At 45.5% G+C, this 71,725-nt stretch overlaps 1 protein-coding gene across 1 annotated transcript; it reads right to left on the bottom strand.

Moving 5' to 3' along the window:
• Window positions 1-50,797: 50,797 nt before the first annotated feature.
• Window positions 50,798-64,212, bottom strand: LOC148219594 (serine/threonine-protein kinase PAK 3-like). Its single transcript, XM_088156355.1, has 14 exons — window positions 64,137-64,212; window positions 62,615-62,703; window positions 59,550-59,684; window positions 58,932-59,276; window positions 58,485-58,652; window positions 58,009-58,174; window positions 57,647-57,710; window positions 56,909-56,957; window positions 56,026-56,138; window positions 55,255-55,372; window positions 54,462-54,561; window positions 53,813-54,009; window positions 52,633-52,770; window positions 50,798-51,241 (listed from the first exon to the last, which is right to left on the bottom strand). Exons 1-14 carry the CDS (start codon window positions 64,210-64,212, stop codon window positions 51,149-51,151), a joined length of 1,851 nt encoding a protein of 616 aa, XP_088012481.1. The 3' UTR covers window positions 50,798-51,148.
• Window positions 64,213-71,725: the final 7,513 nt, after the last annotated feature.

Below are 71,725 nucleotides of genomic sequence, written 5' to 3'. Positions count from 1 at the left end.
AATTGTCTACCAAATCCTCAACACCCCAATGAGTTTCTTCACGTTTGTCTTCTATAGCTTGTCTCATCATTGCTTGAGGCACTCTAACTTGATGATTTGCTGTTAGCCACCACCCTTGACAACTAAATCAGACATTAAGGATTTTGCTAATTGAATGTTTTCATCATGGTGTGCTCTTAGTGATTTGGAAAGGTTCACAACTTTGGAAAGAACTGGCAACAAGATGCTTTGTCCTGCCACCTCTCTAGCAGTTTTGGCTGCTACTTGGTTTGTGATGTTGCCAGGTGTTTGTCTGTTCTGGTGAGCTTTGCAGTGCATTATTGCTGCTTTAGCAGGGAACTGGACACTCCCAAAGATGTCCATACTTGCTTGGAGATCCTGATTTCTTGTAGAAGGAAGGAGGAACATAGAGTTCAAGGCAGTAGCTTTATTTAGCACCGAATTTTCCTTCTAGGAGTACCACCTGTTACTTTAGGATTCTGCTCAGGGATAACCAGTGACCTCCATTTTGCTCTAAACCAGACCTAACCATGTGTGGCACAGAAACTGTCATATTTTTTCCCATTCATTTTCAATTCTATTCTATCAATGAGGACCATGCTGGCTCCTGCTCTCAGGTGAATTGGCCATCCCTCGTGTACATAGTTTAGTTGCTTTTTGAGAAAGATACTCTTTTCCACTGGGTTCTTTCCTACATTCCCAGTCTTGGAACTAAATATGGAACTACTGTGCAAGGGGAAGGCACTCATGGATGAACAGTGGAAAGGGTTCAGTTAAATGTGGTAACTCCAGAGCAGTAGTTGTCATCAATGTCTTTTTAAAATCTTAAAAGCCTGTGTCTTGGTTTGAAAGAGAGATATTTGCTAAAAGAGACAGAGGCCTCTTTCTTTTTGTAAGGGGAATATAAACCCCCCTCTCTTCACTCGACTATGATTTTGAAATTAGAGGCCTCTCATGAATCATAGTTTTAAAGAATTAAGATTTTTGCTAAGCGTAGAAGTAGTTTCCATGATCAAGATGTAAGTTAGGTAGGTAAATGGTAGGTTAATAATTACTAGATGCTTAGGCTATGCTAATTGGTATAATTATCTGCTATTATGAACTTTCGTAGAGAAGAACATAAAACAATAAAACCGTTAATCACAAAGCAAGAGGCCTCGGATCGTGCCAGGGGGTGACCAAGACCTGATGAAGACTCTCCTGACTTCATCCTTCGAGACCACTGACCCAATTCAAGAGAAGACCTGGGCACATGTGGAGGACTAATGGGCTCATTTTAATATTGGACGGGAATGGGAGGTGCTGGGGTTATGCATATGTGCTGTATGTAAGATCTTGGGGAATTAACAGATGGCAAAGGACCTTGTTTGGGGCGGTCACGCCTTTCGGAGGTGACTCCTGTGCCACCCACCGGTGGATAAACATAGCACTTTGTAACTTTAATTAGTTAGAGGGTCATTGTCCGTGATTATACCGGCTTCTAACGATTCACTCAGACGAAGATATGGAGGAAGGAATAACAGTTTTTACCGATATGCAGGAGATGCAGGAGAGAGAGAGCGTCCGAGCAGGGAGGTTGCAGGATCCCAGAGCCAAGGGAGGCAGCTCCCGGCGTCAGGATGGCAGAGCGGAGTTTGTAGCAACCGTCCTTCTCCGAGCCAAACGAGCGAGAGAGCCAGAGCCCCAGAGAGCAGGCCCCTACCCCACCTCTCCTTTTCCGAGGTTCCCTCTCTCCCCACCTCCTGCAAGAGAAACTTACTAGCTATCTGAGCTTGGGTATAGCCCAAAATATTTAGCATAACGGTGGGGAAAAATTCACCCTCCAACAGCCTGTTGGACATTCTGTAGTGCAGTGTAATACCTCTTTGGATTCCTTTGATGGTTCATTCAAAGGCTTTTCCAATAGTCCATAATTGGGGATCCATAATCAACACCATCCAGTCATTCCCAAACAACGTCATAGTTCTCTTATAGATCAGGGTTCTAATATTTGACAAATTGTTTCCTTCCTTTCTATTCCCCAAACTACACTGTCTTGAGTGCGTGGCAGCCAGGAGACCAGACATGGGTAGATATGGACATAGTCTTGCAGACAAAGAATAGATTTTGTGACATGGAAAAATGAGCTTTGGATGGACATATCCAACATATTTTCAATGACATGCTTTTATTCTCTCTCCCTGTAATGACTGAAGAAGAGTATTATTGGTGTCAGCTGACTGCAATCAGGAGTATTCTTGGGAATGGAGAAAATGGAAGTAAAACCATCAGAAGTTGACTATAAAATATTTTTCCAGATGTGTCAATAACTTCAGTGGCCACCTGCAGTCAGCACAACTATCAGCCTGTAATTGTGTTCAGGGTCAGCTCTGGCTCTTCCATGTCAGCTCCTCCTGCAGAGCCCATGGGGGCCTGGGCATTCTCCTGGCTTGCTTCCTTTTAGGAGACTGGCATGAGGAAAGGTCCGGGTGGCTTTTGTCAAAGAGATGATGTTTGAGTGAGCATGTACGTGCTGGAAGCCTCACAGACTCAGCAGCCCATGGCAGGAAGGAGCAGTGCTGGGAGGGCTGCACCTTGCTGCCCTAGTGAGAGGTGTTAAGCTGCACCTTCACCTCAGAGACAGCCAAGTACAGCAATTTTGTGCAGAAACACTTAATTAACCCTGGTTTGCAGAGCTGCATACACAGGGGTGGCTGGAGTGCCCCTTTCTGCACTTGGAAATGAGCTGAGTCAGTAGTGGGACAGGGCAGGGCTCTCCCACATGTGCCCACTGGGAATTCCCTCTGCCCTGGGTGTGTCCCGTCCAGCTCCTCAGTGACATCCCAGCCAGCCTGGAACATGGAACTCCCCGTTTCCAAGGACCCGTGGCCATTGTCACCAGCACAGGGCAGGAGCAGTCAGACCCTTCCGTGGCTGCAGAGAGAGCGGAGGTGTCAGAGCGTTTAGCGAGTGCTGCTCCACATCGGTTGGATCTTGCACTCGTTGCTCCAGAGGCTGATCCACGCACGGAGTGGAGGTAAATATTTACAGTTCTGTGCTGAAAAGGGAAGGCTCAGTGGTCAATTCACAAAGCCAGCACCACAAGCCCCAGAACGTTTTAGTCTTTATACATTTTAGCCAGCAAAGTTATTTGTGTTCATTGACTGACAGTTACCCTGTTCTCTTCATAATTAGTATTCTGTCTGCTGTTGGGTAATGATCTCGCTTTTCATCTTAAGTAGCTTGACTCTTAGTCTTTCTCTTCTTCTTACTTGAGTGGGTGGCCATGGCCTGCCTCTGCTGGAATGACTTTTTACTCAGCCAGAGCTGGTTCAGCACAGCGGCTGCGTTGGCTTTATTAGTTTGTGCCTTGCCTTTAGGGTTCTGCCAAATGTCCACGTGCCCATCAATTCTGCATTCTTTGTGTCCATCATCCCAGGTGCCTTCATCTTCCCAAGCCTTGCTAACCTTGCCTAGGTCTGAGGTCACTGAAACCTCCCAAGCCCTACACATTAATAAAGCAATTCAGCCAGCAAGTAACCTGCCTTTGCAAGGCCTGGCCATCACTTGGAGATTGCTGGCTACTGCTTGTTTCATGGAAGAATCTCTGTTTTTGTTAAAGAGCCTTGAAAGCCAGAAAGGCCAAACCACAAGGAAGCCATTTTCCTAAGAACTATTGTACGTTTTCCAGATTTTGCTCCAGGATCAGTGTCTGTGTGGAGCAGGAACACCCGAGGCAGAGCGGGATGGCGGAGCTGCGGGGCTGGGCACGATGCACTGTGTTCCGCAGGGCCCCAAACCGCACTGCATCCCGCAGGGCCCCCAAGGCCGCTGCGATGCCCGTCAGGGTGACCCAGAGGCGCCAGGACCAAGAGGTGAGGGGCGGGTGTCGGGCTCTGTGGGTTGACACTGGCTGGGGGCTTGGCCATGGTGTTGGTGTCAGGTGCTGCTGACCCTGCGGGACCAGTTGGGCAGGGCTGGGGCCCCACTGGTGCTCCAGGGGCCCCTTTGAGGCAGCCGCCCCGGGGGAAGCGACTCCCAGGGATGACACTGAGGAGCTGCCAGGGGAAGGCAGAGGTTCCCCAGTCTGTGACATTCAGTCAATTCATGCTCTGGAAATGGCTCTTGGTCAAAATACATGGATTTCTCATTGTTCCATGTTTATACCAGGGTTATCAAAAATGTAAGGCTAAATGAAACCCTGGAACAGTAGATTTTTAGTCTTGAGAGAAGGCATTACTTTATTCTTGGCTCATGTGCATAGTGGACAACTCCAGCCACATACATGCCTATTTCAAAGCTTTTCCACTTACTGATACATTTTTAATAAACATAGAAATTCCTGTGCATTGTTTTTAAAATGACATCATTTTCCACGTTAATTCATTTGTATTCTCTCTTGTATTGGATATTGATGTCTCCCTTCTCATGCTAATTTGTCCACATTTTTCAGTCTGTTTATTATCTTTTTCCCAGAGAAATTGTTTTGAGCTCTGAGGCTGAAATGGACAGTTTATTAGTTTCTTCTTAGTCTTCTGGTTACTCCAACATGTTCTTGGAGGGCTACCAAGTCTAGACTCCTGGTGTCCAGCCTTTTACACCCCCAGGCTTTGTTCATTGAAGGTTATCAGTGTTAGTTCAGAAAAAAAAGTTTTGGTGATCTAGCAATCTGACTGACAAACATTGCCAAAAGACAACTAGCTACCTACTTTCTAAGGTGGAAAATTCCAATGCTTAATAAGAATATGCTTATGATTAATAATATACTGCTTTTGATTGATCAAACAATTAATGACAAAATTAATTGAATTCATGAACTAGGAGAAAATGTAGGCTAATCAAGCAATGAAAAGCTGCATAAGTAATCCAAGCTGATGGATTTGGCACCTTCCGTGATTTGTTCTCATTCTTCTGTCAAATGCATGGATGCTCTTAGAGCCAAATCATTCATTAAGCTGACATAAAAGGATGTGAAGTTCAGGTGACTCCCTGTTCCCCTTCATGTACAGTACCTGTGTTAAGCTCTACCAGGACTGATGATTGAAAGAGAAATATTAGTGGAATTGTGTTGAGGCAACACTTTGTCCAAATGACAGTGACATGGATGAAGGATGAACAGTCTCACAAGCAAAATATTGTGGGATTTCTAAAAGGCTGTGGAAAACTGCTTTCTCAAATCTTTGCAAGTGAGTCTCCTCTTTCATTAAAAGTTCAGGCAAATTTCAGATGAACGGCTTTTAGCTTCAATGTCAGACAATTTTGCCTTCAGAATGAAGCAGTTGGATGGCAGTAGGTTGTTTTTGTTAAAAAACATGCTTATGCTGATAGACATTGTAGTAATTTTTTGAGCTCCAATGGATATTTTGTTACATCTGAGTAACCTGGGATAAACTGTTTCCATTTCACACCTATGTAAATAATTGCATGTAGAGATGAGGAAAAGAGAAAGTGTTTTGGTGCCTGTTAAAGTCAAAATTCATCATTTGCTGTTGAAATTCTTCTTGGAGCTCACTCCAGCATGTGCTTCCTTAGTACCAAATAAATCCCAGTGTTCGATGCTGACCCGAATTTGTGATCCGTTTGGGAACCACTCTCTCCTGGTTTGTCAGCTGAGCTCTGGCCACTTCAATTTTACTCAGGCACTTGATTTCAAGGGCAGCCTGTGCCTATAAATTCCAGCAATTGGGAAAGGATGACTTGCTCCTTGAACACTTGGCTGCATTGGAGGCTAAGTGACGGTCGCTGTCTCAGGGCGGTTTTGTATCTGGCTGCTGTCAGAGGGAGAATTGTGTCAGAGTAGCTGTTTTTAGTGATGGGATAGCAAAACTTTTCAAATTGAGGTCTGGTTTAAAATTAAGGGCCTGGTGAATCAGCAGGAATGGAGTGTTGGCTGAAGGTTTTACAGAACATTTCTTTTTTTCTTTTAGCCAAATACCAGTGAGGCGTCACACGTTGGAGGTGTGCAGGTTGCCAAATTGCATAACCCACTTGGAGGTATGGTTGCTTTTCATATTGTGCTCAATGTCTGTAAGATTTTCAACTTGGTAATTCATTTTTGCAGCACGTTCTTGGGACAGGGGTTGTATTCAGAGATCTCAGCTGTAGGTGGTTTGCCCTCAGGTCAGCCTTGCAATCTCTTGTCACAGCACTCAGCCATTGGCCTGTTTTCCTCTGAGGAAACCTGCCAGTCCTTCCTTGTTCCCATACTGCTTGGCAGGTTGGAATTTTGAGCATTGAGGTCCTGGTTTGGAGCACCCACTGCACCAAAGTTTGCTGCCTTGGTAGCTAATGTGTTGGTTTTGCAACTGGATTTGGAGTACCTAGGCACTGTGCTTATCCTTTAAACTTAATTGGAAAGTGACCGATAATGACTGTGAGGAAGTCCCACACAGAATTTCATAAGGTTAATATGGAAAACTTTGCTTGATTTAATTTTTTTCATGGTCATTCATAAATAACTATTGCCACAATTACAGTTTGGGCTCTTTTCAAAGAAACTGAAAGGAAAGTAATGATCTTCCCCATGGATTCCATGATTGTCCACAAAGCACAATGTTCTTAGGTGATGCCATTTGTTATTAACTTGTTCTGAGTACTGTTTCCCCAAGGAGCCTGGCTCCAGGCACACATGAGGTGGAGATTCCCCTTACAGGCACTCAGTGCTGCTGCCTGCAGCAGTGAGCTGAACTAGGCACAGCCAGCTGCCCTGAGAAAAACGGGCTCTCACCTGGCTGTGGCTGCAGTCACCTGCCTGCAGGGACATCCCTGCCACTGAAAGTGCAGCTCTTGCTCTGCCTTAGCTTAGTGCAGAGCATGTTGAGGCAGCAGCATCGAGGCTTTTTGGAGAGAGAAAACTAAACTCACAAATTTCTCATTTGGGATTATCTGTTTCACATGTGAATGATGATTTGTACGATTCTTGGTGGTGGTTTACTTAGATCATAAGGGAATATTTATCATTAAGTAACTGTGATGGAAGACTGGCCATAGTGAGACTACTAATGCTGGAACTTGGGACCATTTTGGCTTTGGGCTGGCATTGGGAATCCCAGGTGAGACAGGTCTGGTTGCTGTCAGGGTACAGGGTGCCCTTGCAACATGCTCCATGCAGTTCCAGTTAGGGATTGGGCTCTGACACAGAATCAGGGAGTATGCTGAGTTGGAAGAGATCCACAAGGATATGCAAGTCCAGCTTTGTCCCTAAGAATCCCACCATGTTCCTGTGGACTTTGCTCAAATGCTTCCCAAACTCTTGTGGACTTGGTGCCATGAGGAGGCTTGTGGGGGGCCTGTCCCAATGCCTGACCACCCTCTGAGTGAAGAACTCTTTCCTAATTTTTGTGTTAATGCTTGGTTATGGATTCAGGTAATATTTCCTGGAAGTCATGCAGGGGTATGGTTTTAGGAGGTGTTTGCTTGAATGCTGTAGGAAGTTTCTGCATCGACATTGGATTTAACTTCTCAAAAGATTTGTTGTTCCTGCACTCAACAACTGGCAAGCTTTCAGTGATCTAAAGAATTTAACTGTGTGATGTTTGTGCAATTAGGTTTGCAGGCCAATATCAGAAAGGCATGGTCCATGGAACAGGAAGTGGAGAAAGGCATGAAAAATGTGAGCTACATTGAAAGGTTGAAGGAGCGTGTAAAGAAAGGTCAGTCTCTGTGTGTGTGATGGAAGAGACAAAGCTCCCAGATTTCTCACCAATACTCATGAAGTCTCCATCAGCTGCCAAGCACGAGTTCCTGGTTTCAAAACAGTGCCTGGTGTGTCATATCCCCTCCCTCGACCTGCTGGCCACACTTCTCCTGTTGCAGCCCAGGACACGGTTGCCTTTCTGGGCTGCCGGCACACGTTGCCAGCTCATGCCCAGCCTCTCACCCACCAGAACCCCCAAGTCCTCTCCACCTTCATCCCCCAGCCTGCCTTGGTGCCCAGGGCATGTCCCAACCCCAAAGATGCAGCACTTTGCATTTGGCCTTGTCAAATCTGATGAGGGTCCCAGGGCCCCACTTGCCAAGGTTCTCCATGTCCCTCTGGATGGCATCTCATGCTTCTGGTGCTGGCAAACTTGCTGAAGGTGCACTTAATCCCACTGTCCATATCATTCTTGACATAGCTCAGTGCTTGAGCTTACAAACTGGGGAAATCATATCAAACCATGGTGCATATAGAGAATTTTTCACCAAAACCTCCCCTCCAGTATCACTGCATTCCCAATTTTTTTGATGACTGTTTCTTCCTAATGCTTTCCTGTTTGGATTCTTACTGATCTATAAATGCTTAACAAACAGAGTTTCAACGGTCTTGGTCCGTGCTTTTGAATCAACTTCCTTGCCTTCTCTCAACCCGTTGACAATTCTTTTTCTGTTTTACCTTTCCTGAAGTTAAAATACCAGAGCTCAGGAAAGCCCCACAGAGCACTCCAGATCTTGTGCCCGAGAGGAAGAGAACCATGCCCATGAACCCTGCAAAATTCTTCCCGAGACGTTGCAGTGCTCTTTGTCAACGACCAGTCAGAGACAGGGTGATTCATTTACTGGCTCTGAAGAGCTACAAGAAGCCAGAGCTCCTTGCTCGCTTGCAGAGAGAGGGAATTGTGGAAAAGGACAAGGAATCCCTTGGGAAGATCCTTCAGGAGGTGAGATCATTGAGCTGCTGCTGGCAGTGCTAACTCTTAGCTGTCTTACTTCAGGGTTTCAATTAGAAACTAATGAGAGGCTTAGGAAATGTTCCTTGCTTAAGTTTTTACATAAGCTTTACCCACTTTCCCCCCAGTTGCAAGTCCATGTGAGGACAAAACAAAACCCCCTTCAAACATTTTGGGGCATTGTTGTTGTTTTGCTAGAATAGCTGGCCAAGATAAACCCTTTGTAATGTTGTTGCTTCTCATGCCTCATTTCAGCCTCTCTCTTTCCTTTGCACTCTTTAAGTACTTCATGGAGTAACTTCAGAGGTGAAACTCTCAATTGGGTGAAACAGTTTGTTGCAGTACTTGAAATGTCCTGAGAAAAATAACTGAGGAGACAATTTGGTAACTGCATAGGGCAGTATTTCATTAGCATGGAGTAGGTGGCCTCTCAATGGTGCTTAGCTTTTGCTAGAATCTGCAGAGATTTCCTTGCAGGGAAGGGTGTTGCATGCAAATCCTACCTGATAGAGGTGGTGGCCCAGCTTTGAGCACGTGGTTTCTTTGCTGCCATTTGGGTTGAGTCATCACCTTCCTTGGCACTTCTTATTATTCAGTAACTTTTCCAGTTCTCCTTTGAGTTCCACTGGTATTTATCACAGACATTCATACGATTCACACTGACTGAAGGATGTAGTGGCTCTTTCCTTCCTTCTTAACTATTCCCCATCCACAAAGGCTGTGGCTGAATTAAGCAAGCATTCACATAGTAGTAGTAGTAGTAGTAGTAGTATTTCATCTTTAGCTAGGAAAAAGTGTTTTGGAACTTAGTCCAGGGAGGAAAATTCACCATGGATACAGTTTCAGTTGATCCTACAATGACTTTTAAGAACTCCTTCCTTGAACTTGTCATGTTTGTTGTTGTGTTTGCCCAGGGCAGTGGCAGGGTTTTTTCACTCTGAAGACATTCAGAATTTCATGAGAGCCATGGTCTCCCATCCCAATGCATGTAGCCCATTTATGCTTCAAGATGCTTATAAAATTTCAACCCTCAGCTCCTTAGAGGGTAAAAAGTGAAAACATTTTTCTCCCTTTATTCTTGTCAATGTTTAAGGAGATTTTGAAGGTGTCGTTTCTTGTTTGCAGTGTGAGCTGCCTCAAGGTACTGGTTTGTGTTCTGAAAGGGCTGTGTGAACAGTACTACATCCTGAAAACCCTTATTCACCTTTTTCTTCACTTCATATGGAGCCAGTGTTGATTTTTTGCTATATATGAAAAACTGGTAGCGTGAACTTGCGGAGATCTTATATGCACAGCCTTCCTTCTGCTTTTAAGAGGTGAATTCCTGATTCTGGGTATCTTTGTTACTTTTAAAATCTTAAAGTATAGCTAGATTATCACCTACAATTCTTCCATAGGAAGCTGTAGTTTCCTCTGTGCAGGCACTTGAGACAGAAAAGCATTTCTGTTTGAGGAGACAAATGCCAACATCCTGTGGTGCTTCATGGGATAATGAAAACATGCCCCATTAGAGGCCCAGGCTGTGCTCTGCCATGGCAATGTAGCTGGGTGAAACAAGAGGGCAGCAGGTGTCCTCCTGAGGATGGGAAAATGTGGATTTGCCCATGGAGATGGTGTTCTTCAGGTCTTACTCAAAAGACAAGGAAAGAGAAAGGAAACTTTCCTATTTTCCTCCATGTATTTCAAATGGTAAAGACTGAGAGTTCTGCCATAGTGTACCTTGACTCTCAAAGCTGCCATAAAGACCAAGAAGCCTCAATACCTAGTGCAGGGAGAGGTTTTTATAGCATGTATTTCCTCCATGCTTGCAGCAGCTTGGGATTTACTTACGTGCAAATTTCTACAGCCCAAATGGACTACACTTGTTTAATATTGTTGCCTCTTACATGGCAGCTGCTTTGTTCTTCACATTGAACAGAAGTCCTGGCAAACTGGTGCATGATTCTCTCTTTAGCTTTCCTTTAGCTTTGCAGTACCAGTTTTGCATCTGTAGTCTGCATTTAGGTGTAATGAACATTTCTGTTGCAAATGTCTGCCCATAGGTAGCCAACCTGGATGCAAGTGAGAATTCTTCCAGTCTGAAGGAACATTTCTTTAAAGACATTCAGGAAGATTGGCCTGGCTACAGTGACAGTGATAGACAGATGTTGGAGGTGACCCTTTTCCAGTAAGTTCAGTCAGAACAACAAGCATTTCAGAAAACCCTCTGGGAAATGAAAGTCTGTTTTCCCTGTGAGGAAAGAACCATGACTGGTGATATTTTTGCCTTGCAACCTGAAATGATGGACCCTCCTTACAGAAAACCAGCTCCATCTCAGAATGCCATCAGCACCAGCCAGTCATCATCTCTGGCACCTTCTGAAAGAGATACTCCACTGAGAACTGCTCAGGTATTTTGTCAATTTTTAAAACTATATTCTCTAGCATGTATTAAGTTTTATCCTACTTGCTTTTGGTGTCAAAGCTGTGATATGAAGCAGTAGTGTTGTCTTTATATCCTAAAAACCTGAAGGATGTACTTCTAATGGCATTCCTGTATACTTTTCAAGAGACTTTTGTAATACACTGTATGCTTTTCAAAGCCTGCAACAAGCTTGCACACATGACTTGTTTCTCATGGTGCCTAGGAAGCTCTGCTAAGGACAAGATGTGTACATATTTTTTGTGCCTGACTGTGTCTGTGCAGGATTCTTGATGATCTGGCAGCTCTAGTACCTAAAACATGCCCAGATGTGCCAGTGCTACTGTTTGACTAGAAATCGGAGGGAAGTCCAGAAGAGGGACAAATTAGAGTAGTGATGTATTTGCAGGAATCTTGTTGCTGTGCCCTAGGCAGCATTGAGGCCCCCATTTTGATTCAGGGCATCCCATGTGTGAGGAGGGGACTCTGAATCATCAGGGAATACCTCTGACTCGTCAGGCTTAAAATCAAGAGAGGGCCTGATTTCTTACCAACACAAGAGAGCAAGGCAAACCTCTTGAAAGACGCTTGGCAGACACTGTATAAAAGGTGTCTTTTCTAGACCTGAAAGAAGTCGTCTTGAAATGGAGGAGGGAGGACAGAGCTCTGTTTTTCCCTAGCTCTGTTCCAGGCAGAGCAGGAAATGCTGCAGGCCCCAGCCACCTCTTCCCACCTGCCTCCGTGCCCACAGGATTTCTGTCAGCAGGCTGGCACAGAGCCGTGCCTGGCGCTCCTGCTCTGAGCTGCTGATGTGCATGGGTGGCAGCAGTGGGTGCTCGGGAGGGAAGAGGCTCAGGCTGATGCAGGTTTCCTCTGGAGAACAGCAGCAATGACACCTGCAGCCAGGCTGGGGCTACTCTCTGTTGTTCTCATCTCTGCCCTGCACACGCTGTGATCAGCACCGCACCGGCGGCTTCTTGGGGCTGCTCTAGTGCATGGAGTGGGGGTGTGACAGCAAGAGCTGAGTGCTTTCCTGCTGTGTCTAAGCAGAAACAGGCAGCTGCATAAAACGAACCTGAGCTGCCCATCTTGGGCAAGCCTTTGCTAGAGCTGCTGAAGGGCGTGTCTTTCTCCCAAAGCCTTTTAGCTACAGGGTTGGAGAAGGACTTGCTGAATAATCAGGTGAGAAAGTAGGAATGAAATAGGGAACATATTTGTCTGCAGCACCTCCTTGTTTGACAGGCAGTTTTAGGTAAGAAAGATGTGTTTCCAACCATTGCCAGTTGAGAAATGCTGCTTTTCCAGAATAGGAGCAAAACTAATGCTGATCATCTTTGCAGAAACGGCCTGTGGCTTCTGATTTGATCAGTCCTGAGATGAGCAAGAAGCAGGGCATTGACCAACTGCCCAGTCATGTCCAGCCAGCAGCTGGTGGCCACTCTCCTTTTTCCTTCCTCCTGCCTTCCACATCCTGTCCAACTTTGAAGCTGTCTCCAAGAGTCAACTCCATTTCCACTTCCTCCCCTGAGATGCATCAAAAAGATCAAATTCAGACTCCATCACGAATCCAAGTGCCTGCCAGGGTGCAGGGGAAGACTATCAAGTCCAAAGGTGAGAAAACAGTATTGGACAGGCTGAAAAAATCCCATCCTTCCAATTTTGATAAAAAACTTGTGATGAGCGAAGCCAAAGAGATGAGCAGAGAGCTCAGGACCCAGGCAGAACAGGAGTCCCACAATCAAAGAGCAAAAGGTACTAAATTGATGGGCCACTTTTAGACATGCTTCCATTTCATTTTTTACTGGATACCTCCAGGGTTTTTTACTCCTATGCAGCCTCTCATCCATCAGCACCTCCAAGTTCTCCCCACTTCCATCCCCCAGCCTGCCTTGGCACCAGGGGATGTCCTGAACTCAAAGATTCAGACCTTTGCTCTTGGCCTTGTTGAATGTGATGAGGTTCCCAGGGCCCCACTTCCCAAGCTTGGCCATGTCCCTCTGGATGGCATCCCAGGCCTCTGGTGCTGGCAAACTTGCTGAGGATGCACTTAATCCCAATGTCCATGTCATTCTTGACATAGCTCAATTTGAGCCTATCAACTGGGGAAATCCTATAAAAGCACCATGCATATAAAGAATCTCTCACAAGAAACTTCCCATCCAGTATCACTCCTTTAGCAGCTTTGAATGACTGTTTCTTTTTAATGCTTTATTCTCTGGATTCTTGCAGATCTGTAAATGACAAACAAATAGAGTTTCAACAGTCTTGGTACCTATTTTTGAACCAACTTCTGTGTCTTCCCAAATCTCTAATATGAACTATTTTATTCTGTTTCTCCCTCACTTTAGGAGAAAAAGCAGAGGCCAGAGGAGGCCAAGGAAACAATTCCGGTTCTGTGCCAGAGAAGAAGAGGATGATGTCTGTGAGACTTGCAGACATTGACTGGAATGGTTGTGCTGCTCTTTATGGCCGACCCTACAGGGACAGGGTGATTCATTTACTTGCTCTGAGGGATTACAAGGAGCCAGAGTTACTTGCCCGCCTGCAGAGAGATGGAGTCAGGCCAAAGGACAAGGATTCCCTTGGAAAGATCCTTCAGCAGGTGAGATCGTGGAGCATGAGCCAGCAATTTTTCCAGCATGCTATTCTGCTGGAAGTTCATCATTTTCCTACTTCCTCACCTGAAATTAGAGACTTTTCCAATACTCCTTGGAGTTCAGTTCCACTGGTATTTCTTTCTCACAGCCATTCATAAGATGCACACCCATTGAAAGATGCAGTAGCTCCTTCCTTCCTTTTTAAATATTCCCCATCCACATAGCCTTTAGTTGAATAATGCAAGCATTAATAGATCAAGTAGGACTATTTCCTCTTTAGCTAGGAAAAAAGTCTTTTGCAACCTAGTCAAGGGAGTCAGATTCAACATGGATACAATTTCAGTTGATCCCACATTGACATTGTGCTTGCCCTGGGCAGTGGCAGGCTGTTTCACCCAGAAGACACAAATTCACAGTTTAATGAGCCATATTCTGCCATCTTAACTGAGGTAATACATTTAGATTTCAAGTGGATTATAAAATTTCAAAGATCAGCTCCTTAGAATGCAAAGGGTCAAAGAATTTTCTCCTGTTCCACTGCAAAATTGAAGGAGATTTCCTTGGAGGCAATGTCCTGTATGAGGTGTGATCTGCTTCAAGCTACTGGTTTGCATTCTGAAAGGGCTGTGTGAGCAGCACTATGTCCTACAATGCCTTGCTCAGGCTTTTCTGGAAATCAGAGCAAGTGGGGTTTTAATTTTTAGGAATTTAAAATGGGCAGCCTGAGCTTGCTGAGATCTGGTATAAACACACTTGCTTCCCTTCCAATACAACCTTAGTTCTGCTTTTAAGACATGAATTCCTGATTCTGGGTACCTTTGTTATTTTCATAATTATTTTTTAAGCTGGGGGGAGACAGACATCAGCACAGGCCCAAATTCTCAATGTTTATGATGTTTTCAAGGAGAAAAGTCAAAGCTGATACAGATGGTGATGGTTTGTTGATGAGTTGTTCAGTGTGCTGAAGGGTCCAAATTGATGGAGACTTTTCCTGTGGGCTTTTCTATGCAACTCTGAGCAGGTGTCAGGTGATGAAGTCTAAATCAGCACTTTTGATATTCATGGTCCTGAGGTTTTTCTAGTCCATTTCACCTTTCTGAGTAGACATTGTATTTGTCTGGAGGAAGATATGAACCTCATTGCTTTTCAAAGGAATAGAGCAAGCCATGTGCACAGCCTTCTCATGGTAGGTCTTTGCTGGAATGAACCCTGGCTCTGCCACATGAAGAGGGACTCTGGGCTGACCACCTCTCCTTACACATTATAGCACTGTGAGAAACGACTCTCCCTTTTAAAAATTGTCAAGGTTTGTTAAGAACCTTAACAAAACACAACAAAAGGACTAAATAACAACAAAAAGGACAGCCCAGTGGGTGCTGGTGCCAGTAACAAGCCTTCCCTCCTCCCAGATGCCCCATGCAAGGGGCACAGGTACAGGCCCTCCCTCTACATGTCCCGACTACCAAGGCTGTCCCTTGGCAACTCCACGGGGGGAAGGGGACTATGGGGAGAAGAGAGGACATCTAAACAACAAATCCCAAACACATAACTATATACCAATCAGACTTTCCTTAATATACACGTAATATTCATCTCTTAAGTGCAAGACCCAACTGTTGCATTCCTCACCAAAAGAAGCACTAATTGTGGTTTTCAAAGGAACACTTGCTAGATACGAATAGAGTTACTAGGTTGTTTCCAATTGGACAGAAATGTAATATGGCTTAAAACTCATGTGATAGAGGAATAATTCACCCTTTTACAAATGACGTTGTTCAGTTCCAGTCTGGTGCTCACAAAGAGCTGTTCAGGACCAAGTGGATTCCTGTAGTTTTCATCTAGAAACCATATTAAACATTTGTTTTCTTCAATGTCTGCCTGTAGGTAGCCAACCTGAATCCAAAGGATAATTCCTTCAGTCTGAAGGAACATCTCTTTCCAACCCTTCAGATTGATTGGCCTGGCTACAGTGGAATCGATAGGGAAAATTTGAAGTTAATACTTTCCAGGTAAGTTCAGTCTTTAGAAGAAGGAAAGACCATTTCAGGAAAAAAGCACGCAGGGAAATGAAGCCTGGATTGTTTGGATGTGCTGAGTCAGCAGCAACCCATCAGGGTCATAGAGTCCAAATCCTGGCCCTGCACAGGACACCACAGGAATCACCCCCTGTGCCCAAGAGTGTTGTCCAAAGACTTCTTGAAACCCTGCTGCATTGACCACTGGCCAGGAGAGCTGTACCTGTGCTCCAGCACCCTCTGGGGCAAGAACATTTTCCTGATATCCAGCCTAAAATTTTCTCAACTCATCTTCATGCAGTTTCCTTGAGTCCTGACACTGAAGGTCTGTTTTACCTGTAACAAAGAACTATGACAGTTCATTTTCAGGCCTTGTAACCTAAAATATTTGACCATTCTCACAGAAAATCAGCTCCATCTCAGAATCCCCCCAGCACCGGCCAGATGACATCTCCAGGGCCTTCTGAGAGAGATGCTCCAGCAAGACCTGCTCAGGTATTTGGTGCATTTTGAACATTCTCTATTGTGTATTAAGGTTTAGCCCTCTGCTGATGGTGTAAAAGCTGTGATGTGAATGTGCAGGACCAGGCCAAAGCAGGCTCTGCCTCAGGCACTGTGACTGCTTTGACAGGAAGGTTGTGATCAGAAGAGAGGCTCCTGCAGGGCTGGAGCAGCACTGTCCTGAGCCAACTTTCTGCTCTGCCTGGACACTTGAGCTCAGTCCCCACTCTCAACTCATTCCCTGCAGAAGGGCTCAAAGGGCTGGCTCTGCATGCATGACAAAACTGTGTCAAAAGACTCCTGGACATAAGAGGCTGCACCAGGGTGGGGCAGTTGGGGCCCTCTCTCTCTCTTTTCCCTCTCTCTTGTTTTCATTCTCATTGTTTACTCCAGATCCACACTGTCCATGTGGCAGGACCAGCACAGGATCTACAGAATTGTGATATTCCCTCACTCCCTTCTCTGCCTTGATTTGTCTCCTGCTTTGCTCTGCCTGGGAACAGCATGGCTGTCCTGTTCTACTCCATCCTCAGTCCTGAAGTTTGCTGTGGGCGTGGGGAGCTTGTGGCTGTGTGCTGTGGCTTGTGAACCAGCACCTTTGAGAAGGTCCTTGGGAGGAGCTGAGCAATGATTGAAGGGCACTGAGGAAAAAGGAAGGGCTCATAAGTCACCACTTGTGAAACTCTCTTCTACAAATTTAAGGTTTTTTTAGCCAACAGCTTTTGAGTCTAAAGAGTGAGCTGGCTGTTGGATTGGAGACATCTGTACCTAAAAGCACAAGAGCTACTTGACAAGTGACTGATGTCTTTGTCCATCCTGAGGAGAAATCACAAGCAGCCATCACACCCTGTGCTCCTGGGTTGTTACAGTGAAGCACTGATCTTGTCTTTACTACCTAAAATCCTAAACCAGCCAGGTGTCTCTTTAGTAAAACCCGTGAATGTGTGACAGCAAGAGCTGAGTCTTTTCCTCGTGTGTATCAGCAGAAATTGGGAGCTAGTAAAAACTTACTGGACCTCCCCTTTTTGGGGAAGTTTTGATAGAGCTGAAGGGAGTGCTATTTTTACTCAAGAAAGATGTGTTTTAAATCATGGCCAGTTCACAAGGGCTGCTCTTTTAGAATGGGAGGAAAACCTGATCCTGATCATAAATAAATGAATTCTTTTGTTATTGTTGCAGAAACGGCCTCGGGCTTCTGCCTTTAAAACTCCTGTGATGAGCAAGAAGCAGAGGATTGACCAATAGCCCAGTGACATCCAGCCAGCAGCTGGTGGCCACTCTTCTGTACTGGCTTTGTCATCCCATTCTACTTCATCCCTGCCTCCAAGTGTCTGCTCCATTTCCCCCTGCACCCTTTAGGTTCAAGTAGGAGACAAATTTCAGAGTTCTAGAATCCCATCCCTCGTGTGCAGAAGACTCCCAGGTCCAACAAGCAGTGAATAGAACTGGGGAGGCTGAAGCAGCAGCGTCGCTGGGAATTCAATGAAGGTATTAATGTGCTGCTTTTCCCAGTTTCACTCTGGATAACCATGCAGTAAAGATTTGATTATTAAGAGAAGCATCTGCCCAAATTAAGGTGCAAGCAGGCCCATATACCGGAGTCAAAAGTACAGACGTTATTTAACAGTAAATGTGAAGTGGGGAGATAGAAAGAAAGAGGAGGAGATGGGCGGGGTGAGGGGAAGAGCTGAAATGAGCCCCGAGGTGGGTTGGGCCCAGACGGGCCCTCCCTTCCTGCAGTGCAGTTGCACAGGGGCAGCTGCAGCACTGCTGTTGCATCCCCCCCCTCGTCTTTGCAGGGCAGGAGGGGACAGAGAAGTGTGTGTGTGTGTGTGTGTGTGTGTGTGTGTGTGTGTGTGGTATCAAAGGCTGGGAATTGGTGCCAGCTCCTGTCAGAGCAGTGATGTTGGCAAGGGCAGTCAGGCCTCCTGCAGCCCTTGGGCTCTGGGGCAGCTGTGGCCTTTGGAGCAGGCGCGGCAGGGCCCTGGCTCACATTGGATACAGCCAGGGATGCTCCGTGGCAAGGCTGAGGGCAAGTCTGGCCCTGCAGGGCAGCAGCTGAGTGAGGCCTGTGCTGGGGCTCTTGCTAGGAAATGCCACTGGGCACAAGCCACTAGTCCAGGCTATTTCATCTCCAATACCTCCCAAAATGATGAAAGACATCTGTAGTTTTCTTTTCAGAACACATCAGCACTCCAGTCAGGTACGTCTGGCCTGGGATGCATCCCTGGCACAAGTTGTTGTCTGTCTTGGTACTGAATTTCAAGTGGTTAAAGATTTACTGCTTGTAACAATTAATCTCAGGAAGCATTCATTTCCATGTGGAGGGAGTTTTTGTCATTCAAAAGAACCAGGTGTTCAGGCCTGGAGGAACAGAAGCATTGGCGTGTCAGTGTTGGGAAGTGGTGTCTATTATTCTCATTGCCACTGCATCTTGGATTTGTATCATGAGCTTGGTAAACCTCACTTGTGTTGATTTGAGGGAGAAGGGAATCAAGAAGATTTTTCTCCCATCAGTGGCTTTAAGCAGTAGAGTTTTGCTCTCCTTAGGAGCTGATTTGGTGTAGGTTTTTTGTAGTTGTAGTTGCAGATTTGTCTGGAGTTTCTTTATAGGCCTGTATTACGAGTCTTTCACTTGGCAAAGCTCCCAGTAGCGCAGTAGCTCACAGAGAAAATAATCTCTAGAGTCAAACTGAGTGTATTTTTACTGTTTTACATGAGTAAAAGCTGACCTGCCGGGCTTGGTAACCTTCTGAGTCTGCCTCAAGGCTATTTTTTAGCATAGGACGTGAAATTCTAAACTCTGCAGAAATGTTGGCATGCCCTAATTTTCTTTGTTTTCTCTTTCATAGGGTAGCCCCAGCTACTCTGAGATGAAGAGCAGGTGCCAATATCTCTACAGAAAACTGTCCCCCATTCAGCAATGAGTATCTGTGTTTGGCAAGCAGCAAGTGGAGTCCTGGCACCAGTCATCTGCTTCAGCCTGATAAAATCTATGAGCTCCGGCTTTTTTATTTCAAAAAGAAGATTAGTTGTTTAGTTGTTTTAAAATCATTCAAGTTAGCATTGGGCAGATCAATGCTTGTTAAAAATGTAGGATTAGTTTGTTAAAGAAAACAGAATTTAGTAGTGAACTTTCACAATAAAGAAGTTGCATTATTCTTAACTCCTTCTCTTATGATCACTTTCAACATATTTGGCGTGGCTTTCTTGTGGTCAATTCTTTTCTTCAAGATTTAGGTTTGTCCACTGAATTAATTTTATAAGTCAGTAGAGGGTGGAAGCCCAGTACCTCTACTAGGAAGTTGTCCAAATTCTAAGAAAATATTGTAGTAAATTGAAATTCTTTATGATAAGAATAGGCTTGTTTTCCAACCTTGCTTGTCTTGCTTTGAGAAACAGGTGTCTGCTGAGGAAGGCAGGAGCCTCTCTTGAAATGCAAAATGTAAATCCCCTCCATCCAAATTATTGTAATTTTGAAATGAAGTAGTTCTCAGGCAAAGATATGGGAATAGGAATAACAATTTTTCCCAGGAAAATTCAAATAAAAATACAATAATACAAATAAAACAAAACTCTGACAGAGTCAGATACTACCTGACACCTCCTCATTCAGGGTATTGGTAGCAGTCCCATTAAAAGGTGGCTGCAGTCCTCCTGGAGTGACAGCTGTGGTGCTGTTGAAGCAGTGGTCCTGTAGAAGGGTGCAGTTCTCCTCCACAGAGGCAGTGATGATGTAGAAGGGTCTGATTTTCCTCTGGGAATCCAGTGGAAAAAGGCTGCTCTGATGTTTTAAACCTCAGGTTTTATTTAGGTAGGAAATGCTTGGCTACTCCCCCTGGGTGAAGCATCTCCCCATGGGATGATGTCATTTTATCAGTCATGCAGTGGGACACGATGGCTCATTAACAGAAGACGCCTCCCTGGAGGAAGGATGAGTGGTGGAAAAGATAAAGAACACTGCTCCACTGGGTTTCAAGAGATGGTCCATTAACAGAAGATAATCCCCTCCAGAGACACAGGAGATATCCTATGTAAGAGATCTCCTCTGCTAATGGGCCATCTGTTAAGAATCAGGTGGGGCAGTGTCCTTTATCTTTTCCGTGACTCTTCCTCCCTGCAGGCAGATATCCTCTGTTAATGAGCCATCGAGTCCCACTGCATGATTGATGAAATTACATCATCCCATAGGGAGATGCTTCACCCGGGGGGAGGAGCCAAACATTTCCTACCTAGATAAAAACGGAGATTTGGAACACCAAAGCAGCCCTTACTCACTGGTTTCCAGACCAAAAGAGCTACCAGACATTTCTACAGGATCACTACTTCAACAAGACCACTTCAGCTAGACTGCTTCCACCACCCTAACTAGCAGGGTGTCAGGTTGTATTCTGACTATATCAATGGTTTTCTTTTGTACTATTGCATGTATTTTATTTTTTCTCTCCTTTTTTCCCTATTAAATTGTACTTTTGACTTGAAGTCTCACACTAGTTTGCTTTCAGACCAGCACAACAGCATAAAGAAGTCGTATTTTCATGTTTTTAGAAGTGTAAGGTTCAAATTCTCAGTTGAGTCTATTTTCCCCTCTCATTCCTCATGAGATAGGGCTGGCTTCCCTTGGGGAAGTTGTATCAATGCATTGATCCCATCCCCTTTTATTACTGCAGGTGTGCTTGGGAGTACTTGAAATTGTCATTTCCACTTTTGTTTTAATGCCTTGTTGCTCTTGTTTCTGACATAAACACAGTCCCCAGGTTGATGAGGATGTACCTGAGCATCTAAAGTCATCAGGGATGCTCGCACCAGAAAACTGTGCAAAGATGGGAGCACTTTTCCCCAAGATGATACACACAGACTTAAATTATCATTTCCTATCACATGATTGTCTCCAGAAAGGATTGTAACTTGGGAAAGTCTTCCTCAGAGCATTTCATATGGGATCATTTTTCTTTAGGAGCCACTTGAATTCTGAATCTCAGCAGTGCAAGGGCAAGCCCTTGTGGCCACATCCTAGTGGTTTCATGGCTAATTTTACTCATTTGTCTTTTTAGATTTTCTGATTTGTTCTCTCAGCTTGCTGCTGGGGTAAGACCTCCATGGGCTAAGTCGGTCCCAGGTAACTGGGAGTGTTTTGCATTGATCTTGTCCAATTTCAGCTATGAAATGACAATCTCCACCTGATGACATTCTGAGCTGTGTGTATGCAGTGGCAATGTAAGCCAACAAGAACATGAAAGGATCCTGTGGCAACCCCAGAATGAAAGCAGAGAGAGATTCCCAAGATCCTCAGTGTTCCTTCCTGTTTCAGCCGACTTTTCCTTATGCCAGCTCTTCTTCTTATCATAATTCCTCAGCATTTCTTTGAAAATATGGCTTTGAGTTGATGTGTGCAGAGCTTCCAAAATGCCTTTGAAAATAGCCAAAGAGCAATTCACAAGTGCAGAGCTCTTCCCAACACAATCTTGTCAGGTTAATGAGGGGCACTTGGCTTTGTGAGCCAATTATTGGAGCCTTGGTGTCAGTAATCCCTATAGAATGGAATTGGCTTTCCTTCTGACAAGAGTGCAGAAACTCCTCCAAACTTTGGGCCTCTGGATTCAGACTTGATGAGCCCAGTGATGAGCAAGTGTCCTGGCTTGACTTTATGATGCTTGTATCCCCAGTTGTTTGTTCTGTTTGGGTTGGATATAGAGTTCTGCAGCTTTAAGACTGGTTCCAAGACTGGAGGGGGAGAGAAGAGGTGCAGAGTTTGTTATCAGAGACTGCACTTGCTTCCCCACATTCCTTCATACAGACTGTGCTGTCTGCAGTGGAGAGCAGGAGAGAGCTCTCCTTTGCTTTTATTTGACTAGCTGAGGGAGAGTAGTTCCATGGACTATGTTTTTCTCTTTTTCTTGGAATTCTTGGAACCTGCTCTGGACTGAAAAACCCCGAGGAGCAGTGGGAGCTGGCACCTGTGTCACACCAGGCCTGGCCTGGGCCGTGGCATTTCCCAGGGATGGAGGGACTGAGAACAGCCTGAGTGAGCCGAGCTGCAACCCACGGAAGGGACTCTTCTGAATTTGTCATCTCGTCAGAGCAGTGAGAGGTTCTGTTGTTTTGTATTGTTCATTTTTGTGCTGGGGAGTGCTTTGCCTGTTAAATAGAAATCTTTTTTCCCGCTTCTCTCCAAGGAAATCTTTTCCCAAAGTAGTTGGGAGAGGGGCTGCTGGCGTCTGTTTCCTAGAGGGACCCCATTCAGAGGTTTCCTCCAAATTTCCCCTAAACCAGGACAGCAAGAAGCAGAGGATTGACCAGCAGCCCTGTCAAGTCCATCCAGCAGCTGCTTCCTTGCTTCTGCCTTCCAGATGCCATTTCACTTCCATCCCTGTCTCCATTTCATCCTGCACCCGTGAGACAAATTTTGGAGTTCTAGAATCCCAGCACTTGCCATGGTGCAGTAGAGGACCCAAAAGTCCAAGAGGAAATTAAAAGGACTGGAGAGGCTGAAGCAGTAGGGTCCTTTGGATGCTGATGAAGGTATTATTGTGCTGTGTTTCCTAGGTCCTGAGAGGAATGTCAGATTTGTCTTTACAAGCAAGCTGTGGATCTGCTGGTAGATAAGACTAGCACTGAGAGATAAAAGAAACAATGGGATGGATTCCACTGATTGATGAATGGAAAAAGATATTTGCCTTTGCAAACAACCTGTAGGTTTCCTGAGAAATGAAATTGGATGTTGAAAGATGAAAGAAGCAATGGCGAAAAACTATGAATTCTATAAGAATTAAAAATTAAAAGGGAGGGTTATACAATCAAGGAGAATTTTAGGTATCAGGCATTCCAGGAAGTCTGTACCTGTCAAGTATCTCAGCCAATGGGGAAAGAGAGAGGGAAATGTGGCCAGGAAAATAGGACAATATAGAAGGCTATGTCCTCCAAAAATTTGAGAGATCCCAGGGGAATGCTATATGGTCTATCCCTTTATTTCAATAAAGCAAAAAGGACTCCTTTGTCTCCTTTTTGGACATAAAAAAATGCAAACTTAGGTAAAACACTAAAAATACCCTCTGTTTGACTCTTGAGATTTTCTTCTCTCTGAGCCACCACTCTTCTGGGAGGTTTGCAAAAAAGAAATCTCCAACTCCCAGCATCACCCAAGATCTGCAATTAAGCCTCTCATAGGGAACAGAAGGAGCACATGCTCTAAGACTCTGCTTGGGACACATCTCACCTTACTCTTTCTTCACAGACAGCTCAAACAAGGGCTTTTGGGCAGGGTCTTGCAAAAATCAGACCCAGCCCAAGCAGTGTCTGAGCATATATGCCAATTCTGCAGTTTCCCTTTGTCTCACTGAGCTCCTCCAGGGAATTCAAAACACTGCTGGGATGAAGCACAGCTGAATCATGGTTTCAAAGAGTTAAGATTTTCACTAAAGGTAGAAGTAGTTTTCATGACCAAGATGTAAGCTAGGTAGAAAAATGGTAGGTTTATAATTACTAGATGCTTAGGCTAGAACTAATTGGTATAATTATCTGCTATTATAAATTTCCGTACAGAAGAATGTAAAATAAGTAAACTGCTAACCATGAAGCACAGGGCCTTGGATCGTGCCAGAGGGTCACTGAGACCTGATGAAGACTCTCCTGACTTCATCCTTCAAGACCACAGACCCACTTCGAGACCACCGACCCAATTCAAGAGAAGAACTGTGCACGTGTGAAGGACTAACGGGCTCATTTTAATATTGGACGGGAATGGGAGGTGCTGGGGTTATGCATATGTGTTGTATGTAAGATCTTGGGGAATAAATAGATGGCAAAGGACCTTGTTTGGGGCGGTCACGCCTTTCAGAGGTGACTCCTGTGCTGCCTGCTGGTGGATAAACATACCACTGTGTAACTTTAATTACTTAGAGGGTCTTTGTCCGTGATTATACCGGGTTTTTTTAACGATTAAGAACAAGCAAGTCAAGGTTCAAGTGAAGCACTTGTGTTCTCTACTTCATCCAGGGTCATTTAATTTGAAAAGTTTTGGACTTGGATTTTCAAGAGTGAATTGTCTTTGGCCCAGACTTAGAAATCTCTCAGCACACTCCCGTTTTCAAAATGAATGTTTTTACACTCCAAAATAGTATTTTTCACTAAATATTAGTAAAAATTTAAATGGATGAAGAGCCTTCCACTTAGTGTTTTTGCCTTATGGAAATTCCATAGTGATCCAGAATAAAGTGCTTGATTTGGATACTCCTGAAAACTTCATGCCTTCCTTCTCCCCTTCTGTCCTTCAATATAAGGAAAGCAACATTTCTTATGTCATGATATTTGTTGCCAATGTGTTTGTTTGAAGATCGTGCATTTAGTAATGTTGTGTTAAAATCATCACCGGAATGATGATAGATGCACTTCCCAATTTCAAAACCCACATACTTAATTTTTGACTCCATCTGCACCACACCTAGTCATGTTTTTCACCTACTTCCTCTGTTATAATTGACCAGTCCTTTCTCTCTTGGATCACTAATTTGGTCAAATGAGACTAAAATGCAATGATCCCTTGAAAGATGATGATCTAGTCAGTCTATTTCATCTTTTCCCATTTATTAGCTATCAAGACCTAATTCTGACATGTAATAAATACAGTCTTTCAGCTTTAAGAGGCAGAGGACATGAATTCCATTGAAATTGGCTCATTAATTTTTATCTTCAGAGTGACCCATCAACTCTTTCAAGTTTAGATCAACATTTAAAGCATCAGTAACTCTACTGAGGAAAAGATGGGCTGAGCAAGCAAACAATGGCTTGCTTAGGCAAGTCTGCAGCAGTTGGCAGTTTAAAAAGAGAATTTCATTACATTTTTTAAGTTTTGATGAAGCAAATGGAGAAAAAAGTCCTTAAATGTTTGGAGGTATCATAGATAATTATGCAAGCGTTAATGTGAGAATCTACAGAGTATCCTACTTAATGATACATAGAGTTGTGCAGATTTTCTTTTTTTCATTCATGGGTGCATTTGTGGAAATAACCATAGGTAAAGGATTTTTTCTAACACTTTGCAGGGATATTTAAATCTAATGTATATTCATGCTCTAAACTCTGTGTGCTGTGGAAAGAACACTAATGCCTAGATAGCATGATTTCCTTTTACAAAACTCTTTTTTCCTAGTAATCTGCAGCTTGTTCCCTGTTCTGCTTGGGTCAGCAGAGCAGTGCCATTCTGTCTTCAGCTGGAAGTTGTCTTTCCTTTCTTATTCATGTTGCAAAATCACCTTTAATTTCTGCCTCCCACAGCTCTGCCCACTGACAAATAAGCACAGCACCAGTTCATCATCTCCATACCTGTGCATTATTTGATGCCATTCTGCAGAACCTAGTGAAGATGTGTGGGCTCTGCAAGTATTCATGGATTTCTGTATTTTCACACCTACATATTGTCACAGATTTATTGCTGCTTCTGCTCCTGAAGTCTGTGTGTGTCTATTTATCTACTGCTATTGCTCAGGATATAGCATATCCTGTGATTTTAGCTGCAGCAGAATTTTTTAGCAAGCATCATGTGAGTTCTTGAGCAGACATAGTGTAACAGAATTGAAGAGAGCTGCATCATACAAAACAAGAACAGTGTGCATTATGAGGAGAATCTGAAGCAGAGGGTGTGTAGTTCTTACACACTGGATAACAGCTAAAAGTGCCTATTGTCACAGAGCACCTTGCAGACTCATCCTGTGCTTCCTTTCTGCTCAGCCGGAGTTGCCACATCTCTGAGCTTGTGTCTAGCCAAGCAAATCCCCATGGAGGGCACTGTACAGCCTCCTGAATGCACAAGAAATTTAGGACACATTTCAGCCTCACATACATGCAAAAAACCCCAAACCAAAATAAAACACTACAACTAACTGAAAAAAAAAAGGCTAATAAAAACCCATGGAAATTTGTTTACAGGTTATAATAAATTGTCTCATGTCCTCTCCATTCTGTTATCCAAACTGCTGTCGATGTTAAGACAGAGGGACAAAGAGAGATTTCAGCAAGACTGACAAAGTTTAGGTGTGGATGGAGCCTCCTATCCCCTGCAGAAGAGCCTGCTTCCACTGCCTTTCTGTATGGATTGGTGGCACGGCCCTGATCTATGGCAGAGCAGCCTCCTGTGTCACCTACAGTGGGATTCAACAGCAGCTGAAGCCACTCTCACCCTGGATTGCCCAAGTGCTGCTCTGGCAGTGTCCTCAGGCCTCTCTTGCACCCCCTTCCCTCTGTGCATGCTGCCCTGGCAGCTGAAAGCCCAGCTGCTCGAGGGAGTGTCTGTGCTCTTAGCCAGGGTTGGGTTTGCTCTTTCAATACTTGTGCTGCCACACGCTGGGGAACCCGCAGGTGAGAGCTTCACTGCAACAAACAGCACCTGAGAGGAGGGGAAAGGGCTCTGAGGTCAGGCAAGAGATGAGGGAAAAGGGGAAAGGAAAAGGACAGAAAAGAAAATTCACAGGGCTTGATAGTTCAATCTTCCCTGCAAATTTGGCATACAAGTATTGTTCTGCATTCCTGAAAGATCAGTGGAGTCTGAGTTTATTATTAAATACAAGAGATGAAAAAGAATATTGATTAATTGTTCATTGGCTGTTCTGAACACTAATTATTTTGGGATCAAATATGTGTCCATGATATTAAAATATATACATATACATATAAACATATATACATATATATGTGTATGTGTGTATATATACATATATGTATATAAATGTGGGAATCAGAAACACAACATTAAAAAAAAAAGTTCAAATTAATTCTGGCATTTCATTATTTTGAAAGTGAGGAATCTGTGCTACAGGTTTCCTAAAATTCGTGTAGGTACTTTTGTATGTAATAGAAGCCTACAAAACTTCAGAATGGGATTTTCAAAAGCACTACATCTTTATGTGTTCTAGCAGTTTCCCAAACAGTTGGAAACAGGAAAAATATCAAATTCTGGAAGCTCTCAAGTCCTTTCGTCTCTAATCCTGAAAGAAAATCTAAGTTGCATGTCTGCTGAAAAACAGGCATAGCTATATTCTATTAAAAGAGATTTTGTATTTTTTTTTTTTAATCAGTTGTCTAGTAGTGGAAAGAAAGCAAGATCTTTCTTGTGACATACAACGGTGGCAGAAAGAAGATTTTGAGAGACTGCATTTAGAGCTTCATTTTTCTTACTGGTTAGTTTTGCTGGAATTAAGTACAAGAAACAGCCAGAATTGCTCTAAGAATGTGATGTTTTCAAAGAGAGTAAGAGGGATGATACAGGCAAGTACAGGTCAGTCAGCCTTGCCTCCATGAATGATCTGGGGCACAAAGTAGAGCTGGAGGCAAGTCCTTAGTGCTCTGACCCCCAGGTGCTGATACTGGGGCAGATACTCTTGAATGTCTTCATTAACAGCCAGGCTGGAGGAGCAGTTTACCTTCAGCAAGTTTGCAGAAAATACATGATCTCTCCATAATTAGGTCACTTACAACCAGGGATGCAGAATTAGTCACAGTGACTCAAACGGAAGTAGAAAAAGACTGCCCAAAACTCTCAGTTGGAGCACTGCTATTGCTCAAGTGTGCAGCTCACAAAGAAGCCCCTCAGCACTTGCCCAAGTTCCTTAGCTCATCTGCTATTTTAAGTTATTCCAGCAGTTTGCATGGCTGCATCATGAGAAGGTGTATCATGAAAGCAGTGATGGGGAATGCACCTGGGGCTGGCTGTTCCATGTGCAGCTGCAGTGCCAAAGAATAAAGACTCTTTATTTTCCTTTGCCTGAATCAAAACCTTCTGGAGATGTGTCAGACCTGGCAGCACATCCTTCCAGCAAGTGGCAAACAATCCCATGTCACTTGGAAGAATGATGAAAATCAGATTATTGGACAGCCACAGGAAAGGTGAGAGTTCAGAAGTCTGTTTGCACTGATGTGTACAACTTTTATGACCCCTGTCAGGAAAATTAATCTCCAAGCACCAGAGATTTATGTCCAGAAAGGAGACAGAGGAGTCCTTTTTACATTATTCGGACAAAGGGAGAGGCCATGGGGCATTCCCCTGGGATCTCTCGAGCTTTTGGAAGACACAGCCTCCTTTTTATCCTCTTTTTCGACCCGCATTTCCCTCTCTCTTTCCCCATTGGCTGAGGTACTTGACAGGTACAGACTTCCCAGAACACCTGATCCCTGCGATTCCCCTCAAATGTATAACCCTCCCTTTTAATTTTTAACTTTTATAGAATTCATAGTTTTTCACCATTGCTTCTTTCATCTTTCAACATCCAATTTCATTTCTCAGGAAACCTACAGGTTGTTTGCAAAGGCAAATATCTTTTTCCATTCATCAATCAGTGGAATCCATCCCATTGTTTCTTTTATCTCTCAGTGCTAGTCTTATCTACCAGCAGATCCACAGCTTGCTTGTAAAGACAAATCTGACATTCCTCTCAGGACCTAGGAAACACAGCACAATAATACCTTCATCAGCATCCAAAGGACCCTACTGCTTCAGCCTCTGCAGTCCTTTTTATTTCCTCTTGGACTTTTGGGTCCTCTACTGCACCATGGCAAGTGCTGGGATTCTAGAACTCCAAAATTTGTCTTTTTGTGGCACCTCAAGGGTGCAGGGTGAAATGGAGACCGGGATGGAAGTGAAATGGCATCTGGAAGGCAGAAGCAAGGAAGCAGCTGCTGGATGGACTTGACAGGGCTGCTGGTCAATCCTCTGCTTCTCGCTGTCCTGGTGTAGGGGAAATTTGGAGGAAACCTCTGAATGGGGTCCCTCTAGGAAACAGACTCCAGCAGCCCCTCTCCCAACTGCTTTGGGAAAAGATTTCCTTAGAGAGAAGCGGGAAAAAAGATTTCTATTTAACAGGCAAAGCACTCCCTAGCACAAAAATGAACAATACAAAACAACAGAACCTCTCACTGCTCTGACGAGATGACAAATTCAGAAGAGTCCCTTCCGTGGGTTGCAGCTCGGCTCACTCAGGCTGTTCTCAGTCCCTCCATCCCTGGGAAATGCCACGGCCCAGGCCAGGCCTGGTGTGACACAGGTGCCAGCTCCCACTGCTCCTCGGGGTTTTTCAGTCCAGAGCAGGTTCCAAGAATTCCAAAAAAAGGAAAAAAACATAGTCCATGGAATTACTGTCCCTCAGCTAGTCAAAAGCTAAATAAAAGCAAAGGAGAACTCTCTCCTGCTGTCCACTGCAGACAGCACAGTCTGTATGAAGGAATGTGGGGAAGCAAGTGCAGTCTCTGATAACAAACTCTGCACCTCTTCTCTCCCCCTCCAGTCTTGGAACCAGTCTTAAAGTTGCAGAACTCAATATCCAACCCAAACAGAACAAACAATTGGGGATACAAGCATCATAAAGTCAGCCCAGGACACTTGCTCATCACTAGGCTCATCAAGTCTGAATCCAGAGGCCCAAAGTTTGGAGGAGTTTCTGCACTCTTGTCAGAAGGAAAGCCAATTCCATTCTATAGGGGTTACTGGCACCAAGGCTCCAATAACCTGCACACAAAGCCGAGTGCCCCTCATTAACCTGACAAGATGGTGTTGGAAAGAGCTCTGCACTTGTGAATTGCTCTTTGGCTGTTTTTCAAAGGCATTTTGGAAGCTCTGCACACATCAACTCAAAGCCATCTTTTCAAAGAAATGCTGAGGAATTATGATAAGAAGAAGAGCTGGCATAAGGAAAAGTCAGCTGAAACAGGAAGGAACACTGAGGATCTTGGGAATCTCTCTCTGCTTTCATTCGGGGGTTGCCACAGGATCCTTTCATGTTCTTGTTGGCTTACATTGCCACTGCATACACACAGCTCAGAATGTCATCAGGTGGAGATTGTCATTTCATAGCTGAAATTGGACAAGATCGATGCAAAACACTCCCAGTTACATGGGACCGACTTAGCCCATGGAGGTCTTACCCCAGCAGCAAGCTGAGAGAACAAATCAGAAAACCTAAAAAGACAAATGAGTAAAATTAGCCATGAAACCACTGGGATGTGGCCACAAGGGCTTGCCTTTGCACTACTGAGGATCAGAATTCAAGTGGCTTCTAAAGAAAAATGATCCCATATGAAATGCTCTGAGGAAGACTTTCCCAAGTTACAATCGTTTCTGGAGACAATCATGTGATAGGAAATGATAATTTAAGTCTGTGTGTATCATCTTGGGGAAAAGTGCTCCCATCTTTGCACAGTTTTCTGGTGCGAGCATCCCTGATGACTTTAGATGCTCAGGTACAGCCTCATCAACCTGGGGACTGTGTTTATGTCAGAAAGAAGAGCAACAAGGCATTGAAACAAAAGTGGAAATGACAATTTCAAGTACTCCCAAGCACACCTGCAGTAATAAAAGGGGATGGGATCAGTGCATTGATATACATTTCCCCAAGGGAAGCCAGCCCCAACAAATGAGAAACTAGATGGGAATATAGACTCAACTGAGAATCTGATGCATGAAAATATGACTTCTTCATGCTGTGTAGAATTAGTTAGAAGAATTGCCCTGAAAGGAAAGATAAGTCATGAAGGGGTAACCATGAAAAATTCTCAGTCTCAGCCCACTCCCAACAGCAACACTCTTGCACTCTCTGCCAAGCTGCAGCAGTCACCAGGCCAAGGGCAGGCAGCCCAGCAGAATTCACCCCATGGTCCCCACAGCAGAGTTCCTTGTGCTGCTGCACTGCAGAGCTGTAGGAGCATCCCCTGTGCCAGGCTACAAAGGAGCCAAGTCTCAGGGTTTAAGAGGTGACGTTTTCTTCAGCTTCACTTGAAGGAGAACAGAAGGGCGGCAACAGCTCAGGTGTTCAATCACAAAACACTCCAGGATGTCTCAGGTATAGGGGCTTAAAAATGTTGGCATGGAGACAATTGAGGAAGTCCTAAAACACTCTCCAAAGAAGAAAGGGGCATTCACAGCCCCACTGAAGTCTAAATATTGTCCTCCCTCAGCCATTTTTCTATCCTTCCCCAGAAGAAGGTTATGGCATTGCTGGCCACACCTCTACCCTGTCAGCTGAATATATTAACAACAGGAAACTTAGGAAAAGGACTGGACTGCAACGTCCCCATAGGTCTGTGCAGGAATCAATATCCATGTCTCTCTAGAGAGACTGGTTGTGACAGAGTATTTTTGAGAGAACTACAAAACAAGGTTTCCCTATGGACACATTCATACAATTTCTCTTGAAAACCTGCTGAAGTATCTTCTCTACAACACTTGTAAATATGTTTTACAAAACACTTGCCAAGCTCTGGATATTCCTTGGCTCACTGACAAGGTGAAACCAAGGTCTACCAGCAGTCCTGGGAGATGCTGAAGATGATTTCTTGGAGCAGACCCTGTGCATTCCTCTGTAACCCTGTAACCTCTGTAACAAGTGGATTTGGGGATGGGGTTGTCAAAACTTCTACGCCTTTGACAGCATAAGGCAGAGGATTGTTAATTTAAACAAGAAAGTTCGAAAAACACCCCTATACTTATCATGAAGACTTTCAATTTGCCACAATACGTTCTTAAATTGTGTACAACTTCATAGTAGAGGTACTGGGCTTCCACTCTCTACAGATCAAGTTTATTTCTATGGACAAACCTAAGGCTTGAAGAAAAGAATTGACCAGAAGAACGCCACTCCAAATGCTATATAAACAACGAGAGATAGAGTTATTAATAGTAAAATATCTTTATTGTTCAAGTTCAAAACTCACTTCTTTCAACTTCTAAAAACTCATGAAGGTCTTTGAACTAATCCTATATTTTTAAGAAATAATCATCTCCTCAGTGCTATGTGCAAACGTAACCTAACTGTTCAATACTAACTTAAGTAATCCTAAAAGCCTAATCTTCTATTTGAAATAAAAATCCAGAGTTCACTGATTTATAAGGCTGAAGCAGATGTGTGGTGCCAGGACTCCACTTCTTGCTTGTCAAATTCAGATATTCGCCTCTGAATATGTGACAGCTTTTTGTGGAGGTACTGGCACCTGCTCTTCATTTCAGAGTAGCTGGGACTACCCTGTGAGGGACAAAACAAAAGAAAATTCGGGCATGCAAACATTTCTACAGAGTTTAGAATCTGATCTCCTTTGCTTTAAAAAAGCCTTGAGCCAAACTTAGCAGTAATCTTGGCCCTGCAGGTCTGGTGTCACACATACCTGTTGTAATTGCTGATAATCTGCTAGGATTCGATGAAGCAGCATCTTCAAAAAAAAACAAAAAAAACATGAAGAATGCTTCACTATCACTAGAAAATGCAAACCTAGGTAAAATACTGAAAATACCCCTGTTTGACTCTTGAGATTTTCTTCTCTCTGAGCCAACACTCTTCTGGGAGGTTTGAAAAAACAAATCCCCAACTCCCAGCATCACCCAAGATCTGCAATTAAGCCTCTCATAGGGAACAGAAGGAGCACATGCTCTAAGACTCTGCTTGGGACACATCTCACCTTACTATTTGTTTATAGACACCTCAAACAAGGGCTTTTGGGCAGGGTCTTGCAAAAATCAGACCCAGCCCAAGCAGTGTCTGAGCATATATGCCAATTCTGCAGTTTCCCTTTGTCTCACTGAGCAGCTCCAGGGAATTCAAAACACTGCTGGGATGAAGCACAGCCTTCATGGTTTTAACCTTCTTTACCTGATAGGCTTCAGAGCCTGGAATCAGAGACTTCCACTGCTCAAGAAACTGCCTGAAATTCTTGTTGATCTTGTCAATCTTCAAATGTAAATTCCTGTATTCCTCATACTCTGCATTGAAGTCATCCTTGTAGTGCTGGCGTTGCTCCAAGGAGACTATGGCTATGTATTTGCTAATGGAAAGAATTCGATCATTTTTCTATGAATGAACTCTAAGAGAACATTCCGATGTGTTCATGTGCTTTAAGAGAATGTAGTCAGGTTACTCCAGAAGTCTGCCACCTTTCTATGACACTTAATTACTAATACTTTACATTGTAATGCTCTTCATCAGAAAGTGGAGCACATTTAGAAAATATTGGCACTCATTTCAAATATCAAAGGACTGACAGAGACCACAGCCTCAGTAAGAGAAGAAACATTGCTAAATTCTATTCTCCATCTAGATAGGAAAATCTTTTAAATTTACATTTACTTTTGAAAATCCATCTGCAATACATATTTGCCAGGGACTGCATTTATGGAGTTGGTTACACAAAGTTGGACTTTCGAGCTACATTGATGTCTTCCTGTCTAACAGCAATACACAGCTAATGATAATATTTGATTCTTCTAGTGAGCAACAGTTACAAAACGAAGCTTTGAACTGAGGCATTTGTAATACAGCCACAAAAAATCTCTGTACAAATCTGAAATTCTAACTACAATAATCCAAACCACATCAGCTGCTAAGGAGGGCAAAACTCATCAATGCCTAAAGCCAAAACTCATTAATGCCTAAAGCCACTGATGGGACAAAAATTTTCTTCATTCCCTTCTCCCTCAAATCAACATGAGTGAGGTTTATAAAGCACATGATACAAATCCAAGATGAAGTGTCAATGAGAATAATAGACACCACTTCCCAACACTGACACACCAATGCTTCTGCTCCTCCAGGCCTGAACACCTGGTTCTTTTGAATGACAAAAACTCCCTCCACATGGCAATGAATCCTTCAAAGCATCCTGAGAATAATTCCTGCAAGCAGTAAATCTTTAACAAATTGAAATTCAGTACCAAGACAGACAACAGCTTGTGCCAGGGATGCATCCCAGGCCAGATGTACCTGACTGGTGTGCTGGTGTGCTCTGAAAAGAAAACTACAGATGTCTTTCAACATTCTGGGAGGTGCCAGAGAAGAAATAGCCTGGACTAGTGGCTTGTGCCCAGTGGCATTTCCTAGCAAGAGCCCCAGCACAGGCCTCACTCAGCTGCTGCCCTGCAGGGCCAGACTTGCCCTCAGCCTTGCCACGGAGCATCCCTGGCTGTATCCAATGTGAGCCAGGGCCCTGCCGCGCCTGCTCCAAAGGCCACAGCTGCCCCAGAGCCCAAGGGCTGCAGGAGGCCTGACTGCCCTTGCCAACATCACTGCTCTGACAGGAGCTGGCACCAATTCCCAGCCTTTGATACCACACACACACACACACACACACACACACACACACACACTTCTCTGTCCCCTCCTGCCCTGCAAAGACGAGGGGGGGATGCAACAGCAGTGCTGCAGCTGCCCCTGTGCAACTGCACTGCAGGAAGGGAGGGCCCGTCTGGGCCCAACCCACCTCGGGGCTCAGCTCAGCTCTTATTAGCCTGGGAGCTCCTGCAAAACTTCTCAGAGTCATCCTTTCAGAACTGGAAAGAGTTTCTCATGGCACCCCACTGTGAATGGCAAGGCTTAATTGCTATTCTACTCACCTCAAGTAGTCTGCTTGGTTGGTTGTTGCAGAGCATGTGGAGACAATGGAAGTATCTTTTCTTTCTCCTGCAGAAAAGCAGAGTTTTGACACCTTACATCAGGAGATCTTTCAAAAGCCAGAAAATACTCACTGGATGGCCTTGAAAATGACCTTCAGAGCTTTGTTCTCACAGTAAATTACTTGGAAAAAGCTACAAAAATTAATAATGGGGTACACACAACATTCTCTACAGTAGCTTGTTCTGGGCCTTAGAAAGAAGGCATGGCCACTTTATTTTACAGGTTCTGCACTGCCACATTATAAAGCCCAGTTCAGCTTTTCTTTTTTGAAGGCATGAGGTGGCATCTGCACAGCCATTCAAGTCTTGCAGCAACAGATGCAGCTTCACAAAACACAACAGCTTGAGACAGACAGAGGGCGAGAGAGAGACACTGAAATTGAGATTGGAACAAGAACTAGAGAAAAAAGCTGGACTTCTTCTCATGCCATGTTTTTATCACCACTTCCTTGCCCATTCCAAAGGCACAAAGTTTAGATGAAACAAAGTTTGCATGCAAAGTTTCTGCACTCTTGTTAGCAGGAAAGTCACATATATGTTCAATACAACTTGTAAGAAGAGTTTTGCTGCAAACATTTCACTCCCAAAAATGCATTTGCTCTCATGGCTCAGTCCACTCAAAAGCTTCAGCCTAAGCTCCAACTTAAAACACAGTCCAGATTTTTCCTTCACCAGCTGCTCAGAATTCTGTAACTGGCTCCTGAAGAATGATGCTCACATATTTATAGATTCAAGCAGGAATCCTTCCAACGTCATTCCAAGGTTTGCTGGGGCTGTTTGTATGTCCAGAAGAAATGTGGAAAGACCATCTGAAAGCACCTGTCTCTACAAGCACACCACCACTTGCAAGAAGCATCTGCACACTCTAAACACGCCTCCAGGCTAAACCCAGCTAGTAATTTGCAACTTCAACCTCCAAAAGAGACAACACACAAAGACAGCAACTGAACTCTGCCCTGCTGGCTATGTCCCTGTGATCAGAAATCTTGGTGCCTTTCTGTTTAGCTTTTCAATGTTGTTTTCAGAGGGAGCTACTTGTAAAGCTTTTGAAGAAAGAAATTCTGCAGCTAAGATGCAGAGGAGCTCATGGCACAGTTCAAACTAGAACTCCAGGAAACCCCAGCCCAGGTTTTGTAGCTTTTGGAGTTTCCAGGAAAAGGCTGAGTTCAATGAACAATGATGAAATTCTTGAGATTTGATCTACATATTTCAGGAAACAAGCCTGAAACGAAGATGTGTTGGGTTTCTATCTTCAACATGCAGATTTGAAAACCTGCTGATGGAAAAAGTGTTGCCTCACTCAACTGTCAGTTTACTGGAAATTAAAGGGAAAGAAAGCATCCATTCTCTTATTCCTTTCTATCTCCCTAGTTTGCATTTACTATTAATGACGTCTGGACAATTGAAAAGAATCTCATTTGCAGCTTAATTTGGGCAGAAGCTTCTCTTAATAATTAAATCTTTACATCATAGTTTTCCAGAGAGGAGTTAGGAAAAGCAGCATATTAATACCTTCATCGAAATCCAAAGGGTGTGACTGCTTCAGCCTTCCCAATTCATTTTTCTTCCCGTTTGAATCGGGGATCTCCTTCTGCACCATGGCAGGCTCTGGGACAGTAGAACTCTGGAACTTTTCTTTCTGGTGCACCTCGGGGGTGCAGGGGGAAATGGAGCTGACACTTGGAGACATGTTCAAAGTCCAAAGGGATGTGGAAGGGAGCACCCAGGAAGAAGAGACGCCTCCAGCTGCTGGCTGGACATGGCTGGTGAATTGCTGGTGACCAATTCGCCTCTTCTTGCTCATCACAGGACTGGTAAAGTCAGAAGCCAGAGGCCGTTTCTGCAACAACAACAAAATCATTCATTCATTAATCTATGATCAGGATCAGGATTTGCTCCTATTCTAAAACCCAGCATTTCTAAAGTGACAATGCTTGAAAACACATCTTTCTCAACTAAAAAGATCATTCAAACAAGGATGTAGTGCAGGTAAATACATGCTTTATCTGATTCCTATTTTCTCATCTTAAGACTTTGTAGCTAAAAGGCTTTGAGAGAAAGACATTTCTTTCAGCAGCTCTATCAAAGGCTTCCCCAAAATGAGGAGGTCCAGTTGGTTTTTTCTAGCTCCCAATTCCTGCTTGTACACACCAGGGAAAGCCTCAGCTCTTGCTGTCACACACCTTCATGATTCACTAAAGAGGCACTTGGCTGTTTGAGGCTTTTACCCATTAAAGACACAATCAGTGCTTCACTGACACAACCCAGGAGTACAGGGTGTGATGGTTGGTTGTGAATTCACCTCAGGATGAACAAAGACATCAGTCACATGTCAGCAAAGTCTTGTGCTTTTAGGCACAGTTGCCTTCACTCCAGCAGCCACTCCACTCTTCAGACTCAAAAGCTGCTGGCTAAAAAAACCTTAAATTTGTACAAGAGAGTTTCACAAGTGGTGACTTATGAGCCCTTCCTTTTTCCTCGGTGCCCTTCAATCATTGCTCAGCTCCTCCCAAGGACCTTCTCAAAGGTGCTGGCTCACAAGCCACAGCACACAGCCACAAGCTCCCCACGCCCACAGCAAACTTCAGGACTGAGGATGGAGTAGAACAGGACAGCCATGCTGTTCCCAGGCAGAGCAAAGCAGGAGACAAATCAAGGCAGAGAAGGGAGTGAGGGAATATCACAATTCTGTAGATCCTGTGCTGGGCCTGCCACATGGACAGTGTGGATCTGGAGTAAACAATGAGAATGAAAACAAGAGAGAGGGAAAAGAGAGAGAGAGGGCCCCATCTGCCCCACCCTGGTGCAGCCTCTTATGTCCAGGAGTCTTTTGACACAGTTTTGTCATGCATGCAGAGCCAGCCCTTTGAGCCCTTCTGCAGGGAATGAGTTGAGAGTGGGGACTGAGCTCAAGTGTCCAGGCAGAGCAGAAAGTTGGCTCAGGACAGTGCTGCTCCAGCCCTGCAGGAGCCTCTCTTCTGATCACAACCTTCCTGTCAAAGCAGTCACAGTGCCTGAGGCAGAGCCTGCTTTGGCCTGGTCCTGCACATTCACATCACAGCTTTTACACCATCAGCAGAGAGCTAAACCTTAATACACAATAGAGAATGTTCAAAATGCACCAAATACCTGAGCAGGTCTTGCTGGAGCATCTCTCTCAGAAGGCCCTGGAGATGTCATTTGGCTGGTGCTGGGGGGATTCTGAGATGGAGCTGATTTTCTGTGAGGATGGTCAAACATTTCAGTTTACAAGGCCTAAATATCAACTGTCATAGCTCTTTCCTGACAGACAATACAGAACTTTAGTGTCAAGTCTCAAGGAAACTAAATGAAGCTGAGTTCAGAGAGCTATAGACTGCATATCAGGAAAATGTTCTTGCTCCAGAGGGTGCTGGAGCACAGGTACAGCTCTCCTGGCCAGTGGGCAATGCAGCAGGGCTTCAAGAAGCATTTGGACAATTCCCTTGGGCACAGGGTGTGATTCTTGTGGTGTCCTGTGCAGGGCCAGGAGTTGGACTCCATTACTCAGCATATTCTAACAATCTAGGCTTCATTTCCCAGGGTGTTTTTCCTGAAAAGTCTCTTTTCTTTCCTCTAAAGACTGAGCTTACCTAGCAAGTATTAACTTCAAATTCTCCCTATCGATTTCACTGTAGCCAGGCCAATCAGTCTGAAGGGTTGGAAAGAGATGTTCCTTCAGACTGAAGGAATTATCCTTTAGATTCAGGTTGGCTACCTACAGGCAGACATTGAAGAAAATAAACCTTCATTATGGTTGCTATATGCAAACTACAGAAATCCAGTTGTTGCTAAAGAGCTCTTTGTGAGCACCCAACTCAAACTAAACAATGTCCTTTGGTACAGAGATCAATTATTCCTCTATCACATGAGGTATAAGACATATCAAAGTTTCACCAATTGGAAACAACTGAGTATCTCTATTCATATCTCCCAAGTGTTTCTTTGAAAACAACATTTAGAACTACAATGTGTAAGGAGAGGTGGTCAGGGCCAGCGTCCCTCCCTCTTCATGTGGCAGAGCCAGGGTTCATTCCAGCAAAGTCCTGTCCTGAGAAGGCAGTGCACATGGCTTGCTCTATTCCTTTGACAATAAATGAGGTTTCTATCTTCCTCCAGTCAAATACAAAATCTACTCAAAAAGCTAAAAGGAGGCAGGAAAACCTCAAAACCAGTAATATTAAAAGTGGTGGTTTAGAATTTCATCACCTGACACCTGCTCAGAGTTCCATAGAAGAGCCCACAGGAAAAGTCTCCATCAATTTGACCCTTACAACACATTAAATAACTCATCAACACACCATCACCATCTCTTAAAATTTGGCCTTTTTCTTTCTTTGAAAGCATGGTAAACACTAATGTTTATCTGATGGTCTTTGCTGATGTCTGTCTCCCCCCAGCTTAAAAAAAACATGGTAGAAGTAACAAAGTAACCCAGAATTAGGAATTCATGCCTTAAAAGCAGAACTAAGGTTGTGTTGGAAGGGAAGCAAGTCTGTGAATCCATTTGATAAAAAAATCTGAGCATCCAAAACTGTATCCATTTGAATTATCTTCCCTGGACATTGTTCATAGCTAAAGAGGAAATATTCTGAAGTGATATATTAATGTTTGCATCATTCAGCAACAGCCATGAGAATCAGGGAATATTTAAAAAGGGAAAAATTGCTGGAACAAACGGAACAATCTGACCTGCTGGAGGATCTTTCCAAGGGTCCCCTTGTCCTTTTGCCTGACTCCATCTCTCTGCAAGCGGGCAAGTAACTCTGGCTTCTTGTACGTCCTCAGAGCAAGTAAATGAATCACCCTGTCCCTGTAGGGTCGGCCATAAACAGCAGTGCAAGGATTCCCTTCCCTGTCTGCAGGCTTCATGGGCATTCTTTTCTTCTTCTCAGGTGCAGGATGTGAAGAGCTTGGTTGGGCCTTTTTGATGTCTGCTTGTTTTCCCAAAGGAAAGGAAAACAGAAAAAGAAATATCATAGGGGAGGTTGGGAGAAGGCAAGCAAGTTGATTGAAAATGATGATGGAATTCTTGGGGAGAGAGCTGAACTTGCATATGCTTGTGAATCCCTTCCAACTCAGCATATTCTCGGATTCTATGGCAAAGCCCAATCCCCAGCTGGTACTGCATGGAGCATGTTGCAAGGGCACCCTGTACCCTGCCAGCAACCAGACCTGTCTCACCTGGGATTCTCAGTGCCAGCCCAAAGCCAAAATGGTCCCAAGTTCCAGCATTAGTAGTCTCACTATGGCCAGTCTTCCATCACAGATACTGAATGTTAAATATTTCCTTAGGATCTATGTAAACTATCACCAAGAATAACACAAATCATCATTCACATGTGAAACAGATAAACCCAATGAGAAATTTGTGAGTTTAGTTTTGTCTCTCCAAAAAGCCTCGATGCTGCTGCCTCAACATGCTCTGCACTAAGCTAAGGCAGAGCAAGAGCTGCACTTTCAGGGGCAGGGATGTCCCTGCAGGCAGGTGACTGCAGCCACAGCCAGGTGAGAGCCCGTTTTTCTCAGGGCAGCTGGCTGTGCCTAGTTCAGCTCACTGCTGCAGGCAGCAGCACTGAGTGCCTGTAAGGGGAATCTCCACCTCCTGTGTGCCTGGAGCCAGGCTCCTTGGGGAAACAGTACTCAGAACAAGTTAATAACAAATGGCATCACCTAAGAACATTGTGCTTTGTGGACAATCATGGAATCCATGGGGAAGATCATTACTTTCCTTTCAGTTTCTTTGAAAAGAGCCCAAACTGTAATTGTGGCAATAGTTACTTATGAATGACCATGATAAAAATTAAATCAAGCAAATTTTCCATATTGGCCTTATGAAATTCTGTGTGGGACTTCCTCACAGTCATTATCGGTCACTTTCCAATTAAGTTTAAAGGATAAGCACAGTGCCTAGGTTCTCCAAATCCAGTTGCAAAACCAACACTTTAGCTACCAAGGCAGCAAACTTTGGTGCAGTGGGTGCTCCGAACTAGGACCTCAATGCTCAAAATTCCAAGCTGGCAAGCACTACGGGTACAAGGAAGGACAGGCAGGCTTCCTCAGAGGAAAACAGGCCAATGGCTGAATGCAGTGATAAGAGATTGCAAGGCTGACCTGAGGGCAAACCACCTACAGCTGAGATCTCTGAATACAACCCCTGTCCCAGGAATGTGTTGCAAAAATGATTTACCAAGTTGAAAATCTTACAGACATTGAGCAAAATATGAAAAGCAACCATACCTCCAAGTGGGTTATGCAATTTGGCAACCTGCACACCTCCAACGTGTGACGCCTCACTGGTATTTGGCTAAAAGAAAAAAAGAAATGTTCTGTAAAACCTTCAGCCAACACTCCATTCCTGCTGATTCACAAGGCCCTTAATTTTAAACAAGAGCTCGATTTGAAAAGTTTTGCTATCCCATCACTAAAAACAGCTACTCTGACACAATTCTCCCTCTGACAGCAGCCAGATACAAAACTGCCCTGAGACAGCGACCGTCACTTAGCCTCCAATGCAGCCAAGTGTTCAAGGAGCAAGTCATCCTTTCCAAATTGCTGGAATTTATAGGCACGGGCTGCCCTTGAAATCAAGTGCCTGAGTACAATTGAAGTGGCCAGAGCTCAGCTGACAAACCAGGAGAGAGTGGTTCCCAAATGGATCACAAATTCGGGTCAGCATCGAACCCTGGGATTTATTTGGTACTAAGGAAACACATGCTGGAGTGAGCTCCAATAATTTCAACAGCAAATGATGAATTTTGACTTTAACAGGCACCAAAACCCTTTCTCTTTTCCTCATCTCTACATGCAATTATTTACATAGGTGTGAAATGGAAACAGTTTATCCCAGGTTACTCAGATGTAACAAAATATCCATTGGAGCTCAAAAATTTACTACAATGTCTATCAGCATAACCATGTTTTTTAACAAAAACAACCTACTGCCATCTAACTGCTTCATTTTGAAGGCAAAATTGTCTGACATTGAAGCTAAAAGCCGTTCATCTGAAATTTGCCTGAACTTTTCTTGAAAGAGGAGACTCACTTGTAAAGATTTGCGAAAGCAATATGCAACAGTCTTTTAGAAATCCCACAATATTTTGCTTGTGAGACTGTTCATCCTTCATCCATGTCACTGTCATTTGGACAAAGTGTTGCCTCAACACAATTCCACTAATATTTCTCTTTCAATCATCAGTCCTGGTAGAGCTTAGGACAGGGACTGGACATGAAGGGGAACGGGGAATCACCTGAACTTCACATCCTTTTATGTCAGCTTAATGAATGATTTGGCTCTAAGAGCATCCATGCATTTGATAGAAGAATGAGACCAAATCACGGAAGGTGCCAAATCCATCAGCTTGGATTACTTATGCAGCTTTTCATTGCTTGATTAGCCTACATTTTCTCCTAGTTCATGAATTCAATTAATTTTGTCATTAATTGTTTGATCAATCAAAAGCAGTATATTATTAATCATAAGCAATTTATTCTTCTTAAGCATTGGAATTTTCCACCTTAGAAAGTAGGTAGCTAGGTGTCTTTTGGTAATGTTTGTCAGTCAGATTGCTAGATCACCAAAACTTTTTTTTCTGAACTAACACTGATAACCTTCAATGAACAAAGCCTGGGGGTGTAAAAGGCTGGACACCTGGAGTCTAGACTTGGTAGCCCTCCAAGAACATGTTGGAGTAACCAGAAGACTAAGAAGAAACTAATAAACTGTCCATTTCAGCCTCAGAGCTCAAAACAATTTCTCTGGGAAAAAGATAATAAACAGACTGAAAAATGTGGACAAATTAGCATGAGAAGGGAGACATCACTATCCAATACAAGAGAGAATACGAGTGAATTAACGTGGAAAATGATGTCATTTTAAAAACAATGCACAGGAATTTCTATGTTTATTAAAAATGTATCAGTAAGTGGAAAAGCTTTGAAATAGGCATGTATGTGGCTGGAGTTGTCCACTATGCACATGAGCCAAGAATAAAGTAATGCCTTCTCTCAAGACTAAAAATCTACTGTTCCAGGGTTTCATTTAGCCTTACATTTTTGATAACCCTGGTATAAACATGGAACAATGAGAAATCCATGTATTTTGACCAAGAGCCATTTCCAGAGCATGAATTGACTGAATGTCACAGACTGGGGAACCTCTGCCTTCCCCTGGCAGCTCCTCAGTGTCATCCCTGGGAGTCGCTTCCCCCGGGGCGGCTGCCTCAAAGGGGCCCCTGGAGCACCAGTGGGGCCCCAGCCCTGCCCAACTGGTCCCGCAGGGTCAGCAGCACCTGACACCAACACCATGGCCAAGCCCCCAGCCAGTGTCAACCCACAGAGCCCGACACCCGCCCCTCACCTCTTGGTCCTGGCGCCTCTGGGTCACCCTGACGGGCATCGCAGCGGCCTTGGGGGCCCTGCGGGATGCAGTGCGGTTTGGGGCCCTGCGGAACACAGTGCATCGTGCCCAGCCCCGCAGCTCCGCCATCCCGCTCTGCTTCGGGTGTTCCTGCTCCACACAGACACTGATCCTGGAGCAAAACCTGGAAAACGTACAATAGTTGTTAGGAAAATGTCTTCCTTGTGGTTTGGCCTTTCTGGCTTTCAAGGCTCTTCAACAAAAACAGAGATTCTTCCATGAAACAAGCAGTAGCCAACAAGCTCTAAGTGATGGCCAGGCCTTGCAAAGGCAGGTTACTTGATGGCTGAATTGCTTTATTAATGTGCAGGGCTTGGAAGGTTTCAGTAACCTCAGACCTAGGCAAGGTTAGCAAGGCTTGGGAAGATGAAGGCACCTGGGATGATGGACACAAAGAATGCAGAATTGATGGGCACGTGGACATTTGGCAGAACACTAAAGGCAGGGCACAAACTAATAAAGCCAACGCAGCCACTGTGCTGAACCAGCTCTGGCTGGGTAAAAAGTCATTCCAGCAGAGGCAGGCCATGGCCATGTACTCAAGTAAGAAGAAGAGAAAGACTAAGAGTCAAGCTAATTAAGAGGAAAAGCGAGATCATTACCCAACAGCAGACAGAATACTAATTATGAAGAGAACAGCGTAACTGGCAGTCAATGAACACAAATAACTTTGCTGGCTAAAATGTATAAAGACTAAAACGTTCTGGGGCTTGTGGTGCAGGCTTTGTGAACTGACCACTGAGCCTCCCCTTTTCAGCACAGAACTGTAAATATTTACCTCCACTCCGTGCGTGGATCAGCCTCTGGAGCAACGAGTGCAAGATCCAACCGATGTGGAGCAGCACTCGCTAAACGCTCTGACACCTCCGCTCTCTCTGCAGCCACGGAAGGGTCTGACTGCTCCTGCCCTGTGCTGGTGACAATGGCCACGGGTCCTTGGAAACGGGGAGTTCCATGTTCCAGGCTGGGTGGGATGTCACTGAGGAGCTGGACGGGACACACCCAGGGCAGAGGGAATTCCCAATGGGCACATGTGGGAGAGCCCTGCCCTGTCCCACTACTGACTCAGCTCATTTCCAAGTGCAGAAAGGGGCACTCCAGCCACCCCTGTGTCTGCAGCTGTGCAAACCAGGGTTAATTAAGTGTTTCTGCACAAAAGTGCTGTACTTGGCTGTCTCTGAGGTGAAGGTGCAGCTTAACACCTCTCACTAGGGCAGCAAGGTGCAGCCCTCCCAGCACTGCTCCATCCTGCCATGGGCTGCTGAGTCTGTGAGGCTTCCAGCACGTACATGCTCACTCAAACATCATCTCTTTGACAAAAGCCACCCGGACCTTTCCTCATCCCAGTCTCCTAAAAGGAAGCAAGCCAGCAGAATGCCCAGGCCCTGATGGGCTCTGCAGGAGGAGCTGACATGGAAGAGCCAGAGCTGACCCTGAACACAATTACAGGCTGATAGTTGTGCTGACTGCAGGTGGCCACTGAAGTTATTGATACATCTGGAAAAATATTTTATAGTCAACTTCTGATGGTTTTACTTCCATTTTCTCCATTCCCAAGAATACTCCTGATTGCAGTCAGCTGACACCAGTAATACTCTTGTTCAGTCATTACAGGGAGAGAGAATAAAAGCATGTCATTGAAAATATGTTGAATATGCCCATTCAAAGCTCATTTATCCATGTCACAAAATCTTGTCTTTGTCTTCAAGACTATGTCCATATCTACCCATGTCTGGTCTCCTGGCTGCCACGCTCTCAAGGGCAGTGTAGTTTTTTATAATATAAAGGAAGGAAACAATTTGTCAAATATTAGAGCCCTGATCTATAAGAGAACTATGTCGTTGTTTGGGAATGACTGGATGGTGTTGTTTATGGATCCCCAATTATGGACTATTGGAAAAGCCTTTGAATGAACCATCAAAGGAATCCAAAGAGGTATTACACTGCACTACAGAATGTCCAACAGGCTGTTGGAGGGTGAATTTTTCCCTTTTCTTTCTGTGGAATTTTTCCCACTGTTATGCTAAGTATTTTGGGCTATACCCAAGCTCAGATAGCTAGTAAGTTTCTCTTGCAGGAGGTGGGGAGAGGGGGAACCTCGGAAAAGGAGAGGTGGGGTAGGGGCCTGCTCTCTGGGGCTCTGGCTCTCTCGCTCGTTGGGCTCGGAGAAGGACGGTTGCTACAAACTCCGCTCTGCCATCCTGACGCCGGGAGCTGCCTCCCTTGGCTGTGGGATCCTGCAACTTCCCTGCTCGGACGCTTCTCTCTCCTGCATCTCCTGCCTACTTCAGCACATCCTCTTGGAGCATTGGGATCCGTGAGCATCGTCTCCCTTCCGCCCTTCCCATCTGGGACACAGACGCCATTCACCGCAGGGCCCCTCCAGACACGTGGGATCATCGCATCTCCTCCCTGCTCAGCGAGAGCTGGCAGGCAGCGCCAGAACGGAGACTGCACCGCACAGGAAAGGTGTCCACAACCGAGAGAACTGTTCACTGCGTTTGCTGCTCTGTTGCTCTTGATCTCGCAGTTATTGTTGTTGTGTTTTATTTCCCTTGTTACATATATATATATCTATATATATCAGTAAAAACTGTTATTCCTTCCTCCATATCTTCGTCTGAGCGAATCCTTAAAAGCCGGTATAATCACGGACAATGACCCTCTAACTAATTAAAGTTACACAGTGCTATGTTTATCCACCGGCGGGTGGCACTGGAGTCACCTCTGAAAGGCGTGACCGCCCCAAACAAGGTCCTTTGCCATCTGTTTATTCCCCAAGATCTTACATACAACACATATGCATAACCCCAGCACCTCCCATTCCCGTCCAATATTAAAATGAGCCCATTAGTCCTTCACATGTGTGCAGGTCTTCTCTTGAATTGGGTCAGTGTCTCGAAGGATGAAGTCAGGAGAGTCTTCATCAGGTCTCGGTCACCCCCTGGCACGATCCGAGGCCTCTTGCTTCGTGATTAACGGTTTTATTGCTTTATGTTCTTCTCTACGAAAGTTCATAATAGCAGATAATTATACCAATTAGCATAGCCTAAGCATCTAGTAATTATTAACCTACCATTTACCTACCTAACTTACATCATGATCATGGAAACTACTTCTACGCTTAGCAAAAATCTTAACTCTTTAAAACTATGATTCATCAGAGGCCTCTAATTTCAAAATCATAGTCGAGTGAAGAGAGGGGGGTTTATATTCCCCTTTACAAAAAGAAAGAGGCCTCTGTCTCTTTTAGCAAATATCTCTCTTTCAAACCAAGACACAGGCTTTTAAGATTTTAAGAAGACATTGATGACAACTACTGCTCTGGAGTTACCACATTTAACTGAACCCTTTCCACTGTTCATCCATGAGTGCCTTCCCCTTGCACAGTAGTTCCATATTTAGTTCCAAGACTGGGAATGTAGGAAAGAACACAATGGAAAAGAGTCTCTTTCTCAAAAAGCAACTAAACTATGTACTTGAGGGATGGCCAATTCACCTGAGAGCAGCAGCATGGTCCTCATTGATAGAATAGACTTGACAATGAATGGGCAAAAATATGACAGTTTCTGTGCCACACATGCTTATGTCTGGTTTAGAGCAAAATGGAGGTCACTGGTTATCCCTGAGCAGAATCCTAAAGTAACAGGTGGTACTCCTAGAAGGAAAGATTCAGTACTAAAGAAAGTGACTGCCTTGAACTCTATGTTCCTCCATCCTTCTACAAGAAATCAGGATCTCCAAGCAAGTATGGACATCTTTGGGAGTGTCCAGTTCCCTGCTAAAGCAGCAATAATGCACTGCAAAGCTCACCAGAACAGACAAACACCTGACAACATCACAAACCAAGTAGCAGCCAAAACTGCTAGAGAGGTGGCAGGACAAAGCATCTTGTTGCCAGTTCTTTCCAAAGTTGTGAACGTTTCCAAATCACTAAGAGCACACCATGATGAAAACATTCAATTAGCAAAATCCTTAATGTCTGATTTAGTTGTGAAGGGTGGTGGCTAAGAGCAAATCATCAAGTTAGAGCGCCTCAAGCAATGATGAGACAAGCTATAGAAGACAAACGTGAAGAAACTCATTGGGGTGTTGAGGATTTGGTAGACAATTTGGAAAGGCTGCTACTTAGTCTTAGGCTGACAGGGACAAGCAAAATGGAAAATCTGCTTACAGAGCAAAGCAGAGTTTTACAAAAGACTGCCATTCCAGATCACAAACAAAGGAAATTATGCAGGAGATTGTCCAAATTTCTACACATTCAAACACTAAAGGCCAAGATCTTAAATTAACAAGAGTCTTGCATTGCAATGCGGGATGTACCCAAAAGTATGTATTTTATATTCATCTGTTAAAACCAGGTGGGGCAGTTGTCACCATCAGGTTGAATGTCACACACACACACTTGAGCAGAATAACAATGGCATCTTCATCCTCTTTATTCTATGTGTTCTACAGTTTATATTCTCTTAACAAAGCATGATCTTAAGTCATTGACTACATCACAATACCTTATTATATTCATTGCTGCAAAGACATTAGTGTCAATGCATTTGGCACAAGTTTTGCAAATTTTATTAGGCATGCATAAACATTTACTTATGCACATTTTCTAACTAAAAAAATCCTTCATGTATCTTTTGAAACCAGTTTCCATGCTAAAAGCCTTGTCTTCTTCCTTGCTACAGACAGGCTCGGAATTCATCAATTGCTGCTTCTTCTACTAACTCAGTTTGGCTTAAAGGCCAGCTGTCAAGCCTCTGCAGAGATATTTTAATGTGACATAGGGAAAACTACTGCAAAATGCCAACAACTCAATGAGCATTGCATCTGAGGCAGATGTTGATCCAGCAGGCTCATGGCACACTGATGGTGTGTAAAGGATGCCTGTGATTCACCAGCAGAACACCATTTAACCACTTGCCAAAAAACTCTACAGATCTTGTACAGACCACAATTCTCTTGTTGATGAGCATCTCTTGAAAGACATCTCAAATTTGTTTTTCACAGGACACAGTAAACCAGCACTCTACTGTACTGGGATTTTTACAAGATTGCTCTTGCACAGACCCACATAAACTAAGGTGCTGGTTTGTATTATTTTTTTCTTTTATTTTTAAGGTAGGAAATGAAACAGTTATGTAAATAATTCCCTGGTAGGACCTTGGCAGCTTCCTTTAGGCCAGACAAAACCCAATCAGTGGCTGATTTTTAATGTTGACACACTGTCACGCCAATGGAAATGTCAGCTGCTCCTCTGTGAGCACCATGTAAGGACGAACAAAGGCCGGGAAGCTCTCTTTCCCTTGGGGCCTGAGCACAGGTCCCAGGCCGGCCGGGCGGGCTCTGCCCCTCTGCGGGCCTGGGTCGGGCCAGGCCGGGCGGGCTCTGCCGCGGGGCCGGGCCCCTTCTCGGGAAGCTCGCCGGGCCCCGTCCCGCCAGAGCCGGCTCCCCCTCCCCTCAGCACGGCCACACCGGGCCCGTGGCTCGGCTGGAATGCTGCTGCTGCTGCTGCTGCTGCTGCTGCTGCTGCTGCTGCTGCTGAGTTTCAGCAGAAGCCGCCGGGCAGGGGCAGGGGCAGCCATCGACCCGCGGATGCTGCCGCAGTGTGCTGGCCTGGCTGCTGAGATCCTCGCCTGCCCCCAGCGCGGCCCACCAAGAATCCTCCATCGTAAACAGCTCCGGCCGGGACTGGCAGGGATCACAGGGCCCTCTGCAGGCCTCGGGAAAAAGATGAACTCTTTCAGTGCACAGATGAGACTTGCAGAGCTTCAATTCTGTCTTGAGTGACAGAAAAGTGACAGAGTGACGACACACAGAAAAAACATGAGGACACCAAGGTGAGTGAAGTAGAATTTCCAAGGTGGGAGGGATTGAAGAGATGCCTCACTCTTGGACTGAAATTCTCTTGTAAGTAATAGAGAAGATATGATTGAGATATCAGACACTTTTTCCTCTGTAACTCATGGAATGCATTTTGGTGGAATGAAGCATTCTAAGCACAGTCATGAGCAGAAGCACCCGTGCTGAAGTAAGCAGATGTTGAAGTAGCTGTGGTCCCAGGAGAACTTAAAACAGAGAGAAGAGTGTTGAAGACCCTTTGCCCTCAGGGAAGAAGAAGATCTCTCTTCCAAGAGAACACTTACTGTAGCAGTTTCATCCTTACAAATAATACCCCCTGAGTCTGACATGGTATTGGGGGTTGAATTGTTCCCTTCTCTTTCTGTGGCATTTTCTCCCATTGTTATGCTAAGTAATTGTGGCTACACCTTAAAATGACAGATAATGTTCTCTCGTAGGGGGGTGGCTGGAGGGGGAGGGGGGGGGAACCGGAAAAGGAAAGGTGGGATGGGGGGTCTGGAGCGGGGCTCTCTCTTCTGTTCTGTTGTCAGTTTTTATAGCTGTTGTTGGGTTTTTTTCTGCCTTGTTGGATATCAGTAAAGAACTGTTACCCTTATCCCCACAACTCCTGCCTGAAGGCTTCTGATTTGGACCTAAAATAATTAACAGGGAGGGGGTTGCATTCCACATCTCAGGAAAGCGGCTCTTGCCTTTCCTTAGCAGATACCTGTCTTTCAAACCAAGACAAATGGCCCATAAATTCAGCTGTGGGAAGGCTGTGAAAAGATGGGAGGGACTTCATGATTGCAGATTTCCTGGACGGCTGCTATGTGTGGAAGTTGCATCCACGAGAGAACTGTTGTCTTGTGGAGAAGTGTCCATAGACTGACAAGAGAGACTCATCTCCCTAAGTGACATGAAGAAAGACTATTCTAGAGGTGACAAACTGACCAAATTGTTTCTGTACTTTGTCAGTGGGAAAGAAAAGATATGTTCAAAAGGTTTTATTCTGTTTCTTCTTATTATTACCTTTAGTTTCTCTTAATGAAGTTTTCCTTTCTACCCTTTAAAATTTGAGCTTGCTTAGCCTTCCCTCCTAACCCTATCTCACAGCAGGAAATGAGTAAATAATTCTAGTGGGTGCACTGGTGATTTGGGCAGCACTTGACCCAACACATCAATTGGTGCATTGGCCGGGAAATTTCAAATTGGCCAACTAAAACCACTACATGAAATTGGTTTTTCTTCCAGATTTGGACTGGAACAAGAGCAACTCAATTCTGATGATGCTCACTCAGATGTGTTACAGCCTAAAATATAAAGAGAAGATCACTGCAGACAAATTTTACTCAAATGATGAAATTCAAATAAAACAATAAACAAAGCAAGCCCAAATTGGAAAGAGGAATAATTAGAAGCAAGCAATCCATGGAGATCCTTGATGCACCAACTTCATGTCAGCTGGTGACATGGGCTATGTCACCCCCTCTGTTGTGGATAAGCTTTCCCCCGGGTGAAGGACCCCAGAGCAGGGCTGGTCTGCACATCAGAGAATGGGCGGTCACTGAGCCTCTCACCAGAGGCTTTCCAACACACACCCAAAGCTTCTCTCTGCCCACCCGTTGGTGAGAGGCTCTGTGCCAGCCTGGCAGCTGACAGCCTTGTGGCTCTTGTCTCCTCCCCAACGGTGCTAAGCTTGGCTTTGTGAATGTCCCCAGTTCCTGTCTTTTATCTTATCTTCATCAGGGAACAGTTCAGGGCCCCACTCCAAAGGCCTATTCAGGATATGGTGGTATTCTGTTCAGCTGTTGTATTTCAGTTCTAAACATCCTTCAAGAAAATGCTGAAGTCAAAAATTGTAATATTTCAATCTCTGACACATGGTTTGAAAGAAATCTTCCAGATGATTTGAGGTTTGAGAAAATGTATTTATTTACAATCCTACTCTATAATCCTCTATAATCCTTGTCTACAATCCTACTCTGCAATCCTAGTCTTCAATCCTACTCTTCAATTCTACTCTTCAATCCTACTCTGCAATCCTACTCTTCAATCCTAGTCTTCAATCCTACTCTGCAATCCTACTCTTCAATTCTACTCTTCAATTCTACTCTTCAATTCTACTCTTCAATCCTACTCTTCAATCCTACTCTTCAATTCTACTCTTCAATCCTACTCTTCAATCCTACTCTTCAATTCTACTCTTCAATTCTACTCTTCAATCCTACTCTTCAATCCTACTCTTCAATCCTACTCTGCAATCCTACTCTACAATTTTAAACTGGTGGTGGAGCACATGGTCCAGATGTAATTATGGCAGTTGTTTCTCCATCATCCTCTTCTTCATGGAAACGATCAGTGGCACCAGGCAGGAAGTAGGCTCGACTGATGCTACAAATGGATGCTGCCCACCGGAAAATAAAAACAACAAAATAAAAACATCAGCAACAAAAAACAATGAATCAAGATTTCCAAGCTCAGTGCCTCACAGGCTCAATCAGGATTGCTCTGGTTCACAGAAAGATGCAGAAAGAGAACCAACAGGGCCATCTGCACCTCAACCTTCATGTGCAGGACCTTGCCATCACAGACAAACCTGGCCCAGAATCCCACCCATCTCTTTATTCTGGTGTCTTCATCTTGCTGGGGACCTTGCCCTGCCAGGGCTCTGGAAATGGTGTTTTCTATCCTTGGAGTTTCTTCCTTTCAGGAAACTCCAAAGACTCACATGGGTGCCTCTCTTTGAAAGACAGGCATCACGCTAATTTCCACAGGGAGACACAGCAGTGTCTACCTTTCCATGCCCTGCCCCTCCTGTGCTGGATGGCACCTTCCTTCCTTCCTTGCCAGCAGGGACAGCCGAGTGGCACTGGGTCCTGCAGTTCCCTCTCTGCCACACAAGCTGGCAGTAACCCTGGGGCAGGTCCTGTCTGCTTGACCATGCCAGGCAGCAGATGGGGCTGGGACAAGTCCCTCTCAGCTGTCCCTGTTTGTGTGGCAGAAACCTCTGAGAGTGGGGTGGGGGCACAAACCAGGGCTCCTCAGAGGCTCACAGTGAGCCTGCCACAGCCCCTCCTTCCCACAGCCAAATCTCTGAGTGCTCAGCCAGGACTGGCTTCCTTGGGTTCTTCTATCAACATTTCACACCTCTGGATCCAGAATTGCTCTACTACAATTCTTTTGCCATTAGATAAAACTGTCCACACCACCAAATTACAAAACAGGGCGACAGAAACCGTCAGAGAACAGAGCACCTCTCCTCTGAGGACAAACTGAGAGACCTGGAGTTATTCAGCCTGGGGAAGAATAGGCCCCAGGGAGACTTTATTGACACTTGCCAGAACTTCAGTGGGGGCTTCTGAGGGAGTGTGGGACACCTTTTTTAATATGCCCAGTTACAGTAGGATGTGGGCTAATATTTTTAACCAAAAAGGGGATTGAGTCAGAGTAGGTCTAAGGAAGAACTTGTTTACTGGGAGCATAGTGCAACATGGGCAAAAATTGCCTTGAGAGCTGGTAGTTGCCCATGCCTGGAACCATCCCAGATCAGGTGGGACAGGGCTCTGAGCAACCTGATCTCCTTCAAGATGTCCCTGCTCATTGCAGGCCACTTGGACCAGATGACCTTTGCACCTCCCTGCCAGCCCAGCCCAGTCTAGGATTCCTCACCATTTTCATTTGAAAAGCACAAGATTGGAGGTGAGGAGGAGGGGCCTGATCTGATGCCTTGGCCTCCAGTGGAGGAGGAGCCCATCCCACGGACACTCTTTCACCTGCAGCCCCTTTGCATTTTACCTGCAGGAGCTCCTTGGCAGACCAGCGCCGAGCCTCGTCTGTCTGCAGGCAGCAGCTCAGGAAGTCCCGCAGCAAAGGCGAGAAGAGGTTGGGCTGCCGCAGCTTTGGTCTCCCTCCTGTGGCTATCAGGAGTTGAGGCTGGAGAAAAAGGAAACACGAGGCTCAGCCTGCTCCTTTCACATCTGTCACTGCTCTCCCAGATGCCTTTGTTTAACCTGCACTCTGCACTGGCAGTTTCTGCCCTGGCAGAGAGGCTGAGATGACTTTGCTGTACCAACAAAACACCCAAACCCCAAAGCAGCCACAGCTTTTCCAACATGCAGGGGATCTCACCGTGGCAGCTGATCTCATTGACTGACCTAGTTAGTGAAAACTACATCAGCAAAAGCACATTTGGTTCCCTGAGGATTCACATGACCTTAACAGGCATTTTGGTAGAGGGACTTGACTATATGAACTAACTCTACAATTTCCAAAGGTAATTACAGGAAGGGCATCTCTGCAGTGCTTGTTGGTCCCTTAAGCAGAGCTGCCATAAAACAAAACTCATCAAGCTTGTTGTCCACTTCTTGGTTAAAAAAAGGAGAAAGCTAGCAGAATTGTTTGTTTTGCTTTGGTGGTTTTTGTTTTTCCTTTTTCCTTTTCCTTTTCCGTTTTCCTTTTCTCTTTTTCTTTTTCTTTTTCTTTTTCTTTTTCTTTTTCTTTTTCTTTTTCTTTTTCTTTTTCTTTTTCTTTTTCTTTTTCTTTTTCTTTTTCTTTTTCTTTTTCTTTTTCTTTTTCTTTTTCTTTTTTTTTTCCTTTATTCTTTTTCCTCTATTTTTCTATAAAATTTAATCTAGGAAGATTCAACCTCCAATTTAAGGATATTTAAAACATATCTAAACATTTCACTGAAAAATTCACTTCCTTCAGTAACACAGTTCCAACAGTGTTCAAAAAGCAAATGAGAAATGTCAGGCATGGCTGGAGGCCCAAATGGCACGTTGCTGAAATGGTTACCTGCCACTTCCCTTCTGAGGTCACCAAAAGTACAGCAGATACTGATGAGCTGCAGGGATATTTTTAGAAAGGACCTTGGTTGAAGTGGTGCCAGCAGATGGCAATGGGATTTTGTCCAGTGGCACACAGAACATGGGACAGGTGAGAAAGACAGTGGGATCAGTAAGTATTTGCACCTCACCCAGACAGGAGTTTGGTTCCAGTGAGGCACTTCTCCTTCCACCATTTCAATGCCCACGATTCCAAGAGACCAAATATCCACTTTGGGGCCATATGGCTGCCCCATCACAACTTCAGGTGCCATCCACCCAGAAGCGCCAGCCACTGAGTTCTGTCTACTCTGCTCAGGGGTGAACTGAGCAAAGAGGCCAAAATCAGCTGTGGACAAAACAACACACCATGAAAGCCAGCTCTAATTAGGAAACCAAGCCAAAGAATTCCCCACTCTCACTCTAAGAATGAGCTGTTGATGAATCTCCTGGAGAACTGGCCATGCTCAGTTTCCTTAGGGCTTTAGACAAGGTAGTAGGGAATTGGCCACTTCCAAGAAAACCCAGGATTTTAAACGCTGCTCAGAGCAGTGGCCTTTATTCCCCTGAAGGTTTATATTGTATCTCCCTCCCTCTGGAAGGGACACACACAGACCAATGCCACTCTTGACTGCTTGTGCTTCCCTATCATACCTCTGTGCATGTTGTAGCTGTGCCTTCAGCTCAAAGCAGGGGCCCCTGCACTCCCACCAGCAGCATTTTTGGGGAGCTGGCAGTCACTCAAAGCAGCCCCACACCCCACATCCCTAGAACTCTGCCCCTGACCAAGAATATACTGACCCAGCTTAACAGAGCCATCGGTTCTCAGAAGGATGTTGCTGCTCTTCACATTTTGATGGATCACGTCATTTACATGAAGAAAATCCAGTCCTTGCAGGCACTGGGAAGAAAAACAGAAACGGGAGGGCAAACATTAGTGATGTGAGGTCATCATACAAGAAAGGAAACAGCTCTAAATTATTCCCTTTCCAGGGAATGGGGAGTAATGGCAGAACACAGTGCCAGTGAGAGGAAGAGCTTGCTGCTCCAACACCAGCAGAGCAGGACCTTTCTAAGGAAAGGCATGTCAGCTTTTGGAAGAGCAACAGAAACTGCTGTTGTAGACTGTGCCCTGCAAACCAGCCAGAATGACTGCTGCTGCAGTGGATGTGCTCAGAATTCAAGAGCATTTTGGGTGCACTACTATCCTCTTCAGCTGAGGACTGTGAGAAATGAGTCTCTCTTTTTTCTTTGCTGTTTGTTTCAAATCCTGCCACCACCACCTTTGTTTTTACAGATTAAGAATGCAGTGCAGACAGGCTCGAGGTAAACATTTAGAGAGGCAGGGTGGAGAACAGCAAATACAAATACAAGAGACATAGAGAGAATACAAAAGCAGGAGATCAGAGTACAGGAATAGAGGACAGTGATTTCTGGGGCACTGGCACACAGTTGACTTGAGATGCTTTTACTTCCCCATAGCATACCAGCAACACAGAAACAAAGCTTGGCACATGAAATCTCTGCAGTTCTGAGCCCCAGTTTCCCAAACTATCCTGACCAAGCCCTCGGAAGCACAGGTGGGATCTCTGACCTCCCGACTGACAGCTGCCATTTCATCCTCAGACAGGTACATCTTGCTGATGGCATCTCTCAGAGTGCCTCCATCCATGTACTCCATCACCAGCCAGAATTGCTTATCCACAAGGTAGCTGAAAGAAGGAAACAAGGCTGTGGATATGAACGTGCATGGCTGTGTTGCTGTTTGGAAAAGACAAGCGTCCTTGTTGTTCCCGGGTCTCTTTGTGATGAGGACACAATGAAAGGAATAGACATTCCCTCTAGGCTGTGCAGTGTTTCCAACCTGTGCAGACTCAAGGAGAATGACACATCTGCGATAAATAGATGTGTTAGATGGCCATCAAGCAAAAAATCTGCTTTAGTAACAGATAAAAACCCTGTCACACTGTGTGTTTCTGGAAAAAAAGCACCGTGTCCGTGGCATGCACAGCAATGGAAAAGAGTGGACACAATCTAAGGGAAATCCTTGTTAGTTTACCTGCATGCAAGAAGGTACTTGAAGTAAATCAAGCCCCACAACAACATGAAGGCAGTGAATTTATTGTCTATTGACTTAGTAAGATACAGTTGATCCAGGTTTTGAACAATTTGCACACTACATGTGCCACGGAAGACTCATTCAGACAAGATGCACTCTCTTCCCATCCATTGAGGATGAGCAGAACAATACTAATTTATTAATAATTAACAGCTCTATTTTCTGCCAGGGACCAATGTGGGTTTTTATCCTGCGTGTTTGCAGTATGTAAACAAACAGTCATGGGACAAAAGCACAACAACTCACCTGTCTAAATAGTTGACCAGGTTGGGATTCCTATTCTTCTTCATGACCATGAGTTCATTGATGGTTATTTCTTTACTTGTCATTCCTTGAAGATTTATTTTCTTTATGGCCACCTAAAATGACATTGAAAATCAGTAACTTCAGAAGCTGGTGGCACAAAACCACAGAGCACACATCGAGTGAGTGCTTTTGCAATGACACAGCTGAGCTGAGCCAAAGTGCCTTGTGATTAGACATTGGAGTAATTAGGAACTGACATTTCAACAGCCCATTTCTCTGCTCCCTTGGGGGCCAGTTACAGGACACATGGCCATTGATGTTTTGCCTTGTCCATTTGGTAACAAAGATGTCTGACCACACAGTAACAAAGCTCTGCCCACACTCTCTGCTGCTCTGTCTGGGATTCAGAAGTAATCTGTGCCTTGGTACTCTCTGGATACATCCTGGGCTCTAAGCTGGGCTTGAGGTTTTCAGGGACACCTCACACATGTCTCCCTACACGCAGTTCCCAAGTGCAGCACTGCAGGGGGCTAAGGAGCTACCAGGAACATTCAGATGCATTTGCTGGCAGCCAGAAATGAGAATACAGCTCTGAAGCTGTAGCCCCAAAGAGCAGGGAGATGCTCTAAGGCACCACCTTTGTTTTAGCAATTGAGAGCGAGTGAGCACGTCCCTCTCTGAAAGGAACCGCTGCCCTCCTCGCCTTCCTTCTGGCAGCTGAGAAGGACAAAGACTGTCCCAAAGGCAATTTCCAGGCTGGCACCAGTCTGTGCTTCTTGTGCCTTTGCTGCACAGCTCTACCCAAAGCTCCAGCCACAGCTCACACCAGAGGGGAAAGCCCTCAAGAGCTGCAGCAGAGTCTGCAGGGGCTGTTGACATTCACCTCTCTTCCTCTGGTCTTGTCGAATGCCCTGCAAACCTCTCCAAAAGTCCTAGAAACAAAACAAAGCAAAGAAAGGAGAAGCCATTTAGAATTTGGAGTGAAAGCCAAGCAGGCGATCAGTCCTGTCAGTGCCTAAAACCTGCAGGATGTGGGATGGGAATACCAGAAGACAACTGATACGTTTTCCTCTCAGGTGTGGAGGCACTGAGCCAGCTCCTGGAGTGTTGGGATTTACTGCCTCAGCTCAAAAAGAGAGCTTATTATCTAATCTCGAGCTTCAATTTCTAAACTGTGCTGTTCTTATCCTGACCATGGAGTATTTCATTCAGCAAACTCTTGGAAAGAACTGTTCCTGGGAACAGTTATCTCACAGCTTTCATAGGAGGTAGGTTGCTATTTCAGGCAAGCAAGATCCTTCTCCTTTCATTAGTGTGGCTCTAGGATTTGGAGGTATTCAAAAATGCTAAGGAAATTAGCACAGAGCTGTCCCACACTTGAGAGACAAGGAGATCTTCCAGGTCCTGTTCCTTGTTGCTGGCAAGACCTTGCCAGCATGGAGATGTCTTTGGCATTGCCTTCTGACCACGTTCACAAAGTCTGACCAGTAATGAGAGATGGGACAATCTAACCTCAGTGTCTGAATATGTTTGCAGCTTGCTTGACTTCACACTTGATAGACATTCTACCAGCAAATCACCTGGCCCATGTTTATGTAAAAGTAACTGTGGTTGGACTCACCCGCTGCCAATATTTTCCAGTTCAGTGTATTTTGTCACAGGATTTTCCATGGTCACTATTTTCCCTGAGGGAAACAAAATGCAATATACTCACTTGAAAGCAGAGATCCCAACTTCCAGAAGATCAAAAAGGCAGCCCCCTGTCTGGGTCTCTGAACCCTTTGTGCTTGGCTGGGTAACAAAAACAACAACCAGACAGACAGCTCTGCAGCACAGATGGCCAGCACAGAGAGCGATTTTTTCACAGCAGTTCCTATAAGGATTCCTAAATGTCCCTGTGACACCAGGCTCAGGAGGAATATTTGGTACAGCTATGCTGACACATGCACACAACACACTGTCCCTCAAATACACAGGACGTACTCAGTAGCTGCAGGTACTTCTCCTCAGTCTCCTGTCGCTGAGCAGCAGCTGTGTCAGTGCTGGAGATGAACAGTCTGCCCAGGCTCCACTTCTCAGGCTGGGGAACAAAGGCTCCTTTAGACAACGCTGCTGCTGCAGCAGGTTCAGTAACAGAGCCTGTGTAGATCTGAGACAAGTAATGAGTTTATCTCAGAACGGTGGCTGGCAGAGATTACTTCGAGATCCCTTTTCAAATGCAAGCCCTCAGGAAGATGTTTTCAGCCACATGCATGGCTCTTAAAATGGATTATTTGCATGTCCACTTCTCCAACTGGATGGGTCAAAACCAAAGGCTGGTTTTACTCAAGTTCATGGCCAGATTCATGTTCCATTTTCATGTTTTCTGAAGGATAACTGCCACAATGATCATTCCACTTCCTCCCTATGGATTCCTTTCCCCTCTAATGGCTGCAGACACACTTCTTCAAATGTTCTACCTCCTTCCACTGAGATCTCTTTTCCTCCACCATCTTTGGGACGTGCCCAACCTGCAGCATCTCCGGCTGGGACAGCTCCTGTGCCTCACACCGACCACGGGGCTTTTTGTTTCCAGTCCTTTGCTGGAAGTCTTTGCAGGCTGGCAGGTGAGATGTCAACACTTCCACCTCAAGTTAAACAGAACAAAGCAGTCAGAGACTACAGCTTGTCCCTGTCAGCCAAGAGTCATCAACTGTGAGGAAAGGGAGAGAACAGGGCTACAGACAGCTTGTTTCAATCCTCCATCTGGGTCACCATGTCCCACTGTAAAAATACCTCAAGAACAAGGAACACAGTAACCCTACAGAAGGATTGCACCCAGAGGCATCACCCCACCCCCTGCTACTCTACAGTGGAAAGGCAAGAAGGGCAGAAACCACCAGTTTGGTGACTGCACTGGCTATTGCTGTTTCACTCACTTGATTTTGTCCAGCCTCAAGCATGGGATTATGTTTCTCTCTGATCATTTTTGTTTCTTCCTCCAGCCTCTTCACTCTTGCCTTCATCCTAGCCTCAGTTTCCTGCAGCTCTGTGTGCAGCTGATCCTTGAGGTTCCGTAAAAAGCAAGAGAAATATTTCTTGAATGGAGGGTCTGCCACTCTTGCACTCACCGGGTTTTGTTGATTGTCTCTCTGCTGATGGAGATTCATCTCCTCCTGGATGCTTCTCTTGTCCTCCTTGTTCCTCCTCTTTACTGCCATGGTGGCAATCTGAGGTTTGGGCAGCTCTCCTTGTGGCTCTATCTTGATGTTCTGTACACACAAATGCAGAGCAAATCACAGGGAGCTGTCACCAGGCTCAGCTTTTTCCTCTTTCAGCCTCAAAATCAAATTCATTCCGCCACTTCTTTCTGTTTTCATACCCACCTCTGCTTCCATTGTAACCCTCCCATCCCTGATCTCTGCAGATTACAAGGCTCTGTGCTTCCAGTGCCTGTGGCACTCCTGGCCTCCTCAGTCCCAAGAGCTCTGTTTTATGTCCCTGTTCCTGCCCTTCACTCTGTCACCTGCTTGAGCCAGACTTACCTGGACATTCTCCTCTAGCTCTTCCACCTGCTGCCTGAGCTGCTCTTCCTGCTCTCGGGCTGGGCACAGCTCTCCCTGAGTCTGCCCTGGCACCTCTGATAAAGCAATCTGCTCATGCTCTTGCTCCAGAAGGGCCTGCACAGAAAGCAAGAGAAGGTGGGTTTCAACTTCCCATACAACATTTGTGGGCCAAGTCTCTGAGACTGATGGGCTCACACGTTCCCAAAGCACTGTGCTGCTGCTCCCCTGGCTCATTCTCTGCCCATGGGGAGGCACAGATTCCAAAGTGACACTGGCAGTACAGTCAGGGTCCATCTGGGACTGAAGCTCCAACAGCCTCTCAGGCAGCTGACAGGGAAGGTGTGGCATTTCTCAAGGCTCTGCTGAGGGCCTCCCTCCACTTCTGCTCTGTCCCCTTTGTCTTTCCATGGTGACTGACACCCAGCCCTGTCCCACAGCTCCATCCTGGCTCTGCAGGTGGCTTCCAGTGTGGGCTCACTCCTTGTGACAGACACTTCTGGAGTTCATGTTCTCTTCAGGCCTGCACCACCATTCCTGCCTTTCTGACATCTACTCTCTTGTTAGAAATCCTGCTCAATCAGGAGAGAAGGATGCATGCACAGATCCTCTGATGGAGGTCAGAGAGCTTCCACAGCCACCTCAGTATATGGAGGAGGATCAAGGTGTTTATTCTTCCTCTCTTGTCAACTGAGAATTCAGACCAGCAGTAACAGAGACCTTCTTAAGGCCCCATCAACAAATGAACTTAGACACCCTTAGGGATGTCATTGAAGAAAATCATGTGTCATGTACTGCATGTATGACAAGAGTCACCAAACATCACCTGAAGCATGGAATTGTTCCATGTCACCAGGACAGGGAGAATTTAAAGAATAAACTGGGGGCTTCAGGGTAGAAGAGGCTGGAGGAGGAAAACAACTCTGAGGGGAAAAAAACAACCATTTCTGGAGGGGAAACATCTCTGCCTGCTCGGGATCAGTTAACATGTCTCTGCTCTTCTCCCCCTGAAGGGATGCCTGTAGGGGAGATTTGCAACTCCAACTGCCTCTGACCAGAGCCAGGAAGAATCAATTATGGAAATATTACATAGGTAGATTGATAGCTAGACAGATAGATAGATCTCATTTATGTAATTTCTCTTACTATAATTTCTGTTATGACACACATCAACACCAATGCAACCAATGCCCCCATCAGCAGCAATCCTGAACTTGCTCGCCTGTTGCATCAATAAACCAAACTCCTGGGGAATCTGGAGCATGTAGGTCATTATGGAATGAGATCAAACCCAAAGAACTGCACTGGGAACTGCACTCTTTCTGCATCTGTGTTAGGGCAAGTTCTTCTCTTTGTAACAAGCACACTGATGGTGCCAAAGTGGCTGTAATCAGAAATTAAGCCCAGCCCCTCCCAGCTCATTTGATCTCTGAGAAGCAACCAGAATTCAAGGTTTTGATTTCCTGCTAAATTCCCAAATCTAGTCCTGATTGTATTATTGGACAATTGCTGATCCCCAAGGCTGCCAAAAGATAAGAGTGGTGGTAACATGAAAGTGATGTGCAAGATCAAACTGGCTGGCCTGGCATCAGAAAATCTCCTTGTGCTCCAACGTCCCTGCCCCAAACTACATCTTCTTGTGCAGGAAATCTTGAGCAAAAGCACCTTTGCTTGCTAGAGGAAGAAAATAAACAGGTCTTCACCTTCTAGCAGACCAACAACAAACCCAATGATCAAATTGTCACCTACTCCAGCATCTAAAGCATCTGGATGCACTGTGGGGATCCTTGGCACAGAAACGGCCCTTGTGGGGAGCACTGTCACCTAGGCATTCATGGAAGTGTGCCTAGAAGGTCCCTCATGAGTCTCCCTTTCCCCAGGCTGTAGCTCCCTCAGCACCTCCTCACTGGCCTTGTGCTCCCACCCCTCCCCAGCTCCCTTGCCCTTCTGCGCACACGCTCCAGCCCCTCAAGCTCTTTCTGCTTCACAGCTGCCCACATGTGGACACAGCACTCCAGCTGCCGCTGCAGCCCTGCCCAGCACAGGCCACACCTCACTGCCCTGCTCCTGCTGCCCCACGATTGCTGACACAGGCCAGCACGGCCTTGGCCTTCTTGGCCACCTGGGCACACGCTGCCGCATCTTCAGCTGCTCTTGACAGGCACTCGTGCCTCCTTTTGTCCACCTTCCATATTTGACTTCAGATGCAGCATCCGGAATTCCAAGATACCTCTCCTCTTCTTAGCAACACAGGACACTAGTCCAAGTCTTTCAACTCTTCCCCCTCTGCAGGCACCAATGGCATTTTCATATGCAGTTATCAAGAACAGAATAGACCACACAATAGAAAGCATCAACAGACGCATGTAGCCTCTGGTTTTTGCCCCAGCAATGGGTCCACAACTATGCAGTTTTTGTCTTTTGCCACACGGGACATGTGCAGGCCCATAAGGATCCACGGACACACAATCATCTCTTTGCAGCTTCTCTAAAATAAGCCAGCTCACACTGCACACTGCTACTGACCACTCTGCCTGAAGAGGCAAAAGAGCAACCTGGCAATAAAGGCACCAAATCTCTGACTGCCACCTGCCACTCCACAATGTGTCTCTGAAATACTGCCACATAAGCAGAGCCAAGAAGCTCGTGGCGACAAAGCGCCCCAAAGAGCCTGTGAGGTCAGATCAAGCATTTCTGTGCCTCTTGCTCCTCGGCCACCCTGTGGAGTGGCACAGGTCTCTCCAGACCGCCGTGTCCCCTACGTATCCAAGGTGGCTGAGCTCAGTGCCTTGGACATGCTCCCTCCTCTGGGGCTGGGGAGCCTTCATGCTTCACGCCGGCCCCTAGCAGAATCCCAGCAAGCTGGGGCCTAAAGACGACACAGCAAAGCCCATTCTCCAGCTCTCACGGCTTTGCAGGGCAATTCCTAACTCCTGACAGGACTGCAGCACTCAGCAACCTGAGCCACCAAAGGCAGGTCCTGGCTGGACAGAAGCTTGCAGCTCTGTCTTGCACTAAAGACAGCAGCAGCCACAACTGGCACTTACCGGCTCGCAATATTCAGCTTCTGCTGTGACCACACTTGCAGGTTTGTGGCCGTTTTGCTCGTCTTTGGCCTCATCTCCAGGAGCAGAGGGAGCCAGAGGAGAGTCTGCTCTTGGCTCAGGGTTCTGTGGAGAGAGAGAAGCATGAGGGACAGGCCATTACCTATCATTTATATACTTAATTCTGTGCAGCTCTACAACCTGATCTACAAAGGCAAAATCATCAACTGTCATCGCAGTGCAATTCTAAGTTCACTCTGACTAAATTCAGATGGGCTGGTTCAACAGAACTGCATATGGCTCTGAATTCAATATTCCACCCTGGTTACTATCAGCAAGCAACAGCCTCTCTGAAAACTGAGCTTTCAGTTCTTTAAAGCTGTGACATGGAAAATTAGGAAATAGCCAGTAATGCCTTTGCTATTGCTGCTTCAGACATGGAAATGGATTTTTTTACAGCCCACCCAGCTGGCCCTCCACCCTCTACTGCCACAGGCCAAGCTCACTGCTTTCTCCTCGTTTCTTACACAACAGCAACATCAAATGTTCCTTTCTCACTCACCTCCCATTGGGCACCTCTGAATACACGTCTCAGGTGACCTGTAGTGGGCAGGGAAAATGAAACAGATTCCTTGAGACAACTGCCTGGGCTGATCAATCCCACAAAACAAGGCAACCCTAATACAGAGCATTTTCTGTTTCACTACAGGGGCCCAGGAGACACAGCTCTTGTGCACTGCCAGCAAGAGAACAGGACAATATTCTTGGCTGTGACTGCGCTTTGGCCTGTTTTGCCAGCAAATTCATACAAATTGGATCACTATAATGAAAACAGTTCTTTAACACTCAATGCTCCTTTTCTGCCCGACACATAAAGCAGCCTTTTTTATCCTCTCCTTCAGACAATGTTTTTTTAAATTGGTTCTATGCACTAATTCTCATTAACTTGCTGGAAAGACTTGCCCAGAAAAGCTTCCCCAAGATCCCTCTGAACTGTGGAAGTTCCAGTGGCAGTGAAACAGCACAGCAGCAGCTCCAGGGTTCGGGAGCAGACATTCATTGCTTTGCAGTTTGCACTTCATTGTAAAGGGAATCACTATTTTAACACTTCAGAAAGGCTCAAGTTAGGCAGGCAAATCCTTTCACGACAAAATTTAGAATAAAGAAGCTTTCTCTGAATTCTTGGAAGAGCTGCAGAAATTTTAGAAGGCTTTCTGAGAAGGCCTCCCAGTTTGCATTTTCAAAGTTGTCCCGCTTGATCCAGCAAAGTGAGGAAATGTCAGACTCTGCTGCCACAGACTCTCCCGTGGAGGGAATTCAACCCCTGTAGGTTCCCGTGCAAATGCTGCCCACAGACCCCTGGCTACAAAAACCCTGTTTTTAGCGGAATGTGTTGACAGGAGCTTTCCCAAAGCAGTGGCATCCCAATGCTCTTTCTGTTTCAAAATCAACTCAATTACTAAGAAAGAGCAGGAAGATATACAAAAACCAGGTTAGGTTACACTCAAGGGAAATCTCTACTTACGTGCCAGGTGTGTCAGGTAATAGCCGGAATAACCAATGCCATAAACAGTGCAAACTGCAGCAGCGAGTTGCTCCATGACTGTAGCACTGCTGTGCAAGTTTGCAGACTGTGCTGCAATGCAAGAAAAAACAAGGCTCCTGTCACTGTGCAGCTGCCCACTGACAGACGCCTCAAGCAGGAGGATGCTCCTGCACTGAGCAAGCCCAAGAGCTGCTCTGACACTGAGGCCTTCTGTGCCCCAAGGCAACCTTCTGATGTCACCACTACAACGTGGCAACCATGCCCTGACATCACAAAGCAAACGTTCTGCATTGGGCTCTGAATTTATGCAAAGCAGCCCAACCTTCCTTACATCAAACATAAAATAGCCTGGGAAGTTCTCTGTCACAAAGTAGCACAAACTCCCCTGGTGGGCCAAACCCTGTTGTTCAAGGGATCCAAGAGTAATTCCAAGAGTGTCCCAAGCACCTACAGCCTGTACCCCAACTCAGCACTCAGATGGGACCAAAGCAAAGGAAAGCAGACCAATAAAATTTCCATAAGCATTGGACAGAACTAGGAGAGAAGGCACTGTTGGCATAAGAGCTGAAATAAATCCTAGCAAAGTTCTCCACATATTTGCACATATATTGGACATGCATTCCAGCTACCTTCTTAACAGAACCACTCTCTTATTCTCAAGGCAAAGACAGCCACTTGCATACAATAATCACTGAAATGGCTAATACAGGATTAAGCACTGAGAACACACTGAGAGAACACAAATTGCCTGCCAAAACCCTCCTGCTCCTTTCCAAATCAGTTGACTATTCAAGCCCAACCCTCAGGCACATCCCCATATTCCCTCTCTCCCAGCAGCTCAGAGCTGCATTGCACAGTGCTTGCTGTGCTGCAGAGAGCACAAAGCAGGCTGGCCTGGTGCCCCTGAATATTTCTGCAAAGCACTCTGCATTTCACACCTTTGCTGTGGCTCCGTGCACAAGTCCAGGATTGCAGGCGCTTCCTCGCAGGGCTGTGTGAGGCACTGTCTCCTGCAGCTGTGACCTGACAAGCTGTCCCTGCCTCCCGCTGGCCTCGGTTCCCCTGGCACAAGTGCCGTGCCTGAAGGACGCTGCCCTGTGCTGGAGCCTGCGGAGCAGCCCGGCTCCCTGCCCCTGTGCCCAGAGTGCTGCACACACTGCTGACCTTGCCCAGGAGTTACAGGGCAGCCGGCCCAAGAGGGGCAATGCTCAGCCAGGGCACCAGCCCTGGGCTGCTCTTTGCCTTTCTCTCCTGCTGGCCACACTCCAGGGGGCCAATGCCACCAGTCTGTGCTGTGCCCAGCACGGCTGCGCTTCCCCTGGGGCCCAGCCAGCTGCCAGCTTGGCTCTGAGAGCAGAGGATTCGCCCGGTGCCAGGAGGAGGCACCCAGGGCCGGGCTGCTGCCTCTTGCAGCTCCAAGGGCCTCCTTCCAGCCTGCCTCTGCCCAGGCTCAGGCTGCTCGGGGCTCTGCCAGGGCTCTGCTGGGGCTCCACCCTGGGCAAGGCTGGGCTCACTCTCCCCTCACAGTCACTGACAGCTCTGCACCACATCCTGGAGACCTTTCAGAGCAGCCTCACTGATCTTTCTGCTTTCTCAGTTGAGCCAAACTCTCCTCCAGCCAAAGAGATTGCACTTAGGGATGCAAATCCAAGTGGCAGGAACGCAAATGCTCTTGAGTCACAGCTGAAGGCTGTCACCGTTGAGATTTAAAAGATACGACACTCCGTAGTTCACACAGCAACAGCCAATATTACCGAGTGCAGTTCCTTTTTAGAAGATGTTAAAAACCCTCCGTGGCTGGTCTCCTAATTGGCTGAATTTGGTTACCACCCAGCTCATTGGCCAGTAGCTGCCTGTGTCCATGCTTGCCAGGGATTGCTGGCGTTGTTTGAATTTAAATGTCCCAGCTTTCAAATGCCTTCTTCCTAGGGATGTTGACCTCTTTTCCCTAATGGCATAGACTGGTGGAATTCTAATTAGGGTATCTATGACTGTGAAGCCTCCAGGCCAGATTTTAGCCATCATAGAAGGTCTGCATCTGCATGGGATGGCTTGGCTGCCCCCTCCTCCTTTGGTTTTGCCTGCAAATGCCATTGCCTTTTCTGCCTCAAATAGAAGCACCGTGGCTGGGCAAAAACAAGCCAGTGGGCCATATTCCAAAGGCAGTGTGATCTGGAGAGGATAAACGAAGAAGAGCCTTCCCTACTCAGAAACCATGCCAAAGAAGCCATAAGTGTGACTTAGCAGCATTAAAAACAACTGGCAATCCAGAAGGAAATGTTGTCTTTTCTGAAAGACTCAAAAGGAGGGGAATCTTCCAAATGAGTTGCACTTTGAGAAACTTTATTTATTTATTAACCTATTCTATAATCCTACTCTATAATCCTAATCTACAATTCTACTCAACAATCCTATTCTATGCTAGATGCACAGGTAATGTTTCAATGTGATTTTTAAATTCTTGTCTACTTCTTCTTCCTCTTCATTGAAATGATGAGTGGTGCCAGGGTTGACACTAGCTTGGCTGATGTTACAAATGGATGCTGTCCACAGGGAAAAAAAAAAATCAAAACAAACAATGAATCATGACTTTCAAGGCTCAGTGCTTCACAGGCTCAGTCAGGATTGCTCTGGTTCACAGAAAGATGCAGAAAGAGAACCAACAGGGCCATCTGCACCTCAACCTTCCTGTGCAAGACCTTGCCATCACAGGCAAACCTGGCCCAGAATCCCACTCATCTCTTTATTCTGGTGTCTTCATCTTGCTGGGGACTTTGTCCTGCCAGGGCTCTGGAAATGGTGCTTTCTGTCCTTGGGGTTTCTTCCTTTCAGGAAACTCCAAAGACTCACATGGGTGCCTCTCTTTGAAAGACAGGCATCACGCTAATTTCCACAGGGAGACACAGCAGTGTCTACCTTTCCATGCCCTGCCCCTTCTGTGCTGGATGGCACCTTCCTTCCTTCCTTGCCAGCAGGGACAGCCGAGTGGCACTGGGTCCTGCAGTTCCCTCTCTGCCACACAAGCTGGCAGTAACCCTGGGGCAGGTCCTGTCTGCTTGACCATGCCAGGCAGCAGATGGGGCTGGGACAAGTCCCTCTCAGCTGTCCCTGTTTGTGTGGCAGAAACCTCTGAGAGTGGGGTGGGGGCACAAACCAGGGCCCCTCAGAGGCTCACAGTGAGCCTGCCACAGCCCCTCCTTCCCACAGCCAAATCTCTGAGTGCTCAGCCAGGACTGGCTTCCTTGGGTTCTTCCATCACCATTTCACACCTCTGGATCCAGCATTGCTCTACTTCAATTCTTGTGCCATTACATAAAACTGTCCACACCATCAAATTACAAAACAGGGCAAAAGAAAGAGTCAGAGGAGAGAGCACCTCTCTTCTGAGGACAAACTGAGAGACCTGGAGTTATTCAGCCTGGGGAAGAATAGGCCCCAGGGAGAATTTATTGACACTTTCCAAAACTTCAGTGGGGCTTCTGAGGGAGTATGGGACACCTTTTTAATTATGTCCAGTTGCAATAGGATGTGGGCTAACATTTTTAACCAAAAAGAGGATTGAGTCAGAGTACCTCTAAGAATGAACTTATTTACTAGGAGCACGGTGCAACAGTGGCACAGGTTGCCCTGAGAGCTGGTAGTTGCCCATGCCTGGAACCATCCCAGATCAGGTGGGACAGGGCTCTGAGCAACCTGATCTCCTTCAAGATGTCCCTGATCATTGCAGGCCACTTGGACCAGATGACCTTTGCACCTCCCTACCAGCCCAGCCCAGTCTAGGATTCCTCACCATTTTCATTTGAAAAGCACAAGATTGGAGGTGAGGAGGAAGGGGGGCCTGATCTGATGCCTTGGCCTCCAGTGGAGGAGGAGCCCATCCCACGGACACTCTTTCACCTGCAGCCCCTTTGCATTTTACCTGCAGGAGCTCCTTGGCAGACCAGCGCCGAGCCTCGTCTGTCTGCAGGCAGCAGCTCAGGAAGTCCCGCAGCAAAGGCGAGAAGAGGTTGGGCTGCCCCAGCTTTGGTCTCCCTCCTGTGGCTGTCGGGAGTTGAGGCTGGAGAAAAAGGAAACACGAGGCTCAGCCTGCTCCTTTCACATCTGTCACTGCTCTCCCAGATGCCATTGTTTAACCTGCACTCTGCACTGGCAGTTTCTGCCCTGGCAGAGAGGCTGAGATGACTTTGCTGTACCAACAAATCACCCAAACCCCAAAGCAGCCACAGCTTTTCCAACATGCAGGGGATCTTGCCTTGGCAGCTGATCTCATTGACTGACCTAGTTAGTAGAAACTACATCAGCAAAAACATGTTTGCTTCTTTGAGGATTTGCACCAGCTTGATAGGCTATTTGGAAGAGGGACTTTGCTATATTAACTAACTCTTATTTCCAAGAATTATTACATGAAAGGCTTCTCTGCAGTGCTTGCTGGTCCCTTAAGCACAGCTGCCATAATCCAGAACTCATCAAGCTTTTTGTCCCGTTCTTGAAAAGAATGGTAATTGGAAGAAAAGAAAGGAAATCCATCAGGTATTCCTCAGGTAAGACAACGAACAGTTGGAATTTCATATTCAACACAGACACATAAAGATGCATGCACCAAGTATTGGGATGAAAATGCCTGTTTGGGCACACAAAGAGGAAACGGCTGCAGCTCTGTTTCTCAGCAGTCTGCAAGTTTCAGCTTCTTTATGTGGCAAAAGGAAACCTTTTCATGGGTGTGATGGGTTGACTTGGGAAGAAGAAACTCAGAAGTTCTCTCTGAGGGAGCTTCCTCTGTGGGGGTTGGGACACCTTCAACAGCCCATGGGAGAAAGTTAGTTCGCTCCTTGAAAACACATTTCAAAGGAGGTAATCCGGAACTTGGTTTTTTGTCTTTCCTGTAGCTGAGCAGGTGACACCAACCCGAGCTTCCCCCCCGTCCCCCATGCCGGGGAGAGGCTCGGGAGGCCGCTTGGGCCCCGTTTGCAAACGAGGGGAGCCGATGGCCGGGAGGAGGAGAGGCTCGTTGATGAGACCTTCACGGCTTCCTCCTCCACGGGCCCGCGGCTCTGAGGGGGGCCCGGCTCCTGCTGCTGGCTCGGAGCAGTTTCTGAAGGGCCAGGCCTGCCCAGCCCCCGCACGGCCTGGGGGAGGCAGCCGGGCCTGTCTGGGAGCAGGGGTGGCCATGGGCAGGGTGGGGCTGCAGCCCAGCCCCAGAAAGGCTGAGTGACACCTCAGCCACCCTCACCCAGCACGGCCTGGGCCTGGCCCAACTCTTGGAGTTGTGTTAAACTTTAACTCTTTACTGCTCAGATAAGATTTGCAAAGCCTCCGGCCTTCCTTTGAATATGAAAGGGAATAAGAAGATTTCTGAAGTCAGTGAAGCAAGAGCAAAGTTTTTTTAGATGGAAGAAGAATGAGGAGATGCTGTCAAGATGGCTGAAAATCCTTTTGTAAGACTGTAGGGATGAAGTGATGTACTGAATATCCCTAAAAACCATGGAGAAAGACATGGGGGGATGGAAATGTTCCATTTGATAGATGATTTGACCAAAAAGTACCTGTGTTAAGAATCTTTTCCCTCGAGGAAAGAAGGGGATCTCGGTTTTCTGAGGATGAAGCATGAATAGAAAAAAAAGAAATGGAGAGACCCTTTGCTGTGGAACATTTCATTCTTAAAAGTAATACCCCATGAAATAAACATGGCCCACATCTACAGCTTTGGGAAGGCTATGGAGTTGGGAGGAGCGTCACGATTGCAGGTCAGGGCGGATGCAAATCGTGAAAATGAAACCACGAGAGGACTGTTTTCTTCCTTCTTGTGGAAAAATCCCTACAGCTTTCATCAAAAAGAGGCTTCTCTCTCTGGAAGTGAATTGAAAAAGACTAAATTAGGGACTGACCGAAGTAGTTGTTTTATGTTTGTTTTGTTGTTATGAAGATTGGGAGAGGGAAGGAAGGAGTGGTGTGGAAAGAAAATCTTATTCTGAATTTGGGTTTTTCTCCCCCTTTGTTTGTGTAGTTAATATTTATTTTTTTTTATACTCTTAAGTTTTAGGCCTGCCTTGCTCTTTTGCTCCTGGTTCTGTCTCACAACAGAAAAATGAGTTTATTTAAATTAGTAAATCAAAACGAAGACAGTGTGTTTGGTTGGTTGGTTGGTATTTAAGGAAATGATATCAGCCTTTTACTATTTTACGGTAACAGAATTATCTTACGGTCGATCAACATTTAGCTCATATTTATTCACTTAACTGAATCTTCAGGGTTATAGTTATCACTATAGTGGTCACAAATACTGCACTGAGAACTAAATTTGGGTTTTTTCTTCCAGTTTCTGAATACCTGTACTAATGATAAAAATCCTGTACTAATGATAAAAATGTCCTGCAGGTACCTATATATATATATATATATATATAAAATATATATATGTACCTATATTATATATATAATAATAATAGATTTCTTTGCTGTGAGTGTACATAACATTTTGAAGTTATTCACCAGGGACTGTGTCATCAACTGTTTTCCAGTGGGAAAAAATCCTGCTCTCTTCAACAGTAGCTGAGAGATTATATCTCTTAAAATGAACATTGAGACATTCAATTAGAAGGAAGAGAAAAATGACTGTTTTGAGGAAATTATTTATGTAATTGTTTATCTTAGACATCTGAAGCAGAATGTCAGCAGCTAACAGATCCTAATAAAAATGGAAATCATCTGAAATAAGCCAGTCAAGACATAACCAAATAACCAACCAACCAATCAAGCAAGCAAAGAACCCACAAATAGACGAACTGAAGACACTGAGATATCTGAAGCTGTTTTCAGAGCATTGCCAGCTGTTCCTGTCTAGTTGGTGGCCTCTGGTGACCCTTCCAGGTCTGTCTCCACGGCTATGGCTGCTCCTGCTTCTCAGAATTAATTTTGATTTCTTATTTTAGGCAGGGTTTCTGATCTGCTGATCCTCACTCCGTTTGATTTCTGCTTTGTCCTAATCCATCTCTCTCTCATTGAGGGGAGGGACCTTGCACAGGCAGCTGTGTCAAAAGCCTTACAGGATTCCAGGTAAGTCAGCAGGCAGCTTGGACACATCTTCCAGGATAACCATGCGGTGCACAGCACCCACTTTCCCAGAAGCTCTTCCACCATCACGGCTGCAGCAGGATTTCCTGTGTGAGGAAATGCTGCCAAAATGGTCCTGGGGCTCCAGGGTCCCTCAGTGGTGGGCTGTGGGCATCAAGCAAAGACATTAGAAAGGGGAGAAAGCAGAACCTAGGGACTTTTTCAGAGAAAGAGAATTTATTTACTTTTTCTTGGCTAAAGGGTTCCTGGAGTCTCACTCGTGCCACCATCAGGGTGGGCTCTTGCTGGGCTAAAGAGAATCCTGGGATCTGGGGGCTCTCCTCTTTTGGGCGTGCTGGGAATCCCTGAGACAGTGGTCCCTGCCCTGGCCAGGAGCAGAGGGGCTGCAGATGCTGCCCTGGGCAGACGGATCTGCCACTGCTGCCTGCCCTGGCTCCTCTCAGAGTGGGGCTTGTCCCACTCTGCAGGGTCAGGTATGGGCTGGGGACAGCTGTGAC

The sequence above is a fragment of the Sturnus vulgaris genome, chromosome Z (genome assembly GCF_052056855.1).
Source record: "Sturnus vulgaris isolate bStuVul1 chromosome Z, bStuVul1.hap1, whole genome shotgun sequence".
NCBI classification, from domain to species: domain Eukaryota; kingdom Metazoa; phylum Chordata; class Aves; order Passeriformes; family Sturnidae; genus Sturnus; species Sturnus vulgaris.
The sequence above is the reverse complement of the archived record's forward strand: the minus strand, read 5'-3'. Positions and strand labels throughout refer to the sequence as shown.

Bases quoted from the DNA above. Each gene is read 5' to 3' on its own strand.
- LOC148219594 (XM_088156355.1), bottom strand. From the start codon at position 64,212: ATGGAGCAACTCGCTGCTGCAGTTTGCACTGTTTATGGCATTGGTTAT. The intron at 56,139-56,908 runs GTGAATGTCAAC...ATGTCATTTTAG, and splicing joins ACAAGACCAGAGGAAGAGAG to GTGGCCATAAAGAAAATAAA. The intron at 54,562-55,254 runs GTCAGAGATCCC...TTTTCTTCCCAG, and splicing joins TGGCAGCTGTCAGTCGGGAG to TGCCTGCAAGGACTGGATTT.